We start from the raw sequence: 72089 nt of genomic DNA, 5'->3' as shown, positions 1-72089 counted from the left end.
ATTATCCTCTGTTATCCTCTGTTATCGTCTGTTATCGATGAGCTTAAATACACTGAAAACAAAACAATATACTGTATATGCACAGCAGTTTCTCCATGTAAACTTTTTTCTCCACCCACGTGTTCCTACGCACCAGAAAACCAGCCGTTTCTCAGTCAGCAGCTGGGTTAAAGGTGCTTTGTTAAATCGAACAAGTGCACAACACAGTTACAGTGTTCTTTGATCTCTGGTGGGCCTCAATATGATTTATTTTTTGCATGTCGTTATGCTTTTTGAAAAGTTGTCATTACTTCAAATATGTTCAGAGGTAGCTTACCTACTGTTGAGACTTCAGTGGTGTAGATGTAGCCCACCTGCTGTGAGAGAGAAAAAACTCGAGAAACTCCAGAACTCTGGAAACAAGCATGTGAAATATACACATACAAACACACAAAGTTGATTTTAATGCTGTAATGTTATACAGTAGCCTATATGGCAAAACTATTTCATTGTTTGGAATAATAGGTTGCATTACAAAATCTCGTGAGGTGTTGTTAGTAAATCAGACAACGTTAGTACCGAATCACATAAAAGATTACTTCATAATGAATCGTTCATCACCAACAAATCACTATTAGCTATTGTTAGGAGGTCCAGTTTATATTCAGGCAGTATCACACGAGTATGTGGCTTAAATAAAAATAAAAATAAAATAAAATTGTGTGTAATGCCGCATGGTGTTTTTCATGCTTGCGGTTTGAAACGACCCTGATAACATGATATTTAGCCCATGGAATGCACATTTTACCAGTGGAACCCTGCCAAAAAAACATAGTCCACCCCCACCCCCCACCCCCTTCCCGCAACGTGATTTTGGGGCTAGTTTTGAGTAGCAATTTGGTGGGTTTTGTTATGAAATCTGGCAACCCTGGTTACAGGGTAGAAGTACACACAGACGGTTGCGTTTTATGGCGAAATAGTTGGTTTACTTATTTTACTTGCTCAACAAACAATTTGTAATTATTACTAATTCCTATAACCTTTGCAAAGCAATGTGTTACATAGGCTACGGTTTTTTCGTCGTAGGCTATACATAAATGCTTTTTCATTGTATTTATTGTTTGCACTATTAGCTATTTGTATTTCTATATTTATAAGCAGTATCACACCAGCAAGAGTTCCTTATACAGAGTAACTTTGCTAGTTACTTTGTCTGTTTTTTCATAAATGTAATCACTTTTTAATGATGTAAACATTTAGAAACAGCCGCAAAAAAACTTGAGGCTAAACCTCATTCCCCTGATCTCAAGAGATATAATAGTGACTGACACTAGAGCACCGGCGGCGCCAGGAGGGGTCTTGGGGGGTCTCAAGACCAGTGGTGGCTCCAGACAATTTTGATTGGGGGGGCAATGGGGGGTCCTGGTCATTTTTAAGGGAGGTCTCATGAAAACCAACAAAAAATACAGTGGACACGGCTAATAACTGCATATTACTGCTATTAAACAACAAAAACGACACAGCATATCAACTACTTTGTTTTTAATTAATTAATCAATTGCAGTTTGCAAACAATATGCTCAAACTTTAAAGGGTTGGCGTTTTAAATGGTTCGCACCTCCATAAGCATTAATCCACAAATGACTTAAGCAGTTAACTTTTTTAACGTGGCTGACACTCCCTCTGAGCAGGGCCGCGCAGAGACCTTTGGAGGGGCAGGTGCTCAAAGTATAAAAGGGGCACATGGAACAAGGCTTTAAATGGCGCTGTTCAAAATATCAATACAGCAATATATTGTGATGCATTCCTTGCTGATTCGCGTATCGATATGGATGGTTATGTATTGATACAGAAGCAAATGCTTTGATGCAGTTTTGAAAAAGAAACAATAGAGAAGACAATTTTAAGTTTAAAATAATAATAGCTCTGGGATTAGAAACTGAAATGTCTTAAATTGTCCCAACCTGATGGCTTTTTCTTCTCTGTTCTACAGAATAATTAAGAACAGCTGTTATAGTAAAAACTATAGAAAACACTTGTGCCTCTACATTTTCCTCTTTCTCACCATTCTCTGTCTCCTGGCTTTCTGTCCCCTGCTCTCTTTCTGTCACTTGTGCCTCTACATTTCCCTCTTTTTCTTCCTCTATCATTTTTTGGCAGGGTCTTGAGACCCCCCAAGACCCCCCTGGCGCCGCCGGTGCTCAAAACCCTGCCAAAAAACACCTTGACCCCCCATTTGACCCCCCACCCTCTTCCTGATTAAAAAAATATATATGTATCCGGGATAAATATAAAAAAATGTTTCTCTTCAAACTACGCAGAACAATAATAAATAATAATTATTTCGACATTTATTCGTACACTGAACCAAGAACCGTTTCTGTCAGACGCGTCCGATTCGAGAACCGAGGAGCTGATGATACTGCGAATGTGTGATTCAGTGTGAAGCAGACTGACACACAGAGCGTCTGAAAAGAACTGATTCTTTTGATGATTGATTCTGAACTGATTCTGTGCTAAAGTTATAAGCGCGGGTAAACCGAAGGCTTGAATGAAGGGCAGTCATCGCCAATGACATTACATAGAGTGCAAAAGAACCGGTGAACCGTTTTTTTTTTCAACTGGTTTATTTGATCGAACTGTCCGAAAGAACCGGTTCACTTGAGCACCTGCTCCTTTGCCCCTTAAGTGCCCTTTTGTCAAAGCAAAATTTCCTCGAATTATTTTGTAATAACATTCCCTTTTGTGAATGCCTGCCCACGCCCAATCATAATATTAGTACAATTTATTAATAATAATTTAGCCGTAAATAAGATGACCAACATGATGACCTTTCACCTGACGACGATGAACTCATCCGACCGGGACGGTTCCTCACACCGCACGCGCATTTTTTAATTGCTAGAGGACATTTTCAACACCGTGGCAGCTGGTAAGTGGTGTTTCATTCTCAGCGAAGTGATTTTGATGTTTATTTACCTATTATTATTTTACAAGAACGATGTGATGTGAGAACATGCAGATATGTTGTTTATATTGCTGTGTGTAGCCTGTAGTGTAGAAGTAACACTAGCGTGTTGTTTGAGGGAGAAAAGTTTCACAGGCATCGAGGGGTCTGGTCTTTTTTATGTTATTTGACTAAACTTTTATTATATTACAGTACTTATTTATTTTTTAACACGTAGAGTGCCTTAACCACATCAACTCTGGGGACCCACCGGTGGGTCCAATATTGCATATGCCTAATTCTAAAAAAATCAAAATAACAGCTGAAGTGGTTAAAAATAATAATCACAACACTGGTAAGGCTTATTCAGATTTTCTCATTCTCTGAATTATCATTATAAAAATAAAAACAATTCAGAAATGAATTAAAATATAATTATATTTTAAATGTGACGCAAATATTTTTTTTCTACAATAGCAACAGTGTTTACAACAGCAAGACCACTTTAGCCTGTAAACTCAATAATATCTCTCTGGAAATAAATGTAAAAATATCCATGTCAATAAAAAATGCATAATATACCTGACATCAAAGTGCAGTGTGAAGGATACGAATAACAAATGTATACATACAGGCTATAGCCTGTCATTTGTTTACATTGCAAGGTGTTCAATTTTAGACAACAACTACAACAGTAATAATAATATTAATCACTATATTCCAGTGTATCAGTTTTTTTATGTTTTGTATCAATATTTAAGGTGGACTTATTGATTAGGTGCAAGAGCAGTAGTGATGGTTAAAATAATAGATTAATGCTGAAATAGTAAATTGAGCCTTGTTCCTAGATGGACAGAGAGTGGAAAGTAATAGATCAGATGAGGAGATGGAGATAGAGGAAGAAAAAGAGGGAAATGTAGAGGCACAAGTGACAGAAAGAGAGCAGGGGACAGAAAGCCAGGAGACAGAGAATGGTGAGAAAGAGGAAAATGTAGAGGCACAAGTGTTTTCTATAGTTTTTACTATAACAGCTGTTCTTAATTATTCTGTAGAACAGAGAAGAAAAAGCCATCAGGTTGGGACAATTTAAGACATTTCAGTTTCTAATCCCAGAGCTATTATTATTTTAAACTTAAAATTGTCTTCTCTATTGTTTCTTTTTCAAAACTGCATCAAAGCATTTGCTGCTGTATCAATACATAACCATCCGTATTGATACGCGAATCAGCAAGGAATGCATCACAATATATTGCTGTATTGATATTTTGAACAGCGCCATTTAAAGCCTTGTTCCATGTGCCCCTTTTATACTTTGAGCACCTGCCCCTCCAAAGGTCTCTGCGCGGCCCTGCTCAGAGGGAGTGTCAGCCACGTTAAAAAAGTTAACTGCTTAAGTCATTTTTGGATTAATGCTTATGGAGGTGCGAACCATTTAAAACGCCAACCCTTTAAAGTTTGAGCATATTGTTTGCAAACTGCAATTGATTAATTAATTAAAAACAAAGTAGTTGATATGTTGTGTCGTTTTTGTTGTTTAATAGCAGTAATATGCAGTTATTAGCCGTGTCCACTGTATTTTTTGTTGGTTTTCATGAGACCCCACTTAAAAATGACCAGGACCCCCCATTGCCCCCCCAATCAAAATTGTCTGGAGCCGCCACTGCACTAGAGGCTGTAGTCTTTAGCCTCCTTGTTAGTGCATCCACCTCCCATGCCTTAAAGCTGGGTTCAAGACCCACTCGGAACAAGAACGAGGTGTGGCTGTAAGGAGCCGGGCTGGGTTACATATACACATGTATAAAATAAAGTAAATCTAAATAGAACTAAAAATTATGCTATGCTGATATAGCCTAGCTATTATAATTATTTGGATATCTCCATTAATAATATATAAAATAACCTTAATTGTTGTTAGTCTGTATACAATGGCCCATCACATTACATCACGATCACTTGGGTTACTGTTGTTAGAAGCTAAATTTTGAAAATGTCTTTCATACAGGAGCATATATATAGTTTGTCTATTGGTGAAAATGTATAAAGTTGCAACTCAATTTATTACACTGTCCTTTGTTCTTTGATCTATGCATATAATCTTTACTTGTACGGCTAAGCAGCAGGAGAGGAATATGTGTCTGTAGATTTAACATTTTCCTCAGTGGCTGAATACATTTTTTTTATATATATATATGATCAGCGCCATGGGGACCAAATTTATGAATGCGATTCAATTTGATTCTTATTGACACTTGTGTTCCCTCCAGCAAGAACTCTTCCTTTTTATTGATCCAGTGTTTGTTTATGTCCCTTTTGGGGTCACAGAATTTTGAAAGATATTGGTATTCTGTAACCCATAGCTGAAAATCCAATGTCATCACTTCTGTTGTGTCTTGCTTAACACAAATGACAGGAGACAAGAAGTACTGACCTTGCAAATACAATGGAAACTGTCCCATGCATTTCCCCAACCAGATCTGCCTTAGTCAATTATAGTTGCTTAGTGGTTGTTTTATTCCAAATTTACATTCACAACTCAAGTAAAATATAATACATTTTTCATTGGCACAGATGAAAAGCCTTGCAAGTAACAGGGACACAAGGAACTCTCTTAACTTGATGCATTATAAAATATTCACCTTAAAGCTTATAACTGTATATAAAAAACTATTATATTTTATCCAGTCATGTACTAGTAACTACTAGAACACATTAGCAAACTTTTGCACCATTCACATTTCCTATAATATTAAACATCTAGTTTATACCCATAATTCAGAATTTTCTGTAAACATCAGAATAAAATCACTAGCTTTAGATGTTCACTTAAATTAAACACAAAAAGATGAGATGAGAGGTGCTCGCTTTTAACCTCGGTACTTAAATGCCTTTGGCTTACTTTACCCTGCAGTTACTATCACAGAATACTCAATGGGATAATGGTCATGACCATTTGTAAAACAAGACAGCCCTTTATACAGAGCAAAAGAACATTCTTCAAAATCATGCCCCAAGAACAGTGAAATGTCGACATTGTCGGCCTTCCAAATAGTTTTTTTTTGGAAAATGTGCTTGGATTGTTTTATTGAGTTGTGGAGAAGCATGTCACATGTAAGGACGGAAAATTCAAGGCAGTCTAGGTTTGCCCTTGTTTAGTTTTTGTCCAGTGTTGCCCGATTTATACTCATTTCCTGGGAATTTTTGTGTGTGTGTGCATTATTTATTTATTTATTTTTGAGCCTTTGAGTGCTGTTTTGTACACTTCTTTAAAGTGGTGAACACGTGCGACCTTCATCCTCAAATCGCATTTGCCCTTAAGCAGATGTAACAGACCCTCAGCGATATCGTAGGGGATAAAATTAACTCAAAGAGACGTTCAGCATCTGAATGGCTAAAATTGGTTATGGTCCCATTCTGATGTATGCATAGCATGTATCGACCTTAAGCAATATCAAGTTTTCATCCTTGTCAGTATGGGTTCAGTGTGAGAGAATTGTTCTCTCTCTTGATTTAATGGTGCCAGCATGTTGTCAAGAAAGGATATCAGGATGTCTAGCGAGAAGCAATCTGCAAGATAATTACCCTGGTGGGGAGTCTTACAACACTCAATATGGTAAACTGCCTCCTTCATGTCAGCCAGAATCACTTGCACAATGCAAAATCAGTATGATATTTATTAAGGGTAAAATCCAAAACCTATGATCTGCATTAAGCCTTTGCTGTCATTGTACACCAGGGTACTAGTTGCGTCAGATAGGACATAAATCATAATAAAAATCCAGTAATAAAAGTCTAGACAATAAATTGGGAGAAAGACGATAGCGATGAAGCCACATAAACCGAGGCACATGTAAATTATTCCTCAAAGTGACTCCACAGAGAGTTTCTCTGAATTAAGATGTGAATATAACCTATCCCAAAAACCCCCAGAGGGGAAAAAGGGATTTGAGTTCTTTCATTGGGATGCTGTATGTTCTTATGCTCTCATCAGTGTTATAACTTACCGATACCCTAACCCTAATCATAACTAACCTTAATCAAACCATAATGAACAACACCAGTTAAAAGAAAATGTAGACATTAAAACTATAACTGGAACTATACTTGAGCAGTTGTTATTTCAACCATACAGCGCAGTAAATTGCCTAATTTTTAATTACAGGATGTAACCGTGTTTTCATATTACTGTATGAATGTAATAATGAATTTATGGAGGACACACACATAGATAAACATGATAGAAATGTTGAAAAAAAAAATCCTAAGAGAAAGAAAAAAACTAAATATAATATTCTATCCTTATATCTAGGTTTTCACATTAAATTAACCCTTAAGAGCACCCATAATTTTCCTATGATTAAATAAAATTAAACATGACAAAAATTTACAGTAAATTCCGAGTAAATTTGTGAATTTGTCTGATGGGTCTTCTGTCCAGATAGCATTAACGTGTCTCAATTCATATCAGGAACGCAAGCCAAACTATAGCTGAGATAAGAGATGCAGTCCTCTTAAAACCCACACTAAAGAGTCCCTCGTGCCAGATATGACCCAGTACTCCATGATAATGAGGAGCATCGCCCCACGTCCTCACTCATACCACTACTTCAAAGCATCTACTTCTGTGCCAGCAGACCATGTTGATTAAGAATGTTAGTCCTCATCCGAGCAGAGCCCTAAAGCAGCTCTCAAAACGCCAACATGTCAGCCTTTTTCCAAGAGAAACTGGTGTCAACATATGATATAATCTGTCATGAATCATATGTTAGATTTATACTGCAAGCAGAGTGCATGTCTGAAGACTTTAAGGCTAATGAGTGAATATATCTGTCTATTGACAAGACCACGAGAGACTTACTTGAGAGATATTATCTGGATAATAAGGACAGTTGGGCAACTCACTTTGACAGCAGCGTGATGAACCACTCAGTGTGCTTTCTGTCTGGTCTAATACAAACTTGTTACGGTTTTGAGATTAATAAATGAGCTAGACATATCATGTGGAGTATAATTTAAGATTAGAAATAGAGTGAAAAAATTATCATATGAGCAGCCATTCATTTTTGAATTTCTACTTATCAAAACCCCATGAAACCAGTTAACAATTGCCATTTTCTTTTCTTTGTTTACATATTTCCTAACAGGGAGCTGAAACTGGGACACACTGCAGGGCTTGTGTTCATTTATGTCATAGCCTATCAGCATTACACCACACTTCTGTCTACGAAATCACTGAGGACACTTCATGTGAATAAACTGCAGCCTCTTACAATATATGCAATTAATCAATAGATAAAAAATAAAGTGTTAATGTAATCAATGACACATTGGGAAACCGTAATTAGATGTTTTTTTTATCATTTAGGGGGAGGAGCTGTAAAGAGAACTTTATTGGACAGAAGATTGTGGCATACAAGTCATCATCAATATTTTTGGACTATTTTGACAGAAGAGAGTGTTTTAAATGCATAAACGTCCAGTCAAACGTACAAAAATAACGTGAAATATTGCTTTTTTTATTTCTAAAGGATCATGTGACATTGAAGACTGGGGTAAGGGCTGCTGAAAATTTGACTCTGCCATCACAGGAATAAATGACAATAATTTAAAATGTAACAATATTTCATAGTTTGGTTGATTTTACTGTATTTTTTGATCAAATAAATACAGCTGTTGTGAGCATAAGAGTTCCCTGTCAAGGGAACTTCGAACTGCATCCTCTAGGGGTCGCTTTGGGGAACACCTCATCGTGACCCGTGTCTGAAGCATACTTTGAAAACGCCAACGTGTTGGCCAGCGACAGCCTCTGACGTCACTACCAGCGCGACTATAAATACGCGCCTGTAGGACCCGTCACTTATCTTCTTCGTCTTCATTGACTGTTTTGTTTGAAGCGTGCATCTGAGAAACGACCAAAACGGTAAGAGCGATCTATCATTGTTATCATGGCATCCACTAGCAAGGCGTTTCAACAGTGTGTGCTTCTATGTCAGCGTTATTTGACACCTGATGACACACACAGTCTTTGCGTCTCTTGTTTGGGCGAAGAGCACGCGCGCGATGTCCTTGAGGGGGCAATCTGCGTGCACTGCGAGCGTTTTTCTATGAAAAAGCTCCGCTCTCGTTTGTCTCTCTTTTCGAGGAAAGAGGGACAGCCATCTGGTTCCCGCGGCTCAGGACCCGCCGTTGCCGAGGCACGAAGGAGAATGAGCTCGTGGGGATCACAGGTGGATCTCGCTGAGGAGTGTAGAGGGGGACTTTTCCTTTCACACTCTTCGGCGGGCGGACGAGAGTGAACTTCAGGAGGAAGATGCGGTGTCATAAACCTATTCTGATACTGAAGTCTGCTGGGTTCTACCGAGAAAGAGCAGGAGATATCTGAGAGTGGCGAAGAAGCTGAGGTTGAGCCTTCTCAATCCTCCTGCCCTGCGTATGGGGAGCTGTTAGAGGTTGTGGATCGCGCCACGGCAAAATTAGACTTGCCATGGAAGCGTGCCAGAAAAGTGACGCCGCGAGGTCGCCTCGATGAGCGTTATTTGTCTGACCATAGCCCTCCAGCCCAGGTGAGCCTTCCATTCTTGCCGGACTTACATGCAGAAGTCGAAAAGGAATGGAAGAGGCCATTTTCCTCTCGCATCCATCGGTTTCAGCATACGAGTTATGCTAATATCAAGGGCATGCACGAAAACGGCTATGAGAGGATGCCCCCTGTAGAAGAGATGCTGGCTAGCTATCTCTCTGTGGGGGAAACATCCTCTCTTAAATCTCCCTCTTTGCCATCTAAGCCCCTCCAGGATACATCCCGCTTAAATGGTAAAGCATACGCAGCAGCAGGTCAGGCTGTGGCTTCGTTGTACACGATGGCAGTGCTTCAGGCTTACCAGGCTGACCTGCTGAAGGACCTGGATACAGGCGAGGGCCTTTCAGCTGACCAGGTAGCTGAGCTGCGCCGCACCACAGACCTCTCTCTCCGTGCTACCAAGCAGGCCGCCTCTGCCATGGGTAGGTCTATGGCGGCCATGGTGGTAACGGAGAGACATCTGTGGGTGAACCTGGCAGACATCGGGAGGGAAGAAAGGGGGTTTCTTCTCGATGCTCCGGTCTCGCCTTCTGAGCTTTTCGGTACCTCCGTCGAGATGGTGGTCGAAAAGTTCAGGGAGGCAAGGGCGCGCTCAGCTGCCTTTAAATCCTTCAATCCACGAAGGTCCAGGTCTGAGCCCGAACAACAAAGGGGTCCTGGCCCATCTCGATCTGAGTATCAAAGACGGGCACAGAAGGCTAGTGTCGCGGCTCGCGCTCCTCCCCCGCCTAAGGGCAGGGGCAAGAGGAATCGTGGGTCACGAAGAGGTAAGCAGGACCTGAGGGATGTGATTGAGACGAGGCAGCATTCTCGTCCGGATCGGAGCGATATCTAAGTAGTTACTCACTTCCTTTGGATGTTTTTAACTTCTGCTTTTATCCTCCCCTGCCTAATTCCCCTGTTACCACCAGCTCTCCACCTGATCGAGATTAGGTGGAAAATTTCTCACATAACAGTCTTCTATGCTGGACCTATGATGTTTTTGGTTGGTCCTATATACATTGTAACCACTTTACTGATGGTCCGGACCAAAAGGGGGCGCCCCGTAAGCGGGACTCCGGTACAGGAGGGTGGGTGAGTATGTAACCCTTTCTTTATCTGCTTATGGGTGTTATATTGCTGGTGGTTATATGTCTACTAACAAACTCTGTGAGTTTCCTTGCAGCACTGCAGGGAATTTCATGGATGTATGGCCAGGTCACCCTGAGGGGCCGCCTGGCCGCTTAGCGACGTCCAATGGGAAGGTGGAGGGGGTAGTTACGGAAGTCTTTCTGTATGTACTCCCTAAAGTGATGCTCCCCTCGCTTGAGGTTTGGAAAATTGGAGCTGGCCTCTCCCGTGCGATCCAGCGCCTCTGCGATGCTTAGGAACCTTTCAGTACACACGCTAAGCCTGTGTACTTTCTCAAAACCACATGGTGGTCAGTGTGCACGTGAACACTTTGCGCACTGTCTGAAATCCACATAAGTGGTAAGTGTGCACGCAAGACTCTGCGCACTTTCTGAAATCCACGTAAGTGGTTAGTGTGCACACAAAGACTCTGCGCATTTTCTGAAATCCTGTACAGTAGGGGTTACGTGCTCCGCTTCGTTCCCTTTCTTAAGATGATTAGCCCTGGGTTCCTTGGGCTTCATTCAGCCAGTGTGTATTTGTTATACACCTCAAGCATCACTTCCCTCAACATGAGGGTCTGGTTGGGCAATTCTCATGGTAGTTTAGCAGCGCTCCCCTTTTCCAAAAGAAAAAGGGTCGCCTATGAGCGTGCTACTCTGAGCTCGAAGTCCTCCTCTCGATGAGTGTTATTTGTCTGACCATAGCCCTCCAGCCCAGGTGAGCCTTCCATTCTTGCCGGACTTACATGCAGAAGTCGAAAAGGAATGGAAGAGGCCATTTTCCTCTCGCATCCATCGGTTTCAGCATACGAGTTATGCTAATATCAAGGGCATGCACGAAAACGGCTATGAGAGGATGCCCCCTGTAGAAGAGATGCTGGCTAGCTATCTCTCTGTGGGGGAAACATCCTCTCTTAAATCTCCCTCTTTGCCATCTAAGCCCCTCCAGGATACATCCCGCTTAAATGGTAAAGCATACGCAGCAGCAGGTCAGGCTGTGGCTTCGTTGCACACGATGGCAGTGCTTCAGGCTTACCAGGCTGACCTGCTGAAGGACCTGGATACAGGCGAGGGCCTTTCAGCTGACCAGGTAGCTGAGCTGCGCCGCACCACAGACCTCTCTCTCCGTGCTACCAAGCAGGCCACCTCTGCCATGGGTAGGTCTATGGCGGCCATGGTGGTAACGGAGAGACATCTGTGGGTGAACCTGGCAGACATCGGGAGGGAAGATAGGGGGTTTCTTCTCGATGCTCCGGTCTCGCACGCAATTGTGCACGCAAGACTCTGCGCACTTTCTGAAATCCACGTAAGTGGTTAGTGTGCACACAAAGACTCTGCGCATTTTCTGAAATCCTGTACAGTAGGGGTTACGTGCTCCGCTTCGTTCCCTTTCTTAAGATGATTAGCCCTGGGTTCCTTGGGCTTCATTCAGCCAGTGTGTATTTGTTATACACCTCAAGCATCACTTCCCTCAACATGAGGGTCTGGTTGGGCAATTCTCATGGTAGTTTAGCAGCGCTCCCCTTTTCCAAAAGAAAAAGGGTCGCCTATGAGCGTGCTACTCTGAGCTCGAAGTCCTCCTCTCATATGAGACTGAATTCTTGTTTTTTTTCACCAGAGCGCTCCAGTACTACATACTGTTTTTGAGATGCACTGTGAGAGCAGACATCCTGTTGAGGCAGGAGCTGAGGCTCGGGTAATGGCGCCTTCGCACCAAGGTGATGAAGCAGAGTTGGAGAGGGTGGCCAGACTTGGGTGGATTGGTTTGCGACTCGAGAGAGCATCGCACTGTCCCCTCTGGCTTTCTCTGACTCATCCAAATCCACTGGGGCTGGATGCCATGGTACAGGCGTGGCCGAGGCTTCATCTGTACATTTCTTCCTCCAATTGCTCTGCTCCCGGGCCATTCCATCTATGAGCTGCTCTATCAGAGTGCCACGAGAGCCCCTCCTTAGAACAGTATTTGTAAATCCATGCTATAGTAAGTGTGCACGTGAAGGCTTTGCACACTTTCTAAAATCCACACTGTGGTAAGTTTGCACGCTAGTGCTCTGCGTTCTTTCTAAAATCCTATATGGTGAGGGCTTCGCGCGATTGCTTCGTGCCCTTTCTTGAGTCGGTTAAAGCCCCGTTCATCTTGGGCTCCACTCCACCCAGGTATCCTCTGATACCTATCTAGAACAGGGCATTGCTACTAGAGAACTGTTGAGACAGCTCTTTCGGCAAGTTTTTGCGAAAGCTAGCGGTAGCCCCTGTGTGACAGGCAAGACTTGGTAAAGAACATGCTAGGTTCTTAGCCGTATCCCTTTAAAGGAATCTTTTGTGATTCCAAGCCTTCAGCTCTACCCCGGGCCGAGGCCCTACAGGTAAGTTGGGTATGTAGCTTAGGCCTTTGGCCGTAAAGGATAATGTCATGGACGTCTAACCGTCCCAGGGGCGACTCACAGTGAAATGGTAGAGTTGATACTTTGTGTTTGCCATGATTCTGGCCTGCACTCCCCTCAGCATGGCGGCGTGGGTATGCTGTTCCCCAAAGCGACCCCCAGAGGACGCAGTTCGTAGTTCTCTTGACAGGGAACATCTCAGGTTACGAATGTAACCATGGTTCCCTGAGAGGCAAGAAGACACTGCGTCCTCTAGCTCCCTGCCATGCTTCGGACGCAAGCTTCACGAAGAAGATAAGTGACGGGTCCTACGGGCGCGTATTTATAGTCGTGCCGGTAGTGACGTCAGAGGCTGTTGCTGGCCAACACGTTGCCATTTTTCAAAGTATGCTTCAAACACGGGTCACGACGAGGAGTTCCCCAAAGCGACCCCTTGAGGACGCAGTGTCTCGTTCCCTCTCAGGGAACCATGGTTACATTCGTAACCTGAGACGATTTCGTTCAAAACCATCATTATAAAGTAATTAATGATAATTCCAAATGTATTTTATAAATGATTCCAAACACGATCAGTAGTGTATTTTTAGTTTTTATTTATTTCTTTGTTATATTAATTTCATTCATATTTTAGAACAGGAAACCATTATACTTCCTCTTATTTTCCAAATAGTGCTGGTCACCTACATATTATTTATATCTTTAAATGTGACGATTTTAAAATATAGAGTTTGCCATTTTTAACTGAAGTGAATGTTATTTTCATTAGTCATGATGTCTGATTTGTGAATTAATTGTTCTGTTGAGCAGATTCTGTTTATTGATTCATTTGAACCAGTTCACTTATTGAACTAATGTTTTGCTCACAAGTTGGAACAAGTGATCCAGTGATCTGGTCCCAGTACTTCTAATTAACTCTGAATCAATTTCTGGTCAAAATGAACCAGGAAAAGTGTTATAGATGGCATCCTATGTATTACAATTAAATTTAATTGTAAAATAATTCAGTTGAAATTAAAACTGAATCATGATGTTTAGGAGCATGATATAAAAGAACTAGTTCACCCCAAAAAATGCTGTTAGCAGCATTTCTTATTAATGTCAATCTTGACCAGCCACAATGCTATATGTGTACAGTATGTGTCACGTCAGTGTGTAATTGCAATTATGAAAGAGACACAGACTTCCTCCAGACATGTTGTTTAGTAATACAATCTCTCTGACATTAAGATGGAGCCTGGGCGATTTACTGATGAGCTTGGCATTTATACTTAATTATGAAAACACTTTGGTCTGCTGAACCTTTAATTATACACCATTCATTAAGCTACTGGAGATGACCCAGACCAAGCCTTTTCCACACTCATCTGAAATTAGGCTTGTTTGGGGAGTGATACATCACCGCACATCAAACAATGCAATGATTAGTGACCCAAAATAAGTCGGTGTGACTCCGCGTTATCTGCAGCGAAGGTTTGAGTCCAGACATATGTTCCCAGGCCGCTTCAAATATTGATTAGCATGTCCAGCTAATTAAATTACTATTAGTAGCATACTATTATCAGGATAATATTGCTTCTCAAAGGAGCTATTAAACTCTTTAACTACTCTTGACATTTTAAATGAATATAAGCCATCACATGATGCTTTGTTCTACAAGCAGCCTAGGCAAAGCTTGATCCAGTTTCGATCCCGCAGATTAAAAAGGGTCATCTTATTATTCATGTCATTTGAGGCCGGCCCGGCATAGACACTCTGAATCCAACAATCTCGCATTGGATTACATCTAAGAAGCTACTGTATGAGCTAATTACGCATCAATTCCTCTGTCCTGCACAGGGAATATTGTGAATACAGACATGACATCAGCCCTTAAATAGATTTTTTCCTTCATCAAATTTGTTCACAAGAGAGTAGACTGAAAGTCGTAATACTATTTACAATTAAAAAGAAATGTTTTTTATGCGTTATTTCAATGTCTGTTTATTATATATATATATATATATATATATATATATATATATATATATATATATATATATATATATATATATATATATATATATATATATATATATATATTTTTTTTTAATTATTATTATTTTTTTTTTTTGCTGTTGTGCTGAAAATACCTAATTTGATGTTTCTCATCAAAAATGTATGTTGTTTGTAAACATCTCATTATATTATCACTAAACCTTGAATTTAATATTTTTGTTGACTTAATTTCTTTCAATTAGCTAAGGCTTTGATTTGTATTTTATTTATTTTGGGGGGGGGGGGGGGGGGGGTGACTGATCATAGCCCTCACCGAGTAATATATGAAAAAAATGAAAAATTATATTAAAAAAAAAATAAATAATAATTTATAATGATAAAGTTATACAAAAAATTATCGGCAATATTCACAAAAACTGAGGTGAGGCCTATTATCAATAATTATAAAATCAAGTTGAAAGGAAACAAGATTGAATCCAACATTTGATAATATAGCATAATGAGAAATGTAAAAATGTAGATAGATAGATAGATAGATAGATAGATAGATAGATAGATAGATAGATAGATAGATAGATAGATAGATAGAATTTTTCAAAACAGTAGTTTGACATTACAAGTGGCTTATGAGGCTACCGTTTTCCCACTATGTAATGTAATTCTATCTGTTTAAGACCCCATAATGAAATACAGCAGCCATCCATGCTTTTGAAATTTTTATTAAGTTTTTAACAGGATTATAAAATTCAACACATATCCACCAAACTTTTTTCCACATGCACAGTTTTAGTATACAAGACAAAACAGTTACTTTTCAATATGAAAATGTCATGTTATATGTAAGTCATCTCACAGAGATTATTAATTAATACATCAGTATTCAGTTCTCAGGGCCGTGTGCAGTAGAAAACATAGGTTATCAATGCTGGCCGACTCTAAAAATATATAGCCACTGTTTACATCTGGCCAAGGTATTGTTGTTTTTCATTTCAGATTACTTAGAAACATAATTGGATTGTAGTGATAAGATCTGTTATTAACAGCTCCGATTTTTATATCATATCAAAGTTTTGCCAAAGGGAAACAATAATGTGTAGAAATGAAACTCGCTGATTATATGGTGTACACAAAATTGGGCAAATTAGACTTCACAATTCTAAGAGAAAAGAAACCAAAGAAACCATTGCTATTAAACAACAATTATTGTTTCATAGTTTATATGCATCATTACGCTGATATTGTAACTGAGGGTCGGGGGACATTAGAGCAAACAGAGAGCAGGAGGAAAAGCTGCACATGGAAAAATGAACATATCATTAGTGTCAAAGGGTGTGATAAGCAGCGCTAACTTTATAATAACTGTAATATGAAATAGTTATATTACATATCAAAAGCTTATTTTAATTTTTCCTTTGCTAAAAAAAAGTATTAAATGATTGAAAATAATAGAACTATAAATAAATTGTAATTTCAAAGAGACAAACTCAACTATTGAACTATAAAGAACACCATAAAATGTTTGTTTTCAACATTGTTTCTTGAGCAGCAAATCGGCATATTAGAATGATTTCTGAAGGATCATGTGACACCAAAGTCTGGAGTAATGATGCTGAAAATTCAGCTTTGCATCACATCAATACATTTAATTAAAAAAAAAAAAATAGAAAGCAGTTATTTTAAATGCTGTTTCACAAGATTACTGTTTTTACTTTTTGATCAAATAAACGCATACGTGGTGAATATTAGAGACTTCTTTAAAAAAAAAAAAAAATTATTATTATTCAAAGATATAATAAAAATCGAGCCAACCCCAGACATTTGACCTGTAGTGTACGGCTGCATATTCTGATAGTTTCTCCTGCTTTGACACAGATGTAGGATTGCAAAATGTAACTTATTCAAGAAACTTCTCTATGTTCTCTGCATCTTTCTGCTAAAACTCTCTGAATGGGAGAAGGGCAAGGACATCTCAGAGTCTCAAAGCACAAACTCAACACAAGACGGCTGACAGGCACACCAACATCAGTCAATCAAGAGTGTGCATTGTGACAGCCGCAATATAGAGCAGAAAAATCGATATCCCATTGACTGGACCACTGCAGCCTAATCAAGGTTCCCAGACCTTTATGAATGCTTGAAAGAGAACAGATAGGCTGTCCTGACTGGTTATCTGCAGCCTCTTTTTTATCTTCTTCACTAATGTTTTTAACATGTCTTCATGGGCTGTGCCGCACCTGTTCTGGAGACTTTGCAGGAAGGCTATGTCACCTTGGTTCACTACCTTGTGCTCTCTTCCGACTTTGAGAAGAACAAGTGCAAATTATGGACTCTACAGCCTGATACTGCCATGACAGAGCCAGGAACATATTGTCCAGTGAAGGCACTATTCCTTGGCAGCGAACCTCGGCATTAAAAGGTCACCCCCGAAGTGCCTCGCCTCTTGTCTCATTGAGGGTACAAATGAGAAATTCAGTGCGTGTTGGATGGGTATCAACGTGAGATATTATCACCAATATACTAGTAATCCAATATCATCACGTGGCTGCATGATAATGGATCAACAGATAATCACAAATATATCGATAACTACAAAGATAACTATAAACAATAACTATATTAGTGCTCACACCAATGGAAAATATCGCTGTGTTTGTTATAAGCTTGAGCAGTTTTTGTTGTTGTTGTTGTCTGTCCTTTTAAATGTTTGAGCTCTGTAAAAACAGGTGGATTCTAATTGGGTGTCAGTGTTTTTAACCATTTATCAGCTGAAAAAAAATATTGTTTCAAAATGACTGCAATAATATCATTTCTCTGTGCTGTTTTACCACTAGCATTTTGAGTAGCTACTTTTTACCTTTAATTGGGATTATTGCGCTTTTACGTAGGCAAGCAAACATCAGCTCATCTACAGGTTACATATAAAAACAAAGATAAATTATATTTTGCATTATAAATACTGGTTAAACAGGAAGTTTCTCATAAAATATAAAATGTGAAATTCTTAATATTAGCTTTAGAAATGACAAATCATGTTAATTTTTTTCTATTAAAACAACAAAAATGATTTTGTACTGTGCCACGGAGGATGCTTAAGCGCATCTATTCAGCAACCACAAACATTACTGTTGCGATCCATGTTTGGATTTATTACAGTTCATCACCAAAAACGTTTGATTGCTTATTTAGTTACAGCAAACATTTGTATTTTATTTTTTTTCTAGATTATCAGTGCTTTTTTTCTCAGTTTTGAGAGAGCATGTTGACATGGCTCCCAGACTGTGAAGATTAAGTATTACACTGGGCAGAATATATGTCCTTTTAAAAGAAAATCTCTTATTTGGGGGATTTAAGCTTTTGACATCTGGCAACCCCAAGCATGAAAGCTTATGGAGGCTTGTTGCCAATGCAGAATAAAAAAAAAAGAAGTATGATAAATAGCACAACCCTACTGTGTCTTTTGAACAATACTACAGGATTAGGATGGAAACTACCTTGAACAACTACCTTTATCAGACTAGTAGGGAACTCTAGGGAATTTCAAGCATCAGACTTGTACTTGTTTGCAAGGCTTTCAGTCTTTTCACATCTGCAAGGCCATTACAGCTATAAAAATTTGATTCCCTTCTAGCAGTGTTCCACATCTTGTCACTTAGTTTTTGACAGATTGTTTTGCAGTTTATATGCCAGTTTACTAACACTCACGGACATAAGTACAGGTGGAAGTATGTGAGGCATATGAATGCCTTTCAAAAGCTTACTTTTCTAAGTGAGAGAAACCATACTCAATGGCATTTTGTTACAGTATATATTAAAAGGAATGAATGGGTTACGGATAACATGAACGTTTAAATCTGGTTCAGCTAGATGACATATACAGAGCAAATACTCACAGGAAGAGTAAGCCTTAATTGTGTAGAGTGTCTAATGCGTAACACATCAATAATTTAACCGACATGATGCGCTGAACAAAATGCTAATACCCATCAAAGAGACTGAGAGGGAGCCTTTGGAGTCAATGGCACTGTAATAGAGGCTGGATGGTGACAGTCTTTTCTTAACTAATGGAATATTCCCATTAGAACAAATCAATGCACGGCTTTGTCAACCCAGACCCAGAACTTAGTTAGCGCAATGAAACCACAAGAGATCCAAAAATCTGCATTATATATAAGAGCAACTCCCACCAACACTGGGTTCTTAGCCCTTGTCCTCAACTGCAAAACTATTTTCATCTACTTTGGTGCATACATGAATTTAAGGCATTGATTGTTCTCAAGGATCAGAGGAAAAGATGACACATTGGCACACTGCATAAAGAAGCGTATTATACAAAGAACAAAAGCGCTTTTTTTTCCCTGTGTAGGGTGCCAAAGAAAAAAAAGAGTCTATTTTTGTCTTGTTTTCCAATTAATACAATTTGTTTTTAAAGTTAATTTTTTCTTAAATCATTGGAAAATATTTTCCCTTGTTTTAAGCATAATGATTTGGTTAGAGAGAAAAAAATAGCAATGGAATAAGGATTTTATACAGGAAAAGAAACCAAAAATACTTAACTAGAAAAGTTTTTTTTTTTTTTTTTTTACTGTACTCTAGATCATCCCTAAACCCCCGAATGACTCTCTTGCAGGGCTCTGCCATGTTTACTAATGATACTAATTCCCCCACATTCCCATGATATTTCCATACATGTTGCCGGAGCTGGGGAATCCCATCTGGTCAGATTGTGATGGGAAACATAAGCCTTGTATAAGCAAAGAGCAGAAAGTGTGTTTTTCTTGGAGTGGTTGGGTCTAGTGCTCATGGGAGGCGAACATCAGGAGGCACTAAGCGTCGACAGAGCACAAATGAGGAGCGGAGAGAGAGAAAGTGTGCACAGCCTTCCTGCTCTGGATCCACGGGCACCCATGCCTGTAAGCCAATGCAAACACAACCATCAAGAAACACAGTAATTATATACAAGAATTTAGCTCTAAAATGTATTGTAAATATACACAGCTATAGATTTCATCATATGTTGTTAAAAATATGCAATGGTTCGACTGAATGGCTCAGTTTGACAAATGAAACATTCATGTTGTAGCTGATCTAACATATCACCTTTTGCATCTAATGTGCCCTATTCATGGAAAGAACCATAATTAAGGAAAGAAACCTCTGAAAGAATCGGGTTGAATCTGAAAGCAACTCTCTGTACGAAGGGGGAAGGAAATCAAGCACATTTTGATCGCCTCCCATTTGAAGGAGTGAAGGAATTGGGGGTGATTCTCACTCATTTATATGCAGCTCTGGCTGCATAGTGACAGAGATAGATAGCAGAGGAGCGTGCATTTCTTAAAAGGTCGGATTATACGACATACTGAAAGACTGAAGAGAACAGAGCAAAATATTTAGGCATCCAAACTGACTGAATCCTCATTAAGAGCTCATCAATGCCGGCGAAAGACGAAATCAAAGACGGCAACAGGAAATGACTTACTGAGTTGGTAGATGTGGATGGTCTCACTTCCTTCGCCCAAGCCTCCTTCACTAAGGGTCTTAATCTGAATGACGTAGTTGTCGTTCGGATTTAGGGTCAACTCAACCGAGGTTTTGTTGGTGATGATGGAGTACATGTCGTTATTCCGGTGTCTTCTGTACAGCACCTGCAGATGATGGCATCCAAATCAATCAAGAGCTTCCATTCAGAATAATTTAACACTAGGGCTGTCAATCTTTTTTTTATATATAAAATATATATATACACAGACACATAACCATGAAATGAGTTAAACACAGGTTTTGCCCTGTTTTTCTAGATGATGTTTACTGAAGCTAATGGCTAGTGCTTTTCCCTTGAGCTTCATGACTGTTTTCCCTTGCGGGGAAATTAATACTGAGAGAGCTGTTAATTGCATGCATGTGTAATTAAGAGAGGTGGAACAAGACATGAAATAGCATATGCTGTGCTCTTATCTATAAAACACACAAACGAATGGTTTTCGGCCATGTAACTGCCATATCATTGTAGCTAAATTACTGCACTCCGTCAACCCTTATTATGCATATCAATAGTATCAGATGCAAATATGCATTGTAGTTCCTGCTATCATTGTTCAGCTTACAATGCCTGACTGGCAAAGGGAAAACAATGTTTTACCTTCAGTGAAACTCTACTTAAGTATCCCATTGCATTTTCTGGGTGAAGAGAGATAATGTCACTCACTATGTATCCCGTGACCTCCGATTCAGTTTCGAGAGCAATGACGGGATCCCACTGCAGCACGAGCTGAGAGCCAATCAGATTCCACTCTACGTTCTGAGGGGGCTGTCCAGGCGCTGAGGTTTGTTGTGTGTAAGAATAAATGGGCAGAAAAAGAAAGAAAGGGTTCACAATGTGCGATCAATGGTGCAACCATGTTCGATAACACCAAAATGTTTGACAAGCAGAGTAATCCCGTCAGCAGGGGAATTTTCTTTTAGCTCAAATCTGTTGCTAAATCAAAACCATTTCTATCACAGACTGACTTGGAAACTGTGATTCATTCTTATTATATAGAATTGGTTTCCAGAGTTTGATGTTGTGGGAGATTGTGTGCTTTTTATTGACTATTCCTGGTTTTAATTTAGCATCTAAGTTTAGTGAGAGTTGTTCAGCCCTTTGGGTCAATTTCTGCTGCTTTTAAATGCATTCATAAATAAACTTGACTTGACTTCACTACTACAAAAATAGATGGTTGAAAACTCCTTCAGTTGGAAAAAACCCCTTCAAGTCATGTCGCAGCTTATGTATAGACTTAGTAATCTGTCCAAAAGTTATAGGTTTTCAATCTTTCACAGACATAACTCATAAAACAAAGTATGAATGTACAATTCTGCTAGTTTATGTACTACTAGGTGCCTCAAGCAAGATTTGATGTTACCATTTGATGTTACCAAAAAAAAAACTCTGAGGCAGAAATAGATTCCCATAACATTCAGAGTAAAAAATAAAGGTAAAAAAAATATATCTATAGAACGTTGTTCTTACACGAGACATGAAACATTTTACTAACGTACTGCGGAAATCATATAACCAGATGCACATATCAAATAAACGTGTCAGCAACACATAATCACGGAATGTTCTCTGAAAATGGTTTGAAATGGACAGTACTTACGTGGTTTTTTGGTGGTAACATTGACATGTACAGACTGCGGGCCAGTTCCTGCAGTATTGAAGGCACACACCGCTATATAATACTGAGTGTTCCCCTGCAGGCCGCTGACATTCACTGCTGTGTAGTTTCCAGTGATCCGCACTTTACCCACTGTATCCGGCTTGGTGTCATCTTCCCAGTACACCACCTGTTCGGCAGAACACAAAACAAGGGCATTTTATATACAGTATCCTTGACTTTAGTTGTAAACAGCTATCTGCAAGAACAATTACAATCACTCTTGTAACTCAGTGTGACCCTAAATATGCAGATTTCTCTCAAAGGAAGTGCTACTGTAAATAATAATTAAATAAAAATAATTCTTTGCACATTCATTTAATTTAAATGGTTTGTAATGGAAATCTATTAATTAGATTTACAGTGTTAAATCTCAGGAAAATATGCAAAGTAAATGCCAGGAATATTTATATGCAGCCATAAAAGGTGAGATATGATTTGCATGGAATTTATTACATTGTATGAGTCATTACATTTGAGATTTCTAATGAGTCTTTCAACATGACTTGATTTCACAACAATCACAAATAACGAAGTGATCAGATATTTGACATGTGTTTGAATTCACTGATATTATTCACTTCATTTAGTGATCATTTGTGTCTTCTCTGCAAATTACAAGCTTGAGAACATGTCTATGGCTGCTGGAAATATGATATTCTTTTGAAATGGTATGTAGATTCTCTTGAGGATATGAAATTTTCAATTAACATTTAGCTGTGTGCTAGGTGAGAAACAATTAGGCAGCGGAAATGAAATAATCAATTATTAACCCCAGGTCATATGTAATATCAATAGTGAGGCATTAAGTATAGGACGATTTAAGCCAATTTCAAAATGAGACATTAATGAGATCCGCCCAAGGGAGGCATATTTCTGAATTGTTTCTTTTCTACCTTTTGCTCTCTCTCTGTACATTGCATTGCATCATTTAGACTTGAATTGAGAATTCAGTTATTTGTTCCTGTTCATTTATTAAATTTAAATTGAGGCAGCAAACAGGTTGCAGAATTTTAATTCAAAAGAGAATGCAGGAAAGTATAACCATGAACATGAACAAATTTAAAGAAACTAATATGTAATTTATTTATTTATTTATTTTTTTTTTTTTTTTTACACAGCCATTTTAAAGTTTGGGGTTTGTAAGATTACTACTTTTTTTTTTTGAAGGAAAAAGTCCTACCTTTTGAAAGAAGTCTTTTACTATTTCCAAAGTTAAATTTGCTTGATTAAAACCAGTAAAAACAGTAATATTGTGAAATACTATTACAATTTAAAATAATTATTTATTTTTTTCTTTTAAAAAAATGTAATTTATTTCTATGATTGTAAAATTGGATTTTTTTTTAGCAGTCATTACTCTAGTATTCAGTGTAACATGATTCTTCAGAAATCTTTCTAATATGCTGATTTTCCAGAATATTTTTTAATATTAACATTGAAAGCAGTTGTGCTGCTTAATATTTTTGCGTAAACCTTGAACTGTTTTATTCAGAATTCTTTGATGAATAAAAAGTACAAAAGAACAGCATTTATTTGAAATAGTAGTTCTGTAATAATGTAAAAGCCTTCAATGCGTCCGTGCTGAATAAACATGTAATTTACTTAAATAAAACCTTGTTAACCCCAAACCGTTGAACAACACTATTTCATTTAAACAGTACATTTCATCATATTTAACAAACTTTTGTGGATCAGGTAAGAACACTTAAATTCCCAGAATGAATTATCTGTGCTGAATTACTCTAAATTGCAATTCAAAGTATGCAAAGTAAATCTTCCTTTTAATCCAAATTTAATTCCAATTCAGCTTCCTGTAGGTGTGACAAATGCAATGCAAATTCCAAGTCATTCATTGAAAATAAGTCAGATGTTCTTGCTTCCACTGAACCACAAGATGTCCAAATTATTACACAGATTAAATAACTGATATATAAAAAGAGGTATTAAATAAGAAAAATGCAAAGTAGGTGCATCTGCATTAGCAGACTCAGACTGCTGGACCTTACTGCTTGGTTTTGTGCAGAAGGAAATGCAGTGATAGTTTAAAAAGGAATTTTCCATTTCAAATGCTGCAGGTGCTTCAAAGGACCCTGAGCACAAATAAATGGAATATACACTTACAGCGCAGTTCCTTGATCCATGCCGCTTTGATTTGGTCTTCCAGTCCTCGCTAACGAAAGACGAGACAAAAATAAAACCTAAAAAGTTTTTCCCTCATCTAAAATCCAGTGACATGATAGTTCTATTCTTTCCAGACAATATGGCCGCTACCATGGCAACATGGCGGTTTTGTGCCGCAGGGCAGGGGTGACAGAGATGGAGAGAGTGGCTTGTGAGAAAGCGAGACTTTCTTTGCATTCCTGAAAGGCCAGTGGAGAGCTTTCATCCAGCTTCTAAGAGCCGCAGACATTTAACAAAGCAGCGGAGCTGTCTAAACACTGGCATTTTCCATGTTTGAGGTGGCATGGGAGAAGTGAGAAGCACTTTTAATAATCGCTCGAGATCCCAATCGCATTATTACAGGGAAAACATGACATTTAATGTGGCGGACGGGAAGACAATGCGACTCAAACCTCATATCCGAGAACTCTTTCAGGGGTCGACGCAATTGGCTCCCAGGTAACTTCGATGTCAGCCGCCGACAGACTTTTTGCTGACACTCTCTCCGGCGATACACTCGGCACTGTGGAGAAACGGAGAGATGTTCAGGCTCTTACTCGAAAAGCTTTACACAGCCATCGAAGCAAAATTGGATTAATTCAGCGAATGAAGCCCGGGTCTCACCTGAGAGAGGCCCTACTTCATTTTAATGGGAACTATGACTGACAGATAAGGGGACAATCTGCTGAGAAAATTCAATTAACACTCTAGCACATGAATAGGCCTGTAAGTGTCTAGCAGGATTTGTTATAACCTATAGCCGCAATAACTAATATAAGGTTGTCATTCACAGCTTGAACGAGGGAGGAGGGGCATAAGCTGTCTCAATCAACTTATTCCATCATTCTCATTCAAGGTCACACCTGTATGTGCGAAGGGAGGGAACCGAGACAGTGTTTGAGAACGTGAAGGGACTACTGCTGAGTCTGACTGTGTTTGTGTGTTCCTAATGTTTTCGCTCCACGGGCCCACACAATGTATCGCTGACTGGCCTATATTAGTATTTCCAGATGATTAGGCCAAAATTGAAAACAGATAACATCAGGGCTCAGACTGTTAGGCTTATATGTAGAATTAGTGATGTGAACTAATTGTACTATTTTGCTTCTTTTCTAAAGCAAATATTTGCTATTTTGCTATTGCTGAAAATTGCAGTCTAGTGGATGACGACAAGAAAAAAAAAATACAGATTTGCATACAGTACCATTAATTTTTTTTTTTTATGATATGTATACTTTTAATTAGCAAGCATACAGCAAGCATACATTAAACTGAGCAAAAGTGACAGTAAATAATTTGTTTAAAAATTCAATTTCAAATAAAGGCTTTCTTTGAAATGTTCTATTCATTTTGGTTAACACAAAAATAAGTAGCACTATTTTTATCAACACTGATTATAATAACTATACATATTATAATGATTTCTTAAGTATCTTTACACTGGCGTAATGAGGCTGCAAATTCAGCTTTGCCATTACAGGTATAAATTACAACAAAATATATTAAATTGTAATATTATATCACGATATATGCAAATAATTAGTAAGCATAAGAGATTTTTTTAAAAACATTTAAGAAAAATAAACTTTTGAATGGTAGTGTATATGATCTATAATTAGAGACCAGAATATAACATAATATCATATCATAGGCATATCAATTACAACATTGTAGAAAAGCTAATTTTTTTGATGGTTATTAATGCTACTGGTATCTTCATTTGTAAGTTGCTTTGGATAAAAGTGTCTGCTAAATGATTAAATGTATAGGCCTATTATTCTTAAAATAAATAATTAGCAGTTGTTTTTATTTGCAATTGTGGGTGTTGATGTAAACAAATCCACTTTACCTTCCTCTGCAGAGAACACGGTTGCAATACTGCTGAAAGGTCCTTCTCCACGGTTGTTGAACGCTCCCACTTTGATGTTGAATGGTGAGAACGGTGGGATGGTGTCATTTCGGAAAACATAGCGGGTAACGCTGGGTGCCGAGATCACGGCTCGGGTCCAGGTGACCATTCCCACTGGCCGGAACGCGATGATATAACCGAAGCCCTCTCCGTTTTGCAACTCCTCTGGAACAGGCTTAGAGTGGAACACAAAACTATAGTGATATTAAAACAAATTGAGGTCATCACATCAACTGACCCACATGGCAACAGGGCTTTATTAGCACTTAGTTTGAAGTGCACTTTCTTTCTCAAGTCACTTTAATTATTATGGATGCTGTTTTCATGACTTCATATTAGTGGAAAGACTAGATGGAACATTTGAAGGACTTAAGTCACCTGAAAAAAGCAAAATGATGACAAATAAGGTGGAAAAAATAAACACACTTTTCCTCCCGAACACACAAGACCACTAAGGTTGGGGTCTGTAAGATTTTTTTTTTAATATTGATAGAAGTATTTTATGCTCACTGTTACAAGTATTATTCATTATTCATTACAAGTGACTAGCATGTTGCTACCATGGTTAACAAGTTACTAGCATGTTGTTAACATGCTTCTAGCAAGTTTGTTAGCATGATTAGCAAGTGACTAGCATGTTGCTAACAGTTTGTTAACACAATTAACAAGTGACAAGCATGTTGCTAGCATGACTGGCAAGTTACTAGCATGTCGTTAGCATGTTGTTAGCAAGTTACTAGTACGTCATTAGCATGTTTCTAACATGTTGCTAACATGATTGGCAAATGACTAGCATGTTGTTAGCATCATTAACAGAGTGACTAGCATGTTTCCAGCATAATTAGCAAGTGAATAGCGTGTTGCTAGCATGACTAGCAAGTCACTAGCATGTCGTTAACATAATTAGCAAAGTTACTAGCATGTCGCTAACAAGATTAAACAGTGACTAGCACGTTTAACAAGTGACTAGCATGTTGCTAGCATGACTAGCATGTTGTTAGCATGATTAGCAAGTGGCTAGAATGTTGTTGTCATGACTAGCATGTTGTTAGCATGATAAGCAAGTAACTAGCATGTCGTTTACATGTTTGTAGCATGTTCCTAGCATTATTAGCAAGTGACAAGCATGTCGCTAGCATGTGTCCAGCAATAATTAACAAATAACTAGCATTTTGCTAGCATGATTAACAAGTTACTAGCATGTCGCTAGCATGATTCTGGCCTTATTAACATGTTACTAGCACATTGTTAACATGTTTCTATGCTAATCCAGCTAAAACCAGTTGATTCAGTAAAAAAAAGGGTTTTTTAACCCTAACCCTAACCCTAACCAGCTAAGACCAGCCTGGCCTGCTAGAAAAGTGGTCAAAACCAGCTTGGGAGACCAGTCAACCCGAGTCTGACCCGAGTTTGGTGGTTGTAGCTTTAAAAGTCTAGGAGGAGATACATTTAAAAATTTGGTCTCAGAAGAGGAACAAGAAGATGAAGAAGTTTAAATCGGATTTCAGTAAGTTGGCTTTCTCAAGCTAATTTAATAATTGTAAAATAATCTTAATATATTTTGAAATGATTACATGATTCTTCATGCATTTTAAATAAATAATAATAGGTGATCTGGTGCTCAAGAAACATTTCTTATTATCAATGCTGAAAACAGTTTAAAGACTTTATATTTTTGTAAGACGTTACAAAAATATAATGCCACAACCCCCACACCCATTTTCTCCCCCCCCTAAAAAAAAAGTCTGCCCAAGTCGTTTTCCTTTCCATGACGTGTCTGAACAGAAAGAAGCCTATTTGTGAAGGAAATACACTTCAAAGAAACTCTCTAGCCCTGAGTTAACTTCCATTTGGAGAAGTAGTAAAGCCTGGAGTCCGGAGGCCAGGAGGGATGGGTCTTGGTGCGGGCAACGATCATAAAATGGCTACATTTCATTCAACACAATTAAGCACCGGCATTTAGCCCAGGCTGGCAGAGGAAGCAGTAAAATCTGACAAATGACTTACCTCCCATGTTATCACTAATTCCGATTTGGTACCTCCTCCGCCTCCAACATCACTGGGAGCCGTGTCAGGCACTGCGGGCAAAACCCCAAAGAAGGGATTAAAATGCTGCCGGCAGAGCTCTTGATTGGGATTTTTCATTATGTGTTTGTATGTTTAAATTTTCATCACAAAAAGGCTCTAGACTATCTCTTTCACAGAGGTTCTACCTTCTTTAAACCATCCCTCAGAAAACTGTGAATAAAAGAATGTGTTTTTGGAACAGGTTTGAGTGTTGCATGTGGAATAAAAGTGATGGATGTGACGGATGACGGGAGAATTGAGGGTGTATGGTCTGCTCCAGTGCTTTAAATTTCAGTGTCAGTCTGGAACAGGGACGTGCGGTCAGGGTAGGCAGGGTAGGCAGTGCCTCACCAAAGGAAATGTTGACATTACATTTATTAATTCCAAGAGCTTTATTAATTCACCACATTATTAATTGCATTAATTTTATTCCAAATATTATTTTTTGTAACAAAAGTTTTCAGGAATACACATAATATACTCATTTTGCCATTGTTTGGTCCTAAAAACCGTTGTTTCATGCAGGAAATTCAAAAGCCATGGCCATTGAGGCAGAGGTGAGCGGTGCCTCTTTGGTCCATAGAACGTAGTTTATGTAGATTTGCGCATGCGCAGTCAGTTCTCATGCTGTCTTGAATTATCAACATTGAGGCAGAGACCGAGCTTGCTTCATGTCACGTGATCTACTCGCTCTCACTCAATCCGCGCACTTCCCGAATACTAGCATCTAGTATACTTGCGTGTCGGTGTGTGCGCCTAGCAGTTTGTAGGAGCGAATAAGCTGTTTTTGTACTTTAGAGCTGTACTGCTGACGCAATGTTTTCTGACTGTAGCCTGGTGCGCCGTCACCAGACCAAAAGTGTGTGTGTGTGTGTGTGCGCCGTGGCTGTCTGTGCGCGTTTGCGCATTTTGATGGAGTGACTAGGCTGCCGCGCCGCCTCCTTCTCTGTGTCCCGCACAAAACATTTGTTTGTTGTATAAGTCATAAGATAGATGTGTCCATTAATTTGATTATTATATTTGATTGTGCATTAGCCCCACATGACTGACTTTGCTGAATGCAGGCAGCGATCTGATGATGCCTAAAATGAACTTGGGTTGCTAAATTAACTGAATGAATATATGAACATATATTCCACACATTGATAGGTCACAGCCTACCCATGACAAGATTTCACCGCACGTTACTGGTCTGGAATAAGTCTCACACTAGCATACTCACTAGCATCTTCTGTTCTGATCTTGGTAGACGGGGGACTGGGCTCTCCCATCCCGACACTGTTACTGGCCAGTACTCTGAACTCATATTCCACCCAAGCGTTCAAACCCACCACGGTTGCAGTCAGAGTGTTTCCATTGATCACCTCAGGAACTGAGGATAAGAAGAACAGTAGAATACAATAGCAACTATCTGAAATAAAATAGTTATATATATATATATATATATATATATATATATATATATATATATATACACACACACACACACACACACACACAAACTAAGGGTGCATGATAAATATCGGCCAATAATTAATGTGCATCTCATCAGTAAAGCCAGTTCTCTAATCAGCGGTTCTCTAATAGAGCAGCTGTTACTACACAGAGCCGTTGTTAACTGACAAGCTTTGCAAATCCACGCTGATAATGAAAGTGGATTTGCCCAGCTTGTCAGTTAACAACATGGAATTTACTGCTGATTAGAGAACCGGCTTTACTGACGAGATGCGCATTAATTATTGGCTGATATTTACTGTGCACTGACACACAATGTCATATGTCTCTGATGGGTGGTGATGTACCTGTGTCGACAGCTTGCCAGCCGACAGTAAAAGGAGTCCTGGCCTGGATGACATATCCAGTAATGGGACTTCCATTGTCCTGGCCTGGGCTCCAGGACAGCTGGGCCGTGCTGTCTGTGACCTCCTCCACCACAACCAAGTCTGGGGGGCTGGGGGCACCTGACTCAATCAAACAGGAGTGTTTGATTATACTCCACACCTGCTCAAACTTTAAACTGGGTCCATGCATTGTCCATATTGATGACTGCACGCTGATAAGAAGACAACTATTTGTTTAGGAGTGTGTGTTCTAAGGTGTTAGATATGGCAAGTGGTTTGTGCTTGGGCATGCTTGCGTGAGTTTTGGCAAGGGCAACAAGGGGTGTGTATGCGTGCACACTTGTATATGCACAACTAAATGATTCACATTTCCTATCCAAATAACTCTCTGCCATTTAAATGTTTTCTCTTCATTTGCACTGCATTCTGGGGGCCGTCGTGCTGCTTAGTCGATGTGTAAATGAGCCAATTAAAGACATCCTCTATGACAAACAGCTCCTCTCCAAACACCTGGGACAGAACCGTGATGTGTAATGGCCATGAATACCAATGTGACTCAAAAAAACAGCAGCGAAGACAAGGCCCCATAAAACATCCCAAGTGACACATTTAGTACTCTCTGAACTCTTGCTACATTAGCAGTGCCCTTTCATTGAAATACACACCTCGCAATAAGGTCTTCACTGTGGAAAATAATATATATAAAAAAATATATATATAACAATGGGCGCAGATGGCAAATATTGTACACGTGGACATATAAACTGAAAACAATTTGTTCCTACCTTTAACAACCAATATTGCGTCAGCAGACAAACTCTCGACGTCTGTGTCGATGAGACAAACATACTTCCCACCATGATTAAGCAGGATGTTTCTAATCATAAGATCACCGGAAAAGCTCTGTAAGAAAAGTGAAAATGGAAATGGAAAAATAAATAAATGAATTAATCATTTCTGTTGTAACAGCAGGAGGCATGAAATCCAGACTACTGATAAACAATAGTAATGAAATCGTGATGCATTATCATTCATAACATATTTCATGAATCAAAATATAACCTCAAGGCATACTCTGTATTTTTTGGCTGGTGCCATGACATTCTGGAAATGTTTCAAAAAATGAGAGAACAGGTACTAGAAACCAAACAGGAATCAGAGACTGATTCAGATTTTTTTTAAAATTCTTGTTCACATTTAAAAGGCCATGCAAAAACATGTTTGCAACTTTCTGTGTAATGCTTCAATTTAATTACTTTTTTTTCACACTAAAGGTAAATCAAGCATAACAAGTTAAAATTGGAGTCAGAATAATGTAAAACAAACAAATAAACAAAAACAGCACACTAAAGTGATACTGTCAACATTTTTTTTATTTATTCTCATATATAAAAGTCAGATTTACAAATCAGAATTGTAAATGCCATAAGCAGTGATTCTTTTTTTTTTTTTTACTGTTTACTCCAGGGTTATTATAAAAATGAAAGAAATGTGTGACTTGAAAATAATTATACTAGCTCTCTCTCTCTATACCTTACTACTACTACTACTACTACTACTACTAATAATAATAAACAGAAAAAATGTAAAATTAAATCGAGAACAGAACATTTTATAAATAAGGATTCAACATATCAAATCTATATAAATATCTCTGATACTCAAATAACATTAGTTTACATGGTCATCTAAATAAATAAATAAAACAATATCTGCTTAACAAAAGAGAAATCAGATTTGGGACACTTGCAACTGCAAGTAGCTTGAGTAGAAAAGGGTCTTTTTTCAGCAGCAATCTGTGTCTAGAATAGTGTGTTATGATGTAATTATCACCTAAAAATTCAGCTGAGGCATGCGTGCTAATGTTCCCTCTCATGCTAGCGGCCGATTTCTGCAAACTCAGAAACTCATCCCTCCCTTTAAAATGGCTGCTGTGCTCTGAGATATGGGTGGACTTAAATAAACAGTTTCAGTGACTAGCCTCCGGGATTCACTCAGATCCAGCTCTCTCAGCCACACAGGAGCTCAGTAAAACACACACTGTGGCTAATTGGCAAGAACATATGAATTATTCCACAATTACATAAGCCAGGACCAGGTAAATGAGCAAAGCACATGCAGAGTGAGAGTTAATATTTTTCCAGATAAGCACACAGCATATTAAAATCCTAACAAATAATACAGATTTAAAAAACATGATATTTTCATATTTTAAACAAAGACACTGCTAAGTATTACACAGCACAATGTGTGAAAGAAGCAAATTACATTTACTTAAACAGAAAACCCTTGTCCTGTGGTTCTGATTAATTGACACGGTCTCATTTTATCTGATCACTTTATGAAAATAAATGATAAATAATAAAATAAAATAGCATTTATTTATACTACTTTTCCTATTAAAGGATTTTAAAATAAAATAAAATAAAGTAGGTTTGCTGACACAATTTATCCCACTGTTTCTCGCTGACTTTTAATAAAGAACGTCCAGAAGTTCATACAAGCTGAAGCCTGTATATTTCATTTAAGTCTCTAGTGGTCTACCAGTCTCAAACCACAGAACACTACTGTAATAGTATATGTAAGTATCTGATGAACTTTAAGCTCTCTCTCAAAAAAAAAAAAAGGTTTCCTCTCCATCAAGTTCTATTCCTATAAAAAATGGCTTTAACTCAATCAATATCAAAAAGAGAGCCCATTCAATGGATAGATTCCAAAATTTCAAGATTGGACGAGAGGACTGCAGAGCAGGTGATGTTTAATTATTGTAATGCACGCATCAGAGGCTGTTGAGAAGGAAGACAATCTTTGGGTACAGAGGAAGTGTGAATCTGTGAAAACCATATCTCATAACTCACATCTGCATCTGTCAATGTCATTTGTAATTGCCCTTGAAAGAAGTCTCGAGTATTAACTTAACATAGCCACTACCAAATGACAATAAAAGGTGAGGCTTGGCTGTGGGTTTGAGGGGCCTGGATTAAGATCCTATATATTTATGTTTTTATTTTTAAACTAGTTTTATTTAATTAGAGAAGCTTAATATACAGTATGATTTAATTGAAATAGCATTTTCTGGAGAATTAAATTCAAGAAGTTATGAACTGCCCAGTAGTTCTAGTCCTGATCTTTTCAAAAATTACCTTAGTCTGTGCTCAGGTTTCAAATACTTGAAAGAAAATGATCAAAAGTTGCTTATTTGTTCAAACCCCCAGCCAACCAAAGGGAAATCTAAACCAAAACAACTAAAATGGAATGCGACACAACACAAAGCGTTTCTCAAGGCAACATTTTAATTCACTGGAGTCTTGTGGCAATAAGAATTGTCTCCCCTGAGATGTAAAATGTCCTGTGAAACTGGAAGGGTAAAATGAGAACAAGACTCCTAATTGATCTGGCCTGTTTCCCTGGTTCACTCTTTAGAGAGCAGCTGTTTGTTGTACATGTTGAATGATTCACATTCAGTGTAGGTCAATGATGGAATAACCCAGAACAAGATGGCAAAATTTATTCCAAGAATCCTATTTCAAACTACAGACATAATGGCAGTCAAGTCTCTTTGAGAGAAAGCATTCAAAGACCCAGTGGCTTGCTCCTGTCCAGCACAATGATTAGATTAAAACCCAGTTACTACTTCAAGTGCTTGTGTTTGAGATCTATTCAATAAGATGGCCTTTATTACACACCGGGTTCTTTGGTTTGATTCAAATGATGAGCACAAATAACTAAAACTAATTCATCTGAAACTCCTACTCAGATCAAATAAATGCTCTAATGTATCTTTGAATTTGTCAAAAATAAATAAATAAATAAATACAACCTGCATTTTATTGTACAGAATTCTTATGTCAGATTTCTTGTAATTTATTAAAATGTCCATATTCTACATTTCTGGAGCATTTATTTATTTATTATGAAAGAAAGTCATATCTCTAATTGAAACTCAGTCATTCATTTCAGAGCTTTACAATTAAAAAGACTGCAGACATGTTTGCAGTTTTCATAAAAGATTTCTGAAGGTTAGATTATGTCTACACAGTACATCAAACCGCCTATTTTTCAAAACAGCAAGGAAAATCCTGTTTTTTTTTTCCGAGAAATGTTCCCTATAAATATTGCATGGCTGGAGGTGGTGGTGTGGGATGAGGGTGCTGAGGTTGCAATACAGCCCTAAAACCACAATACTCACCCATCCCACTCGCTCGAAGTGGTCGGCGTCCTGATGGAAATCAATGGGCTGACCGTTGAAGGCCCAGGAGAAGGCCACTTCCAAGGCTGGATCGGCAGTCACCTGGCAGGGCAGCACGATGCTCTCACCCACCGTGATCTCTGTGCTGCTGGGGCCCTGGCTGATCCTCGTGGGCTCTGTTAGTTACAGTGTCAACACAGTCTGTCAGTTTAGCTCTGAGGCAAAAAAACCACTTCTGTAGCCAGGCAAATAAAAATATATATATATATTTTTTTTATCTAGTGAGCTGCCACAGGAGGAAGCATTTTAAAGCATCAAAGGCATGATCCCGACACATGGCTTCATAATTATTCTGCTTTATAATATTCAAATGCCCTGCAACAAGCTCTATTTAAAGGGATAGTTCACCCAAAAATGAAAATTGTCATCAATTACTCACTCTCATGTTGTTCCAATCCTGTAAGACCTTCGTTCATCTAATTAAGATATTTTTGAAGAAATCTGAGAGCTCTCTCACCCTGCATAGACAGCAAGGATATTAAAATTACATTTTAAATTAAATTTATGCATTTAGCAGATGCTTTTATCCAAAGCGACTTACAGTGCATTCAGGCTAAAAAAATTTACCTAATGTGTTCCTTGGGAATTGAACCCTCAACCTTGCGCTGCTAACGCAATGCTCTACCACTTGAGCCACGGGAACAACTTTTAGGAACAATATTACCATGATCAATGCACAGAAATGTAGCAAAGACATCAGTTAAGTAGTCCATGTGACATCAGGGGTTCAACCATAATTTTACGAATCTACAAAAAATACTTCTGGTGCACAAAGAAAACAATAATAGCTTACTCAAGTCCTCTCCCAGATTTACTGTCTTCCACCATTTTGGAGAGTACCCCATAAACGTAATCAGTGTTGTTTACGTTCAGCATGCATGCACTGTCTACTGAACGTAAATATTACATTCAGTAGAAGGTACACACATGCTGTTATTATTTTCTTTGCGCACAAAAAGTATTCTCGTAGCTTCTTAAAATTACGGTTGAAGCCCTGATGTCACATGAACTATTTTCTTATTTTATTGATGGCCTACATTTCTGTGTGTTTATCGTGGAAATATCCTTGCTGTCTATGGAGGGTCAGAAAGCTCTCTGATTCCTCTCTCTGACAATTGGGAGGACAAGGAACAACCGGGACTAAAGAAACAACATAGGAAACACCTGGGGCAAATGAACACAATACACAGGGGACACCTGGAAAGAAATCAAACACTCAAAACACAGGACAGACTCTGACAACATGAGGGTGACAGAAACATTATCTTTGGGTGAACTAACACTTAAAAACAAAAATCATTTAGAAATACTGTTAGAAATATACATAGTATACAATATACATTATATAAATATAATTGACAAAATAACAAAATGTAACAATAAACCATAGCTCAAAATAATAGAAAATCCACCCTTTTAACACAAGATTCTACACAAATAATGAACTAAAAATGTATTTATAATACAAGGATGTGCCACATTTGGACAAGAAAGTGAGAGGGGAAAATTAAAATGTTTTTGTGTAAAAACCAAACTCTTTTTAAAATAACTTCTTTGTAACAATATATTACTACATTTCTGTTGTCCTGATGAGCAGTAGGCTGTGGGTTAGTGACTTTACCACATTCTACGCTGGTTTATTGCTGTAATAAATAATCTTAATTTCTACAGTAGGTACTACACTTACTATACTTTCCATATGGGGGCTATTAATTTGAGAAGAACATAAAGTGGATTTTAATAAGAGCCAAATGAATTGGCAGCATGTCTTCTGTGAGCAGAATACAGTTGACTGAAGACACTTTGTGAGGAAAAGGTCATTTTAATTAAATTACATTAAGGTGGTCAACTGCTGGTGCATGACAAAAACATAATGAGAGAAAAATACATGGAAGGAAAAGAAAGAGAAATCCCATAAAAGACGTATGGACTCACACAGAGGCCTCTATGGTATAAAGCTAATGAGTTTCTTCTGATTTACCATGAAAATACTGCCGATTAAACCCGTAACCTACATAACGAAGAATAAAAGTGAGGAATAACATTCATCCTATAGCTTAATGAGGAGATAACAATCCACATGGATAATGGCCACAGCAATTACAGATGACCTTAACAATGAGTAATTAGTGAAACATGGACTGGGGTGTGTGGAAGACTGAAGAGGGTACATGAACTACACAGAACACATGAGAAGAGAATGTTATACCATCCACAACTTAGAAGGCTCTCTTAAAGTGACAGTTCACCCAAAAAAAGAAAAGCCTGCCGTTTACTCAGTTTCATTTTGTTCCAAATCACAAAAGGAGACATTTTTTTCATGCAATTACAATAAACAAAAAATAGCCACAAAAGCACTATAAAAAAAAGAAGGGTTCGAAAATAAGAATCGCCTTATGCACTTTATGTAAAACCACACGATGCATTGTTATTTTACATTTCATTATTCAATTTTGAATACATAACTTTAGTGTTGCTAGTGGCATGCTCTACTGGGAATCTACAGGAACAATTTATTGAAGTATCTATGTTTGATCTGTGAATGGATGCAATTTTATAATAAATTGCAATAAATAAATCAGTTTATGTGGTTTACAAACCGAATAATTAATTTACAAATCGGAATGGCTTCTCAAGTTGAACTTAATGCCCAGTTCCAATTCACTGATATAGTCAGTGAAAAAACTGTGAGCAAAGACATACAGGCTTAATACAGCATGATTCATATCAACTAATTAAATGTGGTTGTTTTTTTTTCCTTTTCTGAAGCTTTAAAGCTACAGTCAGCATTCACTGTAATAGCATTAAAAATAATGTACAGGACGTTCTTCATATTTTCTTATTTTGTGTTCCACAGAAGAAGAAGAAAAAAAATCATACGAGTTTGGAATGACTTGAGGATGAGTAAAAGATGACAGAATTAACATTTTTGGATGAACTATTCCTTAAATAGGAATTTGAAAAGATGTCTTAACTTTTAGACATAGAGACTTGATGACAAAAGCCATTTGTCTTGAGATAGTGTAGCGCCATTGTGTAGGACTTCTCAGTGTGCTTGATTATATAAAACAAATCTTACGCTTTGTGATTTCTTGACTTGAAAGGCTGACAGCAGTGACAACAGAAACTTAGAAGAATGGACTTGTCAGTTGGCTAATACATTTCTTGAAACAGCAGAAGCAATGCATAATGATATGTGCCAGATGTGGGATTTCATTCAAAGCTAATCATAGTTCAACCATCAACAATACAGTATCTGAGTCAACAATATGAGTGGACCGGACAGAGCATTGTCTGCACAGAAAAAAATAAAATAAAATTGTTATTCATCCAAATCTACTTTTCCAAGACTATGTCGAGAGAGATGGATCAGCTCTGTATTTTTTTTTATCAACAACAAAATTGTTTGGATAATAAAAAAAAAAAAATACTTCTGTCTGGCTTTTTGCTATTTTTTGTAGTAATAGAAAAAAGGATGGGGCTGTGAATAAAGAGTGGAGAATGTTGCAAGCCGAATTCGAACCTCAGTATGCTCTAAACAACCAACATTGATCTGAAAAACACAGTAACTTACCTGTGATTATCAGTCTTCCTGTTGTGCTAGCTGTGCCAAATTGATTTTTAGCGATGCATGTGTAAGTACTTCCATCTCGCTTAGTTACGTTGGCAATCTTAAGAGTCCCATTTGGGAAGAGAGAAATCCTAAAGGTAATGGATTATTTATTAGCATCACAAAGACTCACATGGCTTCAGTGTGATAAAATATAAATTCTAAAGCTAAATACCTTTCGCTTCTTTGCAGTATCTCGGTCCCTCTTTTCCACAGGCTAATGGCTCTGGGCGAAGCATGTGGCCTGCAATCTAAGCTAACGTCACTACCCGAGCGAGCCTTAAGCACTCGGCTCAAAGGATTCTGGGAGAAGCTGGGAGCAGAGGCTGTAAGAGACAGAGAGATTTTGTCCTCAGACTCACACTTAAAGCCTCAATGGAATCTGTGATGAACAGAAATTGACGTTCAAACAGCCTCTAGCAAAAAAAGGAAGAAAGCCTTTTATAAAAGTCTAAAGGACTTAACAAATAGAGCTGTCTGCTTCCACTGGCTTCTTCCAGGCCATTTGTCTTAAACTAAAACTTACATTTTTGCTGTGCCACTCTCTGCCGTGTCTTCAATAGACACCATTTATTTGAAATTGGCCTTGTACGCACAATACTGACCAATGTGTCGTGATTAAAATGATTAAAATGTGATTAAAATGAATGAATTTCAGCATGCACAGACATAATTTCACAATCAATTCTGGAGAAATGTAAGTGTTACAATGGAGCACTCAATCAGATTAATGTTTTCAGTGCTGCCTTGTAATTTGAGCCTGGTCTGTGACTACACAATATAGTTGTAGCATTCAAATGAAGGATGTAAAGCAGGCAGTGAAAACAAAGAGGTCTTACCAAGCACCATCAGTTCGGCGCTGGAATAAATGATGCCATGCTTGTTCTCTGCCACACACTGATACATCCCGCCATCTGAGAGGTTTAGTGAGGAGATAGAGAGAGCACCGTTCTCTATTTGCACTCTGCCCTGTAGACATAAAAACAAACAAATGGTTGCTATGCGGTTGCTAGGGCATTGCTGGGCTGCTTGATTACATGGTTGCTTACTGGCCCAAGTCGAAATAGACCAGTGTCAAGTTTCTATGACATTCTGGTTGCTAAATATGAATTGGATCCTTCATTGGTAAAACAATAAAAAGATGGTATATACAGTCGTGGCCAAAAGTTTTGAGAATTACATAAATATTAGTTTTCAAAAAGTTTGCTGCTAAACTGCTTTTAGATCTTTGTTTCAGTTGTTTCTGTGATGTACTGAAATATAATTACAAGCACTTCATACATTTCAAAGGCTTTTATCAACAATTACATGGCATTTATGCAAAGAGTCAGTATTTGCAGTGTTGGCCCTTCTTTTTCAGGACCTCTGCAATTCGACTGGGCATGCTCTCAATCAACTTCTGGGCCAAATCCTGACTGATAGCAACCCATTCTTTCATAATCACTTCTTGGAGTTTGTCAGAATTAGTGGATTTTTGTTTGTCCACCCGCCTCTTGAGGATTGACCACAAGTTCTCAATGGGATTAAGATCTGGGGAGTTTCCAGGCCATGGACCCAAAATTTCAACATTCTGGTCCCCGAGCCACTTAGTTATCACTTTTGCCTTATGGCACGGTGCTCCATTGTGCTGGAAAATGCATGGTTCTTCACCAAACTTTTGTTGGATTGTTGGAAGAAGTTGCTGTTGGAGGGTGTTTTGGTACCATTCTTTATTCATGGCTGTGTTTTTGGGCAGAATTGTGAGTGAGCCCACTCCCTTGGATGAGAAGCAACCCCACACATGAATGGTGTCAGGATGCTTTACTGTTGGCATGACACAGGACTGATGGTAGCGCTTACCTTTTCTTCTCCGGACAAGCCTTTTTCCAGATGGCCCAAACAATCGGAAAGGGGCTTCATCGGAGAATATGACTTTGCCCCAGTCCTCAGCAGTCCATTCACTATACTTTCTGCAGATCAATCTGTCTCTGATGTTTTTTTGGAGAGAAGTGGCTTCTTTGCTGCCCTTCTTGACACCAGGCCATCTTCCAAAAGTGTTGGCCTCACTGTGCGTGCAGATGCGCTCACACCTGCCTGCTGCCATTCCTGAGCAAGCTCTGCACTGGTGGCACTCCGATCCCGCAGCTGAATCCTCTTTAGGAGACGATCCTGGTGCTTGCTGGACTTTCTTGGATGCCCTGAAGCCTTCTTTACAAGAATTGAACCTCTTTCCTTGAAGTTCTTGATGATCCTATAAATTGTTGATTAAGGTGCAATCTTAGTAGCCACAATATCCTTGCCTGTGAAGCCATTTTTATTCAAACCAATGATGGCTGCACGCGTTTCTTTGCAGGTCACCATGGTTAACAATGGAAGAACAATGATTTCAAGCATCAACCTCCTTTTAACATGTCAAGTCTGCCATTCTAACCAAATCAGCCTGACATAATGATCTCCAGCCTTGTGCTCGTCAACATTCTCACCTGAGTTAACAAGACAATTACTGAAATGATCTCAGCAGGTCCTTTAATGACAGCAATGAAATGCAGTGGAAAGGTTTTTTTGGGATTAAGTTAATTTTCATGGCAAAGAAGGGCTATGCAATTTATATGATCACTCTTCATAACATTCTGGAGTATATGCAAATTGCTATTATAAAAACTTAAGCAGCAACTTTTCCAATTTCCAATATTTATGTAATTCTCAAAACTTTTGGCCACGACTGTATATATATATATATATATATATATATATATATATATATATATATATATATATATATATATATATATATATATAAAAGGTAAACTTAAGCCCTATTCTGATAGGACTAGTTTTCCATAATTTGCTTGTCTGTGTTTTTCTCACACATCATCTCTAATAATTATATTATTCAGTATGAAAATTGATATTTTAAGATTTATTAACAAAGTATTGGCTGATAACCAATGTGTACTCCTTCAATTTTCTCACCATGAATGATGGATTTTTTTAAAAAACACGGCTGCGCTCGAACTTTGAAAGTACGTAGAGTTGAACATCTAAGGACGGGTTAAGAGAGGGTGGAGGAGGTTATAAGAGAGAATAAAGAAAAATGCTGACCCTCTGCTTCAATGAACAGAAAAAAAATGTTGAACATAGCAGTGAAATACTAATGGCCAATTCATTTGTTATGGGCACCCAGTCGGAAAAGTATGTGAGACAGGTAGGGAGGTGTTGAGCTGATGGTCCTGCTAATGGAATAGCAGACATTTAAGCCTATCGGCTGTTCTTAAGGGCTGAACTCAGCACAAAGAGTCACAAGGAGAGATTGACATGATGTGTGATGGAGGGGTGGGGAGGAGGTATAGTCAGGGTCACTCTCGGCTTGAATGCAGGTCACATCTAATGGAGTCTTTCTGCTGCCTTTTAACTGCTGATATTTGTTGATGGGAGTCTCTCCTACTTAAACAGCTGTTGGCTTCTTTTTTGCCTCGCTTTTATGTCAGCAATGAGAATTTATGTTTGCAATGACCTTGAACTAAAGTAAGTGGAGATAAAGCTTTCAGTCTCATTAGGGCCTTTCAGAAACCGCAAAGTACCTCTGATATAAGAGTTTCTCCATTCTTCAGCCAGCTGTATGAGGGTTTTGGTTTCCCATTGGCTTTGCATTCCCAAAACAGATTCTCCTCAATGGACAATGATTTGTCCATCATCGTCTGCAGCCAATGAGGGGTGGCTAAGGAAACAGAGCATATTAATAAATCAGAAAATGAATGTAGGATCGATGATGGATAGTTACAAAAACACACAAAAAATGAAAATGCCACTTGCAAATTAAAACAAGCCATATTGCCCAAGGCTGAAAAATTCAAAGGCCTAGATGACAGAAACAATTAAAGTAAAAGTTCACCAAATATTGAAAAATTTCTCACCCTAAGGGTAATTTTTTAAAGTAAAAAACAAAATATACCCTATTATCAAACGTTTAGGGTGTGAAATATTTTATAATGTTTTTTAAAGAATTCTCTATCATTCGCAGTAAAATACAGTAAAAACAGCAATATTACAAAATATTATTATTACTATAACCGTGTTAAATATAACCGTGTTCAATTTGATTTTCTTTTAAAATTATTTATTTATGGCAAAGCTGAATTTTCTCAAGTCTTCAATGTCATATGATCCTTTAGAAATCCTTCTAAAATTCTGATTTGGTGCTAAATTATAATTTCTTCTTGTTATTTTCATCAGTGTATGTATGAACTATTACTTCAAATTTACTTGATTACATACTTTTGCAGCAAATCCTAACCCACTCAAATAGCTCAAATCACACAGTGCGACCCCTGAACCCCTTTACGATTCTGATTATTAATTATCATTATCAGAAAAGGCTGCAATATTAGAATCACATAAGCTGTTTCACCAGCTCCAAATGGCTTGCCATACACCCACTCGCTAGTTTGTATAATACTGAGAGCATGCTTGACGTTCCCATAAAAACAAACAATAGACGACCCATTTCACAAGAGCCATGTGAATATGAATCTAACTACAGAAGTGAGACGCTCAGTGAATATGTCAATTTTATCACACTACAGGCACATGCTCCATTCCATGCTACAAATCCTTTGACCTCCTTCTTGAAGCTTTATTATCCTTTCTGCTGGCAAACACTCCACTGCCACGAGTCTTGAGTTCAATTAACAAATTCATATGATTGCATTTCCCCACCACAAATGTTAATTTAAAAGGCCTAGGATAAGACCTTTTGAATCCTTTAAGACCGACACCAATCCAGTGCTTTTTAAACTGCTTGTTTTTTGCAGGAAGTCAAATAGTGGAACAGAAAATCTACTTTGACAAGGCAAACTCCCTTTTCATTTATCCTACAGAATTGTATTTCAGGCAGTCAGTGCAAATATGGAAAGCCCCAAAAGACTGCCAAGTGCTTGTTAGATCTTATTAAGGGTGCAAAGGGTATAAAATTATTAGTACAACAACGCCATACATCTCAGATTAAGCTTGACTTTTTATGGAATGCCACCGTGACCTTCTACAATGAGGTGCTCATTTCAGAAGGTCACAATCACTTGCATCATGAAATGTCATGTCTCTCAAGGACACGAGTCAAATGAGACACTGGTTGTGACGATCTCACTGTGAGTTATGACACAAATGGCATTGCGAGGTCGAGTGCAGTTTTACAGGGCATAATGACAGTGGAAAAGTGTCATAATTATGGCACACAAGGTAGTTTAGAACTTTCCAAACCCCTATAGAATCACCTAAAACTTACAATCAAATAAAATAAAGTAGTAAATAATATAATTTAACAGCTTTAATTTTATTTTTCGCTCTAATTTACAACTTTAAATTAGATTTTTAAATGCATATCATACTTATCTTAATAAATTCATTGTTTTAATAAACTGATATTTACACAGTTGACTAAAATAAGCTATAATAACTTATCCTGTGTTAATTTTTCTCTACAGACAAAACACAAACCATACTGTTTTTTTGCATAAATACAATTTGCATTCTATAAAACACCGCCAAATGAATAAATAACTGCAGTAACATAACCAATGCCACTATCTGATTTATTACTGCAGTTCCAATGCAGTGCAGAAATGCCATATGGCAACAGTTATGTTTTTTTTTCTTTACTTCAAATGACTGTAAAGCTTTATGAGATAAGGCTGAATTGTCAGCAAATCAAAGAAAAAATTCCAGAAGTAGAAGAAATGCACACACACACATATACATATATGTATATATAATAAATTGAAGGAACATTATATATTGACAAGGTTCTTTGTGATGAGTGTAAAACACTGAAAAAAATAAATAAAATAAAACAAACTAGAAATCATGAGTAAATAAGAACAACTCACCATGGAAAGACATACGACCCCTCGCAGCATTCTTTCCACGACTGTTTTCTGCTATGCACTCATATGTCCCTGTGTCCTCTTGCTGAAAACTCGGAATCTCTAGAATGGCGTTAGAATTTTTCAGTTTGACTTTGTTTGGGAACGAAACATCACTGGTTCTTCTCCAGCTTATCCTGGGAACTGGACTGTGAATCCGCAACAAAGCCACCATTAGAACATACAAATTCATTTCAAAGATAAATTCATCTAAAGCAAATATACTTTTTGCAAATATACTTTTTAACTCTGTATGTTTATTCCCTGGGGGTCAAATCATTACCTTGGGATTGATTTTATCAAAAACAACATACTTTCAAGCTATACATTTTATTATTATGTGTAGGTCTTGCTTTTACATTTTATGCATTTGGCACTTTTATTCAAAGCATTCAAGGTATTTAGTCATTCATGCATTCCATAGAACCAAATGCATGAACCCGGTGATGCTGCCACAATATTCTACCAGCTACATGAACTTTTTCTCATTCACAGAATTCCATCTATGGAATTATAAGGTTAACTTCAGAATTACTGTTTATCATAATGTTCGGTTAGAGGAAATCAATTTGGCAGAAGCTTTATCCAAAGTGGCATTCACTGCATACAAGTTATGCTTTGTATTATTATGTGCAGATCTTGTATTTACATGTATCTACTGGCAGACGCTTTTATTAAAAAATTCAAGGTATTTTATTAATCATGCATGCATACCCTTGAAACCAAATTCATAAGCTTGGCACGTCTATCATCAAATTCTAACAGATACACCTTTTTAATTCACAGAGTTTCATTTGAGGAATTACAGGGTCAAATTTATGGTTTAATGTAGTGTTTGGTAAGAGGAAATCAGTTTGGCAGTTGCTTTCATCTAAAGTGACATATATTGCATTCAAGCTATGCATATTAATATTAATGATAATTATCACCAGTATATAATTTTAGGGTCAGTACAGTTATTATTATTATTATTTTTTTTTTTTAGAAAGTAATACTTTTATTCAGCAAGGATGCATTAAATGAATCATACGTTTCAAAATATATGTAGCAATGTCAACACCTCGTGAATATAATAAGAAACACTGAATATAATAAGAAAATTATTCTTTAGCTCCAAATCAGCATATTAGATTGATTTCTGAAGGATCTTGTGGCACTGAAGATTGGAAAAATGACTGCCGAAAATTCAGCTTCGGCCTCACAAAAATGTAAAATATGTTAGAATAGAAAGCAAATATTTTAAACTATAATAATGTTTCACAGTTATACAGTTTCAAATGTATTTTTTGATCAAATAAATGCAGCTTAGGTGAACATAAGAGACTTAAACATTAGACAATCTTACTGACCCCAGACTTTTGTGGTAGATGTTTTTATCCATGCATTTAACTTAAGCATCTGGTCATGCGTTTCCTAGGATTCTAATCCATGACACACCATGCTGTTGTTGCTAGCATCATGCTCTACCAGCTACAGCAACTTTGTCTGAGGAAATTAAATTCCATAATGTTTAGAAAGAAAATCCATTTCCCCCTCATTTTCTCCAAAGCTGTACCCTATTAAGAAAATCTGAGTGTGAATGGATCTGATTCACATTAGAATCTGGGGTGACGTGCTTCTTGTATGGTGTGAAAAGCTATCATCTCCCGCTTTTTGAAAACCTGCATTACCCTCCTCTTTAAACGACAACCCTTCTGCTCTTCCTTTGAAAAGAAGCTTGCAGCTCTATTTCCACACTAGGGTCATTGCTCTCTGCAAAGCGGGCCATTATGGTGAAAAGCTCTCTTCAAAAAGCTTCCGTGCCAGATTGCAAATCATATTAAGAATGAACCTGAAGTGCTGATCACAAATTCTGTGTATTTTATAACGCGGGATAAAAATAAATAACGCTAAGCAAGGGTGTGAACTCAGGCAACAGTTTGCGGCGGTAGAATGCAGACAGACGCAGGTGCATGCATGTTGGACTTACTTTCCCAAGGCAAAGCATTCTAGCTTCAGCGTGGATCCTTTAGCAGCTGGAATGGTGTCGGGGAAATGAAGCTCTATTTTGGGCTCGTACTCTCCCATCGCTCCTGCCATGGGCAGACAAAACAGCACAAATGCATACGGCATTGTGATTCATGATTTATGATATACAAGCTTTGTACTCCAGAATACAAGCAAAACAACAACAAATGGCAAAACACAAAGACCTGTCAATGAGCAGGGAAGCTGAGAATATTGTGCCAAAAATACAGAGACATGTTATTAAAGATTTATGGAGCACACATAATAAAAACAGGATCCATCTCAAATGGAAATGTGGTCTCCTTTGAGGCATTCTCAAAGGTGCAGGTTAGTGTTATTAAAAGAGGCAGTTTAGCTTTCAGGACAGTGGCATGAATACATCTCTGACATTTACGAATGAACATCTCCCTAAAAATGTCACAAGCTTCTTAAACCCAAGAGAGATATAATGTTAAAAAAATCTGTGAAATTTTTGGTAACTAAACAAACAAACAAAACAGAAGTTTACTGTAAAAAATTATACGGTGCCAACGTTTTATGTTTTAGAGACTGAACTTAAATTAACAGATAAAAATGTACATTTTTTATAACTCAAAAAAGTAAAAGTAATGCTAATATATATATATATATATATATATATATATATATTTTTTTTTTTTTTTTTTTACCTTTATAATGTACTGACAACCACCTTAAATCACAATATTATATTTATATTTGGTAAATATAAAGCCACATAATTATAGTTATAACATGTAAATGTAACAGTAATTTACCGTAAAATTACATGAAATACCCCATTACAGTTTTTCGTATAAAGGCCTGTTCACATCAGAAACGACAACTATAAAGGTGACTATAACCATAACTACATTAGTGTCCACACTGATGTAAAATAACATTTTTTTTTTATTATTATAAGCATATGCTTTAGCTATGTCATCTGCCACTTTAAATTCTCAAGCTCTTACAAGCAGGATGGATTCTGATTGGGTGTCAATGTTTTTATTTAAAGGTTAATTTAATCTGAAAGGTTTTTTTTATCATACAAAATTATTCCAATGAGATTGTTCTCTGTGTCATTATAGTTTATAGTTATACATTTATAGTTTTGGAGTGACCTATTCTGTTAAATTTAAAATGATTTTTTTTTTAAACAATATCTTTTCATTTATCATTCTTTATTTCAATGGACTTAAAGGGATAATTCACCCCCCTCCCCCCAAAAATGCCATTAATTTGCTGTAAATTTCTTGCACAGACCGATCTTTTCACTTCATAAGACCTCAGTATATCGTCATAAGGCACGGGTGTTCATTTTGTGTTCCTTGACCAGAAGGTTTTTTTTTTTTTTTTTTTTTTTTTTTTTTTTTTTTTACAGTGTATACTCCTATATTGTGTTAAACTGTGCAGTATTTGATGGACACCCCACTTACCGTCATTTCTTAGAACTAAAGGTGTTGGCGAACTGAACACCCTCTCCTTGGTAATAGTGTTATTAACCACGCAGGTGTAATTCCCAACATCGGATGGTTCCACTTTAGCTATGTAGAGATTCCCCGTCTCTTGGGATACAAAGCGCCGGCTGTCTTGGTGGACAAAGTGAGGGTACTCATTGAAGACCCAGGTGAATGTGAGCTCTAGAAAGATGTCAGAAACAGAGCGTTTGATCCTGACACAGACATTAATACTTTCAGAAAGGTGTTGAGTCACTTTGACCGGTAAACCATAATCTCGGCTCAAAAGCACGTACAAAGCGTCTGCATTACACCACTTGCTTCGCCTCAGGCTGACCTCCTTAAAGCAGGTAAGGCTCAGTAAACAGAGTGACTCTTCCTTTGTGAGGCAGCAGGAAAGGGAGCGAAACAAACTAGATTAAAGCGCCTCACTGGCACTCTTTCTCAATGACACATGCCCTGTCCGGCTTCACCATGGCTGGGGACGGAGGCTTCTCTGTTGGCGTTATTCATGCATGGCTGGCTTTTACTGGAAAGGGCTGAACCAAAGAAGACCGAAGGCCCTGCCACAGTACATTAGCGTATCATCTACAGGAGACTGAGAGGGGGAAGGGAATGGGAAAGAGAGGCTTGTGCACATGATGCAACTTTTGGAAAGGTGTACAGGATGGCTGCCACTCAAAACGTGTCCCCCAAGACTGCGCCGCCCATCCTAAGATGTGGAAAAACACTGGCAGGGTGGTTGTCCTGAAGTTGAAAGCAATTCTTTATGATCAGGTTGGCTTGGGAATCCCTGCATCAGAGCTCTGTTAGCTTAATAAGAAGTGATAGCTTTTGTCAAATGCGCTGAACATAGAGGATTCGAAGAGAGAAATTGCGATGGTTACTGAAAACACAAACAAACATGCTGTTCAGAAATACAATGGAGGATCTTTATGAGGGTGTCTGATGTTAAATGCCTCCACAGACAAAAAATAGGGCAATCATGGGATTCTTGATATGACCTCTGCATTGTAACAGTATCAGAGTTATTTATATTCTATGATGACATTTTAAGGAATTGAGGCAGAATAGAAATGCTGGAAAAATGGCCTACACCGGGAAAATATGGCAGACAAGGTCAAAGTAAAGAAATACTTGTTCTGAATGTACTAAATGTGCCACTATTCAGTCTTTTTATTTGATATCTCTGTTTAAAAATGTAATTCATATAATTCAGCAACTGAAAGAGCCACACAATTGAAGAAAATGTATTTTGATCAAAAATACTTTTATTTAATCATCCAAAATCCTATGAAGGATAAAATATGAAGATTTATTTTTTTTTATTCAGCGTTGAAAAAAGTTTTTGTGGAAACTCTAATCAGGATTAGGACTGCACAATATATAGCATGGAATATTTAAATAAATAAATTAATGCATTTAGCAGACGCTTTTATCCAAAGCAACTTACATTGCATTCAGGCTAACATTTTTCTCCTAACATGTGTTCCCTGGGATTCGAACCCCCAACCTTGCACTTGCTAACGCAATGCGTCTACCACTTGAGCTACAGGAACACTTTAATACTTAATGATCACCTTGTCAGTAAAGCTGGTAATCAGCGGTAAATCTCCATCACGTGTAGATAGAGCAGCATTTACAACACAGAGCAGTAGTTCAATGACAAGCTGCACAAATCCACGATCATATATGAATGCGCATTAAATATTGCATGCAATTTATCATCCTAGCCCTAATTACAAATTTTTTTTTTTAACATTATAAATGTCATTTATGTCATTTTTGATTTAAACGTTAATAAATAATAAAATTAAATAATAATAATAATAACAATAAGAAGAAATCTGAAAAATTTGAACGGTAGTGTATAGTGGATTTTAGCAGATGTGGAGCAGAGAATAAATTTTATTGCATACTATTTTTCAACAAAAAACATAGCGTTACCCTTGGAAAAAAAAGTAGAGTAGAACAATATAGCTTCCTCTACTAGGATAAAACAGGTTGGTAATAATAACCAATTAGTTTTTTGAGTTCAGCAATCTCAACGGACAGCTAGATCATGATAAAGCTTGTTTTTTTTTATCTAGAGGGAAACTGTAAATGTGGAGCACAGAAAACTTATTTTTAAAACTTTTGATCACATGCTATTTTACAACAATGAGCATTCAACATTGCTCGGGGGGTTGGGGGGGTGGGGGTAGTTTAGATGTTTCAAATATTACTAGTGTAAAACAATACAGCTTCTTCCACAACGATAAAACAGGTTGGTAATAATAACCCATTCGTCTTTTGAGTTCAATATGCAGCCTAAATCTAAACAGATAAAGAGTAACTACTATATATTGTAATACTTAAACTTATACACAGCAAAAACTTTTATAATAGAATCAGTTGAAAATTGGCAAAGCTTAGCATTCTTGTTTGCATTTTGCAGTGATAAACAATTGATTACCTACTCGGCACAGAAAATGCATTCGACTAAAAAAAACATTTCTCAATAGGGTTGAGACTTCACTTTCAGGTCTTTATTTCCATTTGCCTCCAGATTCAGGTCTGATTGAAAAGAAAGTGATCCAAATGAAAAAAACTAAACAAATGAAGCCAAAGAAAAGATGGCAGGATCTGCGATCCATAGTAAATGAGTTTCTTTAGAAGGTCTAATGCTAACCAGCATGAGTAAAATGACCATCAGTGTTTCAGAAACGTGTTTTTTAACCACAAAATGTGTTGATTAAATTTCTGCCTTCTCCAGCACGTTTCAATGTTTTATTTAGGCTTTTTAGTCACACTTAGCCTATACGTTTTCAATCGCTGGTGACATTTAAGCCAAACATCAAAGTATTCTCATATGAGACGCTCCTCTTCTGGGTTCTCTAATTAAACAAATGCTTAATTACAAATTTATCTCAGCAAACTTTAATTGCCCAGCCTATGAAACAAATTCACATTTTCTCATTTCTGACTTCTCATTTGTCGCAGTAATAGTCACGACCTCTAATTGATATTGATGTCTCTCACTGCCTGGTTCTTGTTTGCACTTGGGGTCTAATTACTTCTGTCCAATTACAACTGGCTGAATTACAACCTCAGTCTTGTCTAAGGTTAGGCGCTATATGCCTAAGAGAAGCACAATTAACATGCAAACACGAATTTCCGCCACTTCTGTTTCCAGCTTGCGAAACAGCATTGGAGTGTGACTTTCTACTGACCTTTATCACAGTTCTCAAACAGTAGAGTAAAAACCAGCCTATATCAATGGAGGTGACAAGAAACAGTTGTTGTTTTGTCTTTACAATTTAATCACAAACAGTTCATCTAAAAGCCCTACTGCAGTTTCATATAATTTCTCAGGGATTATGGAAAATTAAAAATGGTTTCATGTTATTCAAAGAGATGAAAGGAAGCATTTTATGGATTAAAGAGCAAGTATGTGTGTAGGCAGCACTTCACAGATTCTGACTACTTCTTTTATTGAAGTCGAAAGTAAATTGCTGTTTGCAACCCATTTTAGTTCCATCTTTTGACATTGTGATGCAGGATATCCAATTAGAAAAAATCATCGGATTATGATCGGATTGTGAAATGTAGCCTGACTGAATGACAGTATTTGGTTATTGGTTAACAATTATACAATAAATTGCATGACCCAGTGTTGTTAACTAAAAGTAAACTATTAAAATTCATTTTCAGTATTTGGAATCAAGCTGAATTAAAATATAAATATTAGGTAAAAAACTTCACATTTTAAAAACCTTAAAAATCTGAAATATTGCCTTGGCAGATGAGTTAAATTAGCTGACTAAAATGACTAAAAATAAAAGTGAAATACAAAGCTATAAATAAAGCCAATAACACAATTACTAAAACTTAATTTAACTGAAAAATGCTAATATAAAACATAAGCTAACTGAAATATTAATACATAACTTTAGATGCATAGAAATAACACAAAAATAACACTGCTGCGGCATGCAACATCAAATTATTAAACAACGTAGAGAAAGCATTTTGAGGACAAATATTTTGGCTGACTATCCATTGAATCATTCAAAATAACACAATAAATGGCGACTTAAAATGGATATATAATAATATACCAACTTACCACCGGAATGCAAAGGTGTGCCACATAACAAAACAACTCCTTGGCCTTCCCTCACATTCACAGCACTTCTTGTCTGCATTTTGAAGCTTTCCAGATCTGTAACAGATTAAACGTTGAATAAAATATATCTGCATGAGGCAATTATTTTGCATGCATAATGAAAACGGCATTTCATATTACGACACAACGAATGGTGAAGCAACGTCGACTGTGATCGTTTAGTAGTGCTTAATATTTGAGAAAGCAAAAAGAAGAAAACAGAATCAGTGATTGAGAATAATCCAAAGCTTATAGTTGGTATCTAACAATGCAGTCTAGTGAAACACTATGAGGGTGTATGAAAAAAGGGATGCTAACATCGCCTCCACCTACCAGCAGTAAGCCGCATCATTACCAGAGATATCTTAATCTCACCCACTGAGCCAGTAGCCTCCCTGTCAATACATGTCCGCACGATTCATCCTCACAAATTAACAGGAGGAGAGGAAGTTGGCAGCCGGCTCACATACCTGGCATGACAAAAACCTTCTCCTTGTTTCGTGACAGAGAAGGCCTTCTGTAACCGTAGCCTGCTGTGCCAATTCCACACCCTTAAGCAAACAAGCCAAGAGCCAAGCTCCCCAACACAAACAATATAGAGTCAATGTGACCGATAAGACAAATTACAGAGCTGGGGTGAAAAAAAAACAACAACAACCGAAAAACAAAAGAAGCAGAGGAAAACACCATGATTAGGAAGAGGTGGTGGAAAAGAGTGGGAAAGATTAATGAGAGATTCCCCGCTGACCGAAAAGAAGTCCCACAAAGCCGGGTCGTACTGAACCATGGTGTATGTGGAAAGAGCAGGACTTGCTCGGCTCATAGTAACAGGATGAATGGATTAAGAGCCGGAGCGGCAGAGCCACGGGTGCTTATTAATGGTCTCTTGTGTTAAAATCTATAAGGCAGGACTCATGTGATGGCTGTATGTGGTAAGCCAAACATCTTTACAGTGAATGGCGTTGCTTATAAATGGAAAACATTCATATATGGATGTGAAGGACAAAGAGTTGAGCATTTATGGATTCATTTCCATAACTCTTATTGATTTTATCTTCTTATGAGATGGTGGAACGTTCAACTTCAAGGTCATATTCATTAAAGGCCTGAAGCTTGGCACACAACTGGTGTTCCATTTTATAAGTGTTAATAAAATGTATAACAGAAATAAAATAAAAACATTCACAGATTATTATATTTTTTATTTGAATATATGTTTAGTCATATCACTTAAACTTTTACCAACATATTAACCATTAAAAATCCTCTAGATAGCAAAATCAATTTAAATTGATATATAACTGTTATTTAATATTGTTAATGCTTTAAATAATACAAATTATCAAAAAAATTACAAAAATTACAAAAATTACAAAAAAATCAAATAAAAAAACCTAAATGATTAAGTGAAAACTAAAAAACTAAATTAAAATTTACATATAAAAAAATACAAATGAATTATTTATTTATATTACCTTAAAACTATAATAACCATAATTTCTCAGGCATTGCTATGTGGTTACTTAACTGTTCTAAGTGGCAATATATCAAAATACAAATTAAACATGCTTTTTATCACCAAATTTCAATTTTATTTTTTATATAGGGTCTGCTGGTTAAAGATCTGAATAGGTTTTGAATTCTAGGGAGCTTGTGTAAGCCATGGTTTGTCAGGTCACAAATCTGCTCTGCTGCTATTGCACCCTTGAGAAAGGTACTCATTCCAAACTCGCCCCAGGAGAGGATTACCCCAGTACACAGCCAATAGAAAGCCACCATGGAATAAATCTCCCAATGACAAATTTTACAGTTAAGCATGTATTTCATACTGGTTTGCAGACACAGGATGCAGTTTTCAACAGCTGTCTCAAAGATAAGAAATGCCACAATGACATATTATCAAAGCCAGCGGCATTATCATCCTATTAAAATCATAATTCGCCTTTGACTAACCAATGATCAATATAGGAAATAAATGTCAAGCAAGTGCTGTTAACCAGTTCCCTGAAGTGAAATTCATTATCCCACCCATAAAGATGGGAATCTGTCTCCTAAGGGGGACGTTGGATGCTCTGTGTATTCCCATGGTTGGATCAATAGTTAGACAGCACGAGTGTGAAGAGTCTTCGCTGTGAAAGAGAAGGACTGCATGGCCAGGGTTGCTCTCATCCCAAACAATCCTTTTCCCATCTCCCATCAAAAAAAAAAAAAAAAACCTGATTGGAGCTTCTTATTTCTTTGAGCATGCACAAGGACAGCATTTTAAATCATCTGCACAGAGGCCAGGTGGCTAGATGGCTATTTTCATACTTGCCAGTTTACTTTGTGAAGCAGACAGTATGGGTATTAATATGGCGAGTCAATATGCAATGTACAAAGATGCTGTTGAAGCTGGTGACTAATGAGAATGAGTGATGGAGTTTGAAGTCGATGAATGGCGCTTCACCCGGTGAAATTGTCACATTTGACAGCCCGTTTGATTGCTCTTTCTTCAGCAATGCCATGCGAATACCAAATGCCGAAACTGGTGCTTTTACAATATCGCTTATATACAGCCAAACGCTCCTGTGGTTTGCCACTGTTTAGTTAAATCGAGCCACAAACTTGGTTTTGGTTGAGCTTATGTTGTTATGTTGGATTTAAATATTTCAGTAAGACTTCTATGCTCATTAAGGCTGCATTTATTTGATCAAAATACAATAATTAAAAAAAGTAATATGTATTTATTATCTTATATTATCTTATATATATATATAGTGGCTTTGGAAAAAAATCATAGAATACATAAAGTCATTTGAAAAATTAACCAGAAACCCTAATTTTAACAAAAACTTTCATATAACTTACATGCAAACTGTAATGTGGCTCTCTGGCTGAGAATGGTTCCCCGGGTATTGGAGGCAGTGCATTGGTAGACACCACTGTCTTGATCCCGATCCAGGCCAGTAATGATCAGGTTACCCCCAGAAAGGCGACGCCTCTCGTCACCACGAAGATCAATGAGCGTTCCGTTTAGAGACCATCTGCAGAGATGCAAACACAATCAGGAGTCTGGTCTCCAGAGAAGCCAACTCACCAATATTCATCACATGCATCGATCTGATGAAGCCTGCTTTATTATACAGCCAGTTTCAGCATGAAACAAAGCTTATCGCTGACATTCGTTTTCCTTCGTTGTTCTTCTGCAGTACAATCTGACTAATAACTAAAGAAAGCAAGCAAAACAGTGCTAAAGAATAAGAAATATCTAATTATTTAATGACATGGAAGATGTGCAATGTTTAGGCAGGAGTAGGTTGGTTATAGTTTCCAAAAAAATTGTTAGGAAAAACTATGAAAGGTTCATTATTTTTCAGTGTGATTTCAATTATTTAGCAGTAACTTATATGTGGAATATAAAAAGATTCAATATGGAGTGTGAAGAAATAGAGCAAATTAAACACAGCAACTTGGACTGCTTGACAGAAAAGCTGCTTGTTGCTAAAAAAAAAAAAAAAAAAAAAAAGTATTTTGTATTTCTTTTCTTTTTTTACACCAAAAATTTGAACTTAACAATTTTTTTTTAAGTATTTGACTATTTTACCACATGTGAAATTAATCATATTCGCTATGGATGTGTTCCAACAATTACACATTACACAACAATTAGAAAGCATCCAAATACTATTTATGTTAATTTTGAAGACAGAAAAAAATATTTTTGTAGAACTTTTTACTACGAGAAGTGTGCTTGTGCTGTCTTTCTTTAAAAATAAATGGCAAGTGGTTTAATATTTTGTTACATATCATCCATAGTCCTGCTTAATCAGGCATTTGAGAGTCAAAACTTGGCAGAAAACCTTGTGAATGATGGAAACAATGAGGAAATAAAGGTGTTGGAAGAATCCACATTTTTCCACTGGTGTGAAAAACTAATGAGTGCGGTGGACAATGTGGTTTTTAAAAGCAACTGGAGATTCTAGTTTCTCCCAAATCTGTCAGACAACAAAGTGTAGATCTACTGCAGCTCTCTGAAGCCCATTTCTGCTGCATTATTTATTGATCTCAGTGTGGCAGTCGAGTTAATCTGACTCCTTTAGTCATCATTTGTGAGTCTAATATCATAGCCACTGTATTTGATATCATTTACTGTGACATTTGGCCTGTAGGCTTACACAGTTGAGAACTGCGAAGCTGTTTGCTGTAAATACAGACAATATTTGTGCTTTCACAAAATATTCAAATATAATATTATAGCATCAAACCAATCTTGTTTCCTAATACACTTTCAATAGCACGATACATCAACAAAGCTTCTGCATCCCACATAAATTGGGGCCCTCATAAAATGAATGAAATAACCAGTATATTATCCTGAAAGGAACTAATATCTTCTGTGCTGGTACATACACGCCTGCACAAAATAATGTTGTCATCTATTTCTTAGTGTAGACAACTTTGATCAAATCAGAACATCCACAGACCACCTAAACACAACAATAGTTCCTTGAATTTTTATGGAAACTGAATATTTGAGATTGTAAGGTAAAGAAATATGGTTACTATAACACCTTATATAAGTTAATAGAAATATGTCTGCGCTTAATTTGAATCATGATGCTATAAGATTGTAATTTGTCACTTGAGAAGCTAATGCAGATATATGGAAGAACCCTACAAGAGTAGCATCTGAAAAACACTGTGTGCAATAATATTTAGAGAGGATTATAATACATTTGCACGTGTTAACATGCATATTTTGCATTCTACATAAGTGGTTTAGTATTAAATCTGTTTCATTGCTTCAGCTTGAGTGCTTGTTTGAAAATATATTTTTCCATTTAGACCAGAGGATTGAATACATCACAACACTCAGAGGCAAGCTGCTTCTGATGGATCAATAGGAAATATTGATTTCTATCACATGTGCTGAGATGCTGTATGTGTATTAAGAGGGAAATAATTTAATGCTAATGAAAATATTATGCCCTCTTCCACCCTCTCTTCCCCCCTTTTCTTCATGTTAAGTGAATGTCATACAATTTTTTTTCTTCAAATGTGCTACTCATTTTATTAACTATATAGACTAAAAAAATTAATGAGGGGAAAAATTACATTGTACTAACATGTTTACTATGAAACAAAATATTTGCAGTGTAACAGAAGTAGTGGCAGATCTTTTTTCCTGTATTGTAACTTGCATTCAAGTGAAATGGTTTATTGAAGAAAAAAAAAAGTATGGCAGGGACTTGGTTCAATCCATCAATTGTTGACCGGATGGAGGCAGAGCTGAACTTGTAAGAAAGGGGCGGGGTTTATGCAGACAAAATAATTGGATAACTCCAGCATACATCACCAGGATGATTTAATTATTATCATTAATCATTTTTCTGTGCATATGCATGCATGGATTATTCACAATAAGATCAATAACATGCATTTAGAAAATACAACAGCTTGATACTGGGGCAGTACCGTCAAAAGTACCCTTATATCGATCTATTAGTACCTCTTGCCAGTGTAAACCAGCACATTGTGAATAAGTTTATATTACAAGGTTTAAAAGAGCCTAACATCATACACTCTAAATTGCAAATATTATTATATTATTGTTGATTTCCCATGGATACTCTTCTTGTATTGAGTCCTATTTAAAGTCAAACAGAACAGAAAAGGTCACAATCACAGTGGTAGGTTAAGGTAACAGAATTCACATTTCCTGATGGTAATTGGTGCATGAATGATCGTTTTTAAAGGCTAGACAACGAATTACAAACAATCCAGTCTCCAAGGAGCCCCTTAACAAGATTTAAAAAGGCTTAGAAGTGACAGGGAGCCGAAGTATTTTCAGATAATGAGTAGAGGGCCCAGTGCCTCCAGTGCTTTTCTATCCATGACAAAAAGTTCTCTGGAAAGTTTAATGGACAATTATGCTGCCCCCGCACACTGAACTGTCCAAGCCTCCATCAGTATTATTGACGTTATGATCCTCACGCTATTATTACTGTCATGATTAACGTCTCCATCATCATAATCTTTATTATAATCTCTATGTTACTTCAGGCTACATTAAGAAACTCCCAGACACAAAGCCTACACCTGCTCATTAGAGAAATATCAGAAAAGTGGATGCAAAAAATAAAAAGTGACATACAAACCAGTCATCTTCAATTATCTTTCCAAAAGAATGCTCCACAGTACTTCGTACAACCGAGAAAGCAACCTGCGTTCAACAAAGATCATGCTGGAGCCGAGTTAATGAGGGCTGACACAAGAGCACCTCTGACTTTCTCTGAGTAATCTCTGCATTTTAACCAGCTCTCCTTCACATTCTCGTCTTTGAAGACTAGGGTTCAAATCTTTACAATCTTGAAAGCAAGCTAGGCAGGTTGAAAATCCTGTCAGGTTAAATGTAGGTTGAGAAAACAGATTCTGAGCTTTTTCAAAGGATTTAAAACAGCATCGTAGGGAGACCTAAAGTGAGTGAAACAGAACATCTTTCACACTGAGGATGCCGAGGTGATGGGTTTGATTCTCCAGGAAAGCATGAACTGATAAAAATGCATACCATGTGTGCAAGTTGTTAAAATGAATGTAAAAGAAGTTTACTTAGATAAACAACTGAGAAACGCCTTGTTGCTCTTTTGGAGGGGCACTCTCCAAAACCTTTACTCTTAGACCTTATATAAAAACATATCGCTTTAGCAATCACTAAACCATTAAATCAATGCACTTGCACACTCTTGCTTCCTAATCTAGTTGTCAAATAAACCTGCCATTGTACATTACAAATATTGCTGGCTCCTTGACGAATTGCTTTTGTTCCTATTTTGTAAGTCGCTTTGGATAAAGATGTCTGCTAAATGCTTACATGTATAATGCAAATTCTTGCTCTACGAGTGTTTGGCGACCACAAGAGCCCACAAATGATTTTAGGTAAGAGCTATCATGTGGCCTCAAATTCCCTCATAGCCTACCTTATCCGTCCCTGCAGACTTACACTACCACATTAATACAACTTGGCTTTTACTGGACAAAAAAACAAACCACAGATCACTAGAGAGATGCTAGAGTCAGGGTTGTTACTGCACTGTGAATTGTTATTTTGTTTTCTTTTTTTTTTTTCTGTGTAATGTTGGCATGGAATGTTCTTCAAAGCTCAGACCAACTATCTAACCGGGGCGAAAGAAGCCTTGTTATGTGTGAGTGTCACATGAAGCACATCAGCATGTTCTGTACATGTGTTAAAATATAATTGCGTAAGCGAGGTGCTGGACAACACGACACAGGTCACTAAACCTGTGACACATTTGAACTCTGTTGAGAATTTTTTGCTTTATTTTAATTACAACTGTGATTCTCTGATATTTAGGTGGAAAAAAAAATCTAACAACAACAAATAAACTTCTTGGCCTTCAGATATTAATAAGAAATAAATCATCACAAGCCTATTGAATGAAAAATAAATCAGCTAAGGAAAACAAACATTTTATTAAAAGCAAAACCTGTTTCCTAGTTAAGGATAAAGTCAGAAAATGTTAAAGGGTATGTTTAACTTAAATTATATATACACACACACACTACCATTCAAAAAATGTATTCACGTTCGAAAATTTCTGTTACATTTGCATTCATTTTTACAATGTTAAAAACGTTTAAGTAAAAAAAAACTTTAAAAAATAATATTACAAATATTGCACCACATCAGCATATTAAATTGATTTCTGAAGGATCAAGCCATTGTCAGAGTAATGGCTGATGAATATTCCACTTTGCCAATACAGGAATACATTTTAATATATTAAAATAGAAAACAGATCAAATAAATGCCACATTAGTGAGCATAAACGACTTCTTTAAAAATAAATAAATAAATCATACTAAACCTTTGCATGGTAGTGATTATGAATTTAATGTTATGCTATAAATGATTAATTCTTTCTATATAAATATGTAAGCAAAATAAATGTATTAATTCATATAATCCCATGAATGTAATAAAATACAGCAACTCTGTATTTCTTTAAAAAGCTTTTTTTTTTGAGAGAGAGAGAGAGAGAGAGAAGCAGAAGCCAGCCAACTGCTCTTCTCTGACTCAGTTACTTTTCTATGGAATCTGAAACCAAGATGCAAAATAGCCTGGTGCGTTGTGTTCTCAAAGTTCACATCGGCCCCTGCAGACACTGAAATACCACCAGACTCTGCTGGAACTCTGACAATTTCACTTGACAAAGAAAGTATCTGGATGTTCTCTGGAGACTCTTCCTCCTTTTACTGTTTCGCAGTAGAACTGGCCACCCTTCAGTCAACATTGGTTTGCTCAAAACACTCGAAATGAGTGCTAGTGTGGACCAAACCTTTTGGGTGCCTTTTGACCAGATGTCTCTTTTCAGCAAATGTCTCTTTTCAGTTCAAGAAATTATCTTCAGAGTGTTACTGATCTTATCAGTGTCTTGATGTATTGTTGTAAAGTTCACTGAATGATGGCAATGGGTTTTATCAAACACACAAAGAGAAAATGTCCCCAGAATCCTGAGATAAAATCTATGGTGGTCTTCAAAGCAAGACAATACACAGCTGGTACCAGTGTTGAGGATACTACTCTGAAACTGTAGCATGACAAATTATTAAAATAGTAAATTGAATTAATACGTTCAGTGTTTAAACTATTTTTAATAGTAAATCTATATATCTATTTTTTTAAAAAAATAATTTTCATTAAACATTGTGCTAAAATGAATTCGGAATTGAAAAGAAGTCTTAAAATCTGTGGAGAAAATCTTTGGTTCATATTTCATGAACTGTATAGAGTACTGTATATAAGAGAAACGAACCATTAACTGGATTTGCTATCAGAAAATTTTCCATCAGTTACTCATTACACTGCTACTCAAAAGTAGTTTGTTAGTAGTTTGTTTTGTTTATTAACTGAACTACTGTAACAGTACTTGCAAATGGAGTTTGTAGCATCACTGTTCACTGTTCCAAGACAACTGTGTAAAAAGGAGATGGCTAAAAATACGAAATGTTTAAAAGCAATCACACAGCCAGTTGGTTTGGTAACATGATTTTCATGACAATCCAAAACCAAATGTACCTAATATCTGTGAGGAAGAAATTAAAGAATTAAAGGAAGTGCAGTTTATTTCAGTTTGACAGCTGAAAACGACTATTTTGCATGTTGTTGAATATATGCATAAGCCACTTAATTTCCTTTCTACCAGAGTTTATTTATGGTTACATATCTGCATAAATAAGTCAAGAGCTGGGTCAAAAATCAAACTTATTTGACTTTGAAGACTATCGCTATGCAAAAGTGAAGGTAGCATCACGACTTCGACTGTCAATGTGCTCTTCTTCTTCCTGTACATTGATATTCTCATAATGCTGAGTTAAATCTGTGTTTTCCACAAAGATGCACTAAAGGGAAATGTAAGTGTTTAAATCGAATGTCACTCACAAGGTTATTACTTCCCTCCCTTGTGCTTGCCAGAGCATTTACATGATGCTGACCCAAGCTACGAAACACAATATACCACAGAGCTGGAGCACGCTGCTATTTTCAGAGCAGACGCCTCACCAGGGAATATGCGGGACAGTATCTTAGAATCTCTAGCACAAATTAGTCATTTAGACCCCTCCCATTTTCAAAGCTAATTTCCGTCCTTACAGTAGCATGCATTACCCTCTCAGTAAGATAAATTTGGCGTGCTAATTCCTAAAGCTCTTGCTGAGATGTGTACACACCAAAGAAGTAATGAATCTTGAACATATCTCTGTAAGTAGGCTATTTTTTATTTATTTATTTACTTATTTATTTTAGATGAGTCTTTAGTAAAGCAGTTGACACACATTTAAAATTGACACTGGTGAAACTCTGGAAAGCAAATGGAAAATTGGTCACAGCATGATGCCACTGGGATAGGCTTAAAAATATTGTAGTTTACTGGATTTATGCAATGGCAAACACGGAGGACAAATAAATTGCCTCTCACCTGGAAAATCAATAGCAATCAGTGCCATTACTTTTCAAGCTGATCTTTATAGGAATAAGCTGCCAATTTGCCAAAACCAACCGCTTAAATGGTTTGTAATAGCAATGAAAGAATGCATAAATTGCTAGCACAGAAGACTAGACTGGGCTCAAACCTGTACTGAGGGGAAGGGACTCCGGATGCCTCACAGGTTAAAACAGCCTCCTGCTCAGGAGAGTGGATGGGTAGTATCAGATCTTCGGGTTCCTTTTTCCAGCTTGGACCGAGAAACTTTGTGTCTTCTGCTACTGCTGATAAAACTGAGACAGAGAAAATCTATTTGTTGTACATTTAATAAAAATACAGTTCAATCATGACAACTCTCAGAGTGAATGATTTCAACAAGCATTTACTGACAGGGGGAGCGTAATGTACAAAAGCTTAATTTTGGTGTATGACACATGCTACGTTGCTGCTGCTGCAAAGCAAATACAAGACTTTTTTTGATAAAACAAAATCAAAAAAAAAGGCCAGCCTTTTGTTTTTGTTGCAAGAAATTGTAGACCCCATAGCAGATCTCTGGAGGTGGTGCTGGGGAGGAGGAGGGAAGGACAGAAGCTTTCATAATCATGTGGCAGGGCAGCTTCAGCTAAGATACATATGGTTACGTGGATTAGGAAGTACTTCGGATTGGCTAATGCTCCAGTATTGAAGGAACCAATCAGTTTTCGGGAGTTATCATGACTGAACTAAGTATTTATTTACATACCAATTTTAAATCACATTACTGAAATAAGTTTGTGTATATGTAAACACACACACACACACACACACACATACTTACATGAGCCTATTACAAGGAAAACATTGTGGGGACAGGGAATTTGGACCCCACTATGTTTTTGGTCCCCACTATGTGAGTGTGCTTACATGTTGAGGTCCCCACCATGTAATAAAAACAAACAAACACACACATACACACACATTTATGCTGTGCATGCTTTGACAGTTGCTTTTATTTGATACTAAAAATATCCAGAACGAACTACAGAAAAATACCATTATTCACACTCATATCTTTCACAGCTCCCTACAATTCATTTTTCTAGAAGTCAGAATATTATGTAAAATATAGCCATTATTTTTTTCTATATTAATTAATATTATACAGAGAAACACTGTGAAGCCATATTTACGAGATAATTCTGCAAACTCATAGTAACACCATTGTACAGGAAAATAAACTCCAACGTCAGCTGCTGTTGTGGTAATATCAACAGAAGAAAGATTGTGTATATCATATCTGAAATTACACACCATAACTATAGGATATTTGATGCATGTGTCGGTTATAATTGTTCTGTGTTTCAGTTTCATGAATACAAGATGAAAAGAAAATGATTTAGTCTGTATTTCCCTTCACAATAGCATCTGCACTCTCATTAATCAAACTTTCTGTTGTAAATACTGCCACCAACTAACAAAAATAAGTTTCCAGTGAGATGCATTTGTAATCCACTGCATCCAGAGAGGAAGGAAGAGACAGCGGTTTCAAGTGAGATACAGACAAGCCTCCATCCCAGGAATCCTGATAATCATCTTTGACAAACACAGCTACTGGGCCACAATCTCACTGCATCCTTGGGAAAACGTCATGTTGAAATTTATTACATCCAAATCTAAGCCCAAAAAGCATTACTTTTTTTTCAGTATCATATTGTTTTTTTTTTTTTCTGAACATAACATGATAATTAAATTCAATGGTATTCAAAACAACATTCACAATGAATGCACGTATCCAACTTCAGTGTCTTGTCTAAAACCTCCTCCAAGGACTCATAATGAAATTCTTGCTCTTATGACAGTCCGTTACACATATGCATTCAGCCCAAAATAAAGACAAAATGAAAAAAAAAACATTCAGTTTGAAAAACAGCAGGACAATAATTTACCTGCGAGGCAGCCAATGATTGATAGCGCCACAAGTCGTTTCCATAGTAACGTCATCTTTAGTTGCCAAGGGCAAGTATGACTCTCATCCAATTGCTTGTGAATGGAATGATTTCTCCCTTGAATGTGAGATGTATAATCTGTGGGAAAAGTAATTACAGAAATAATTAAAATAAGACATTCTGAGTCAAATATGACAGATGTGCCGCCTTTATAGACAGATCTGTGAGATTACACCTCTGTTGAAGTGATCACCTCGACTGTGGGAACAAATACTGGTAAAATGTTTTTGGATCAAAGAGAAAGTCAACAACTGAGATGTTCTCAATATGACGGTGACTAAAATATTAAAGCACTGCAAACAAAAGCCCTGGGAGACTGGAGTTAAAATGTGCAGAGAATCAATGCAATGATGTTTTGAGTATGAATGACAGATGGGAGCGACGCTTCGATGGAAGAATAAAACAAGAAAGCAGACAGTTAGAAACCCCCAACTGTTAACTCTGTACAAAATATTCATTGCACATTTAAAGAGAGTAGCAACAGCTTTTGTTCTGAAGCTTGATATGGTCTAAATTCTGCATTATTATTCGTGATCGCGAAGAAATAAACAGAAACCTGCAACATCAGAGAAATCAGGGGGCTGGAATTTGTTGACCTCAAAAGCTACTTTCTCTTGACTATTAATAGGAGCTAGAAGCCAACCTGAATACTGTTAGCCGCTTTCACTAGCACATAGCATTCCACCCACATATACAGGCAAAATTACATCTTCTGAGGCCCTGCGTAGGGTTGAATCTGACAGAATAATTCGCAATGACTTCTCAGAGGACCTTTCATTTTGATTACCAGAAATGCAGCCATTTACATATGAGGTTTATGCATTTCTCAATTACAGTGTGATGGTATCTTGCAGGAAATATCCTTGCATTCAAAAGCAAATTGAGTGCAACCAAATGGAATAAAAAGCAGTGGTCTTGAGACATGTTATTCAAAGGTAACTACTTTAAACTTAACACCATCTCTGAGTATCATACTGTGTGTGCATGTGTTATCTGACATTGGTTAAAGGTTACATGACATGCCAATAAACAAATAAAACATTTCAGTTTTTTTAGTAAATTTTTTTTTTCGATTAATGGTATTTTATAACTATTTATTTTAATTTTACATTTTTTATGATTTAATTAATTATTAGCTTTTTATTAAACTCACAAACCCTTGCAGTTTGTGATTGGGAAGCCTTGACATAATGTAAAGTTTAATGCACTTCACAGTGTTAATAATAACAAATGGAACATATTTTCTTTTTCTTAATATTTTTATATCAGTAGTACAAGATTATACTAGATAACAGACAAGTTAGGTCAAATGTTATTGAAAAGTAATCAGAAAGTAGTCTGATTATATTACCCAAAATGTGTAATATAATGGATTGTGTTTCTAACTACAATTTTTGTTGTGTAATTTGGAATCAGTACTCATAGACTACAATTTGTAAGTAATATACTCAGCTCTGGTCTTTAAAAAGTAGCATCCAAGACACAAAATGCAATGTGTGCAAAAATCTCACAAAACGTTTGTGGACTGTAGAGAATAAAAGTGCAATAAATTTTATAATTTCTAATCAGTACAATAATGAATTATATAAACTTTTCAAAGCAAATGTTTATAATATACAATCCGTCTAGAATACTTTAATTAATTGTTGTAAAGACTGAATAATTTGATTTAAATGTTTAATTAACTGGCATCCCAAACTTGTGTTAATGTTGCACATTTACAGGTAACATACTTGGTATTTAATGCATATATTTAATTTATTCACTTATTGTTCGCTAAAATATATATCAAAATGCTTCATATGTTCTTCTTTTATATGCAATTATATGGGTTTCTGGATCAAAAAGCTACATTCACTGTATTTTATACTATAATAAAAGCTGTCTTGACAGATTGGCATGCACTTTGGGATTTTTATAGCATTTAATGAGGGACTCACTCCTGTGAGTATTGGAGATTTTCCTTTACTCGCTTTATTTTGCTTTGAAAATCCCTAACTGTCACAGTTCCAGCTCTATGGGCTGAGGCTATATGATTTTGTTGTCCTTTCTTTCTATAGAACCAGTTAGTCTGTCTTTATTTAACACCCTGATGTTTAAAACCATTTGTGTACACTCTTTTCACCATTCTTTTACATAATAAAGCTTATTCATTTCTACTCTACTGGCCATTTAAATCAATAAAGGCATGAGGCTTAGAGAAAGGGTAATCTGCTATCATTTCATTATAATTGCATAATCTTCAGAAAAACCCCTTGTTTAATGCTGTATACTAGTAGGGATGACTGCTGGGGTGTCTGTACTAATTGCAGGGACGAGGGTCTCTGGGTGGATTGGGGGCACATTATGGCGCAGGAAACTCTGTCAGACTGGATTACACAGCTCAGCTTTTGACTTTTGTAGCTACAGTCCTCCAATGAAGAAAATTACAGTTGTCATTGTTTCTCATTATGACCTCTGCATGAAACACCCCCCCCCCTCAAAAAAAAGAAAAAAAAAAGAATCATGCTAACAGGCAAGGCGACAAAATAAAGGACAACTCGTGCCCTACAGCAAGGCTTCCGAGAGCAGACTTATGTTGGGAAAATAAAATGCGAGTTAACAAACTGGATGTAGATTTCAAATTGTGTGCATGTCACATCCAGCTACACGCGAGACGGGCCATGAATTGCAATTACAAACAATCTCTCACGAGTCTTCCAAAAACTGAGCTGTGGTGTCATTTTCCACCAGCTTCCACCGACCATCTTATTAAGCAAAATGATGAGCATTCGACTAGCTAAATGTATAAAAGCCATTGGATGATTCTATTGCACCAGTAAATGAGATCACTACTCATGGGAAGTCGTGGCCTAATGGTTAGAGAGTCGGACTCCCAATCGAAAGGTTGTGAGTTCGAGTCCCGGGCCGGCAGGAATTGTGGGTGGGGGGAGTGCATGTACAGTTCTCTCTCCACCTTCAATTACACGACTTATGTGCCCTTGAGCAAGGCTTCGAACCCCTAACTGCTCCCCGGGCGCCGCAGCATAAAATGGCTGCCCACTGCTCCGGGTGTGTGCTCACAGTGTGTGTGTGCATTTTTGGATGGGTTAAATGCAGAGCACAAATTCTGAGTATAGGTCACCATACTTGGCTGAATGTCATGTCACTGTCACTGTCACTTTCACTACTTGATTAGCATGAACATTTTGGAATATAAGTGGTTAAAGATCTTAGATCTTAGGACTAGACTAGATTACAAACGGATAATACATCGTATTACAGAGATGATCAGCAGTATGGGAAGCACTGATGAACATGCCAAGCTCTTATGATTTTGGTGCATGATCTGCCAGCAACCCACTGGTAGATGAAAAAAGCTACATATTGAGCCAATTATTAAATCACCCATTTGAAGCTAAATCATATTCCACAATAGATATCGATTTTGGTTGAAATAAATCCCATATATCAATTTGATTCTAACATTGTTAGCCAAGTTTGTTCAGTAAGACGTGTTCCTGGATCAAAATCCTAGTTCTGGAATGATATTTTATAACCCAGATGTTTTTTTTTTTTTTTTTTTTATTATTATTTTTTTTTAGTCAATCAGATTTTAGGGTTAGGTTTAGGCTTGTGGTTCTTCAGTAGGTTGCAACCTAATGTTTTTTGACAGAAATTCTGACCCAAAACTATTGTTGATTGATAAAGGAATCATACTTGACAAACTCATCTCTTGACAAACTGAGGTTCTGGAGGGAACGGCCCCTAAAACCATCCCCTTCATGCTTTTGAGCAAGCCACTTAACCCCAGGTTATTCCATGGGGATCGTCCCTTTAATGGAAAGAAGTGTCAGCTAATTTACTTCTTACACTAAAGCCCTGAACCTGAGCATTACGTGTACTTTTAGACTATAATTACTGTAGATCAACTGCTTGGTGGTACTTCGCCTGATATGAAACATTTGGTGTGGGAGCTAGATTCATACTTCTGCTATAAATCATCAGTTCTTGTAACAATATGGTGAAGTTGACTATATATTGTGTTTTAGACAGTGAGAATAAATCATGTTGCATGCCTGACCATCAAACCTTAACAATTCATTGGAGGAAAACTGTGAACGTGTCTGCTGAAACCACTGTTGTTATTGTGAACTAAAACTATTAAAAATAGTTTCCATTAAATTAGATAATAGCACAAAATAAAATAAAATAAAATAAAATAGAATACATTTAATAAAATGTTGTAGCTTGAATGCAAAAGACTAACAATGAAAGAATACATAGGTGAGCAAAACTAAAGCAGAATCTTTGAACAGGGGTACTATACACAATTCAACCGTGATTATCAAGCACATCATGTAGATTCATAGACTAACATAGAAACATAGAAATCTTTTGGTGACTATAAACTTGAAAGGTGCGTTCTGTAGAAGTGTCATGGGGCAGCAAGAGAAAGTGCATTTAACAGTAAGATAGCAGGCAGCGAGCCTTCCCACAACCCAATAATCACAGTGGTTTCATCTCTAACAAATTCCTCCCACATGTTCAAATTTATCTTTAGTCTCTCTTTAAATAAACTTTATACGCCACAATGAGAGGAATAAATAGTCTCAGAGAAAGCCAAGCTGTGCTGTGGAGTGGTTCGACAGAATTTTGCACACTGCTGTTTCCCAGTGTTCTCACCTCTAATTTGGCTGTGCTTGTTAGCAACACTATGAGATGAGCCATGCATCCCAGATGCATCCATAAATAAACATGAACACACGAGAGAAGGATCCCATTCCTATTTGAATAGCAGATGTGGTGCGGATAGAGAGCCGAATGTGTATTTTCTCCTGTATATCCTTCCTCTCTCTGTCTGACTCCTGCAATACACAATGGCACTGAAGTTCCCAAGGCTTAGTCACACCATTGTGACATTATAAACCAGGCCATAGAGGCAGTGTTGGCTGATCTATGGAGAGGATGATAGTTTATTGATCCACATAACACTTGTTTGAGGGTTCACTTCAAAGGAAACTAACCCAAGTCGGATCATAAAAGTATTACATGACAATGTGGTTTTACTGTCTTACAGACAACTGTAGTGTTCTAAAATGTTTCAGCAAATTAATTTCCATTCTTTTTCCAGTCATTCGTGATTACTTTGTGGAATTACATAAAATGTATTATTTTTAGCATTCAGATGGCTCCAAGAAGACCCTCAACTGACTGATGTTTCAAGCTGACAAGTTAACCATTTACAAAAGAGCTATATCTATTCGTTTAAATATTTAGAACAGAGCAAAACCAGAAAAATCACTTTTCCAGGCCTGCTAAGCACAATTCCCTGAATTTTCTCTCCATTGGATTCCATTTACATCTTCTGTACTGTGAGGGATGCATTATAAGAGAATTTTGTTATGGATGACTTGAATCAGAACAAATGGAGATGCTGAAGACCGGTAGCACCTGCCAGTTTTTATCCCTTATACATCATATCTTGAGTCTGATGAAATACAAGGTTATCTGCAAGATAAGAGTGATGTTTGTGCCCCATGTGATCTTCTGCCCTACATGACTAAGATCAGTGCAGTTCACATAATAAATCACACATGTACTGCTACTACAACAGCATATGGCTCTGTCAGAGTTCACATAATATAATTTAAAAGTAAAAACATATAAAATGGCCACAAAATGTGTTTTTGTAAAGTCATGTTATTAGGGTTAGGGATATAACAATTAACTGTGAGCTGGATTAAAATCAATTAAAATTGTGAGATGAAAAAAAAACAACAACAACAAAAAAATTGCGATTCAATTAAGGGTAGGAGTTTATGTGAATGTATGTCTCAAGGGAACTTACTGTCTTTAGAAAAGTTTTTCTTTTCATCTTGCCTGTGTTTAATGCATATTAAAGTTCATAAGTGCAGTGCTACTTTGTTTACAGTGGAAACCAAGGAAACGCTTTGAGACCCCTGCTGGCAGAGAGTGAATCTGCACCTTATTCAGCTCATCTGCTGTTTGTTTCATGTAGATATTTTTTTATGTTTTACAAAACTGAATTCAAACCATTCTGTTTTTGCTTCAAATTTCGGAATTATACAATTTAATTTAAATTTAAAACTGCTCATGTTGCATGCATGCAGCATATTTGTTTGGATCATTGGATCATGATTAAAATGCAGTGGTTGTCGCTAATGTTAAAGGCAAAGAGCACACAAAGCCTTATTTTGTTTATTTGAATTGATTTTTTTTTTATTTGTGTTATTTTTTTTGGGGGGGGGGGGCTTGTTTTAAAGTTTCTATTTAATTTTGTTATTTACATTTACATTATATTTAAATTTGGTTATTTAGCAGATGCTTTTATCCAAAGCAACTTACAAATGAGGACAAGAGAAGCAATCTATTTAAGTCTAAGCCTGTTTAAACTTTTTTTTGTTTTTTTTGTTATCAGACTATCTGTCCTTTGAAATCCCAAAATATTCCACAGAGCCTACAGACTGCAGAGTAACCTAATGTTTTGTCCCCCAAATAGGCTATTCCTTCCTTAAAAGTAGGCTACTAAAAGATAGTAAGTAGAACCGGGTTTGTAATTAATTATTAAATTCCCACCCCGTCAATACATTGAATTTTAATTGGGGTTGTGGTCAGTATTTCAAGTGTAAAAGAAGCGCTTAACATAAGGAATATTTATAACGATATCCATAATGTATAAACATTAAATTTTTTGGCATCTCGAATAAAACTTGCGCTTACTGCTTAACTTTAAATAATGTAATAGTGTGTGGATAATGAATATAACTCACCGTGACGCGCTCCCGTTCACTGTATTCCGAGTCAAAATAAGAGAAGACGTGCGAATTTACTCCATATTCAGTGATGGGATGGACCTCAGCACCTCTAACCCCCTAATGTCGTCGGCAACATCTTTCCTGATATCGCTCTCTCACTTTTAGCAACAAATAAATGCCCTCTAAATCGAAGTGTGATAGGAAAACGAGATTTATTCCCTCTCGTTCACAGAGATGTTCCTCGTATACCCGCAAGAGCCCCGCAATTAGTCCACGACTCACAGCGCCCCGGCGTATCCACTGCGCGCACGTGCTCCGTGATCGGTTCCGACCAGCAGAGTGATCTAGAAAGACGGTTGGTTAGGTATATATGTTTCGTATCTCCTCCTCCAGCAGGCGCTCAGTGGATGAAATGCGCAGTTGTGGTACCTAACATCCTGATGCACCTCCAGCTGAGTGCCTTTGTAAGCACGCCCCAAATTCAGAGCAAAGTGCCTCTAAGGGAAGATTTTTATACTGATCATTTGCACCACTTGTCTAATGCCTGCCCTCCTGCATGCAGTGCCATGTCATATGCTATTTTCTGGTTTGTGCATTAGAAATAGGATATCTGTCAAAAACTGGACCTTTATTTGCAGTCTTGCAATATTAGAACGGTAATAGCATAATGGCTCTGCTTTAATTCCCTGTACATTAGAATAAAGCTCATACTGTACATGTGCTATGCTGAGATATGACAAGGGCAGCTCAGGATAAACCTAATATGTAAGAAGATTCATTTGTTCCACAAAAGCATTCCCCCTGTAGCACTTGCAGTTTGTTCACAGCTTGACTTAGGGGAGATGAGTGCTAGCTGTCACACGTTTTACTCCTGTGAATATTTCTCAGGGCAGGTTTATTTTTGAAAGTCAATTAAAGGCACAAGCTTTAAAGTCTTGGCTACAAGAAAGCAATTAATCATGTCCACCAATAAGGGATACAGTTCATTGAACACACATCAATCAACCCAATGGGACATGTTGTCACACTATAACAAAGCAGTTGGTGAAACAGCAAAAAAAAAAAAAAAAAATCTGTATATTAAAGCAATATTTTGGCATTAAGCATAACATTGTAAAAAACATGACTACTTCAATAAATGAAAACCTTCTGTAAGCTGCTATTTTGAGTTCATTTGATAATGCAACAACAATTAAAATATGATAATAATTGGAATTTTTCGTTTGGAAGACAGAATTCTCTAATCTAATGTGCTGTGATGATTTTGAACTAGGTATTTAAAATAAACATTAATAAAGATACAGCTGGAGAAAATATACATTTGCATAATTAGACTTTTGTCTCAAAACCTTATTGGTACTGACATATAGCCCTTATGAACGCCCATGTGTGACAATTAGCTTCAGTCTTCCGTAATTTAAACTGATTAGTGAATCAAAAACCAGTGAATCTCAGATAACCCTACCATTCCAGGTCATTTGGAATTCAGCTACAAAACAGCACACCCTACTGCTGAATGCCACCATAACACAGTTACTGTTCCTCTTGTGAACTTCTCACAACCTTTGTCCTTCAATGCTTTAAACTGCTGGGAAAAAATAAATCCTGCCTAAGGTGATTTGCTGGTTTTATCTGCCTGAGCTCTGGTGTCCAGAATGGTTTGATGGTTTTGGATGGTTTGGGGCGACCTAGTAAAGCAAGGAGACCAGCTAAACAAACTTAAACCAGACTGAAGTGTTGACTAAACTGTACTCCGACTCAAGTCCATCTCAAGTCAGATTTCAAGACCATATTTTCTATGATTTCAGACCAGTTCAGGCCAGGTCCAATTT

The 72089-nt window shown here is 37.2% G+C and overlaps 1 protein-coding gene across 1 annotated transcript; it reads right to left on the bottom strand.

Annotated features, from left to right (window-relative positions):
- Positions 1-17973: 17973 nt before the first annotated feature.
- On the bottom strand, positions 17974-70636 carry cntn3b (contactin 3b). The gene is made up of 23 exons (XM_059570619.1): positions 70273-70636; positions 63440-63577; positions 61663-61807; positions 54382-54557; positions 51496-51591; positions 47367-47570; positions 45893-45995; positions 43888-44072; positions 41587-41723; positions 38866-38995; positions 38202-38352; positions 37991-38118; positions 34357-34532; positions 30953-31070; positions 30129-30287; positions 29549-29698; positions 28267-28337; positions 26200-26434; positions 24764-24873; positions 22131-22317; positions 21197-21309; positions 20471-20636; positions 17974-19902 (listed from the first exon to the last, which is right to left on the bottom strand). The coding sequence occupies exons 2-23, from the start codon at positions 63492-63494 to the stop codon at positions 19808-19810; spliced, it is 3090 nt and encodes a 1029-aa protein (XP_059426602.1). The 5' UTR covers positions 63495-63577; positions 70273-70636; the 3' UTR covers positions 17974-19807.
- Between the last annotated feature and the right edge of the window lie 1453 nt (positions 70637-72089).

The sequence above is a fragment of the Carassius carassius genome, chromosome 17 (genome assembly GCF_963082965.1).
Source record: "Carassius carassius chromosome 17, fCarCar2.1, whole genome shotgun sequence".
In the NCBI taxonomy this organism is placed as follows: Eukaryota; Metazoa; Chordata; class Actinopteri; order Cypriniformes; family Cyprinidae; genus Carassius; species Carassius carassius.
The sequence above is the reverse complement of the archived record's forward strand: the minus strand, read 5'-3'. Positions and strand labels throughout refer to the sequence as shown.

Bases quoted from the DNA above. Each gene is read 5' to 3' on its own strand.
- cntn3b (XM_059570619.1), bottom strand. From the start codon at position 63,494: ATGACGTTACTATGGAAACGACTTGTGGCGCTATCAATCATTGGCTGC. The intron at 54,558-61,662 runs GTTTGAGCCCAG...GCATCTCTGCAG, and splicing joins GTCCCTTCCCCTCAGTACAG to ATGGTCTCTAAACGGAACGC. The intron at 47,571-51,495 runs GTAAGTTGGTAT...ACATCTTTCTAG, and splicing joins CACACCTTTGCATTCCGGTG to AGCTCACATTCACCTGGGTC.